Genomic DNA, 72,089 nt, shown 5'->3' on the forward strand with positions numbered 1-72,089 from the left:
CAATGTTGGACGAAACGCCACCGCCTACAGCGACCAGTAGGCCAGTTTTGGGCGAAGGAAGTTCTACAGTAGCCGCCAGAAATATTTCGCAACCGTTGTCGTCTCAGCAAAGAGCAACTCCGGTGGAGCTACTTTCGCCCACACAGCTTCAGACGCCACCGTTCTTTGCGCCGCCGCTGCAACAGACGCGGACAGTCCACTCAACTGCACCTCCATCGAGCCACATTTTCAACCTTTCACCGTCGTTCGTAACACCTACATCGTTCCAGACGACTGGTGGACAGAATTCTGCAACGCTATTACCATCATTGGCGCAAATCACGATGAACAACTCACCACCCGTATACCCAACGGTCGGAGCATGGACTGGACCGACTATTCCCCCGAACAACAGCTTACAACAGCCGATAATGATCAACCCTGTTGCGACCATGCACCCTTTCTCCACTAGACATCCCCTCCAGTTACTATTCCAACCATACCCCTTTTATGGACCAAGCCCAAGCTACCTTACGCCCCTACAACATGGAATGAGTTCGCAATACCAGCAAGGGACGTCAACTGCACCAAACCAGGATGGTTTTTCCTGGAGTGTAACATCTCCGTTCGTTAAAGAGCTGCTGGATTACGAAATACCAAACACTGCGAAGCTCCCGACGCTTAAAACGTACAATGGAACCACCGACCCAGATAGCCACATTGATACGTATGAATGGACAATGACGTCGTTAAAACTTAACGAGAAGTTTTGGTGCACATACTTCCCGACGACGCTCGATGGCAACGCCGACACATGGTTCAAAACGCTACAATCGGGCAACATTTCAAACTTCGCTCAGCTCAAATACCTCTTCCTCACCAACTTCATGCAGCTACGTAAATACAAAGGCGATTCTCATTCAATTATAGGTTGCAAACAAAGGGAGGGGGAGACTGTTCGAGAATACTTTACAAGGTTCATAAATGCTACGCTGGATGTACCGGGGCATGACGAAGGGCTCATCGTTGGTGCTTTCACATGGGGACTCTTGCCTGGGCCCCTCTCGCAAAAACTCATGGGAAAGAAGCCTTTAACTCGAGCTGAGTTGAAAGAAAGAGTGGAGCGGTACCTACGGCAGGAAGAGGGTGAGGCAGCCAAGCAGGCCTACTTGAAGGCTATGGCGATTAGACATCACCCCTTGACCCACGCGGACTTCCGAGGGGGAGGAAGACACTATGGCCAAGCAAGAAGACCATCACCGCGTTTCTGACCATTTATTAAAGACGACAGACGGGGTCGCCGCCCAGAAGTATATGCAGTGTCTGAGAAACAACAGCCAACCAATTCGTCTAAGAGTCGGTACTATGAGTACCACAAAAGCAAAACACATGATACAACTAGTTGTTCGGTGCTAAAAAAGGAGATGGAGGAGAAACAACTTAAGGGAGACCTGGTGGAGGTGGCGCAAAGCCTACGCGCCAAATTCGATGCTGAGAACGCCAAGGGTCCATCCCGCGAAGGAGTTCAGCCCAAGGAGATATTCATGATACGCAGCAAAAGAAGTAGGGAGGAACAGCGAGGAGAGCAAATCACTGTTAAGCCGCCCGTACGCGCGCTCACGTTCTCCATACAGGATCCTCGGCCAGACGGTTGGAAGGGCGACAACCCTCTGATAATACAGGCATCCATCAAAGACGTGACTATCCACAGGGTCTATGTCGACACCAGGAGCTCAGCAGACATCATCTATGAGCATTGTTTCCGGCTTCTCCCGGATCGCTGGAAAGACAATTTTCGACCTACGACGGGTAGGCTGGTGGGATTCACCGGCCACAGCCTGTGGCCGTTGGGCACGATCCACCTCCCCCTAACAATCACTAGCCATGAAAAGCAGCGGAAGAAGACCGCCCTGATAGACTTTGTGGTCATTCGACACTCAGCAGAACACAACATCATCTTGGGAAGGACCGCCCTCTTGAAGCTAGGGGCCGTACCTTCAACCATGCATGGGATCATGAAATTCGACACACCAAAGGGCAAAGCCACGGTTTTGGCCACTCCGCCCAGAGAATTGCGGTGCTATACGGTTATGCAGCCAGTAGAAATAACCAAAGGGCCCAAGAGGCCCAGGGGCAATCCGGAAAAAGGGAAGGAGGTAATTAATGAGGGATATCCCGATCAGCCGATCGATGTTGGAAGCGACCTCCTAAGCCACACGAGAAGAGCGCTGGTTGACCTGCTCAAACGCTACAAACATGTATTTGCTTGGACCCCCACATATATGGTGGGGGTAGAAAGGAAGGTCATCGAACATAAGCTGATGATCAAACTGGGGGTAAAAGAGGTTAAGAAGAATAAAAGGGTACAAGGAGGAGACCGTAACAGGGCGATCAATGCAGAAGTGTCTAAGCTGACGGAGGCCGGAATAGTAAGGGAGGCGACGTTCCCAACATGGATCGCAAACCCAGTTATGGTCCGTAAACAGGATGGGTCGTGGCGCATGTGTATCGACTTTTCTAATCTAAACAAGGCATGCCCTAAAGATTGCTACCCACTCCCGGAAATCGATCAGAAAGTAGAGTCGCTACAGGGATACAAGCTAAAATGCTTCTTGGACGCATACAAAGGGTATCACCAAATATTGATGAGCAAAGAAGACGAAGAGAAAACAGCCTTCTATACAGACCATGGCACGTTCTGCTCCACCAAGATGCCTTTCGGGTTAAAGAACGCAGGGGCGACATACCAACGGCTAGTTGACTCGATATTCGCCAAGCAAATTGGAAGGAATATTGAGGTATATGTAGATGATATGGTGATCAAGAGCCCAAATGAAGAAAAAATGCTGCAAGACATCGAAGAGACTTTCAAAACATTAGAGGTAACCAAGATGAAACTAAACCCAGCCAAATGCACGTTTGGAGTGGAAGAGGGGCAATTCTTGGGTTACTATGTTACTAGACAAGGCGTCCAACCTAGCCCGATCAAGGTCGATGAGTTCATCGAGACGCCAACCCCAAACTCTCTTAGAGATGCACAAGGTCTGAACGGGAAGCTCACAGCTCTAAGTAGGTTCATCTCAAAATCTGCCGACAAGGCTATGCCACTGTTCCACACCTTAAAGGGATGCATCGAGAAAAACAATTTCCAATGGACGAATGAAGCTGAAAAGGCGCTCCAGAGAATCAAGGAGGCACTGCACAAGCTGCCGACACTGGCAACCCCCATCCCGGGAGAAACATTACAAGTGTATCTATCGACGTCAGGTGAAGCGATATCATCGGTATTGGCTGTGGAAAGGAAAGGAGAGCAGAGACCGATATACTTTGTTAGCAGAGCGCTGCAAGGACCAGAACTCAATTATCCCACGTTGGAAAAATTGGTGCTGGCACTCATTTACGCTGCGAGACGATTAAGGCGATACTTCCAGGCACATTAAATCGAGGTACTCACAAGCTACCCCATTAAGTAGATCTTGCTTAAGCCGGAGACGTCGGGTCGGCTGGCCAAGTGGGCAATTGAACTAGGAGAGCATGACATAAACTACCGCCCAAGAACAAGTATCAAAGGGCAGGCGTTGGCTGATTTCTTACTAGAAATTCTTGACGGAGGGAACCCGGCGAAAGAAAAGGTGTGGGTAGTTGAAAAGGCCCCTACCGACGATGGTTCATGGACCCTATACACGGATGGAGCGTCCAGCAGGGAAGGCTCAGGGGCGGGGATGATCCTGAATAGTCCAGAAGGAGAAGAGGTAACCTACGCCCTCCGTTTCGACTTCCATACATCGAACAACGAGGCAGAGTATGAGGCACTGCTCGCAGGATTGCGACTCGCCAAACAGATGGGTGCGAAAGCTGTAATAGCACTAACCGACTCAAGGTTAGCAGCGAACCAAGTCAATGGGAGTTTTGAGGTAAGAGACCAAAGAATGGGAAGGTATGTAAAGATGGTAAAGCAACTGGTAGGGTCATTCGGCCAATTTACAATCAAGCAGATACCCAGAAGTGAGAATAAAAGGGCAGACGCTTTGAGCAAGCTAGCGTCCACTTGTTTCAACCACCTGTCAAAGAAAGTTTTAGTGGAGGTGCTCCGGGAGAGAAGCATTGATGAACAGCAGGTGAACATCCTGACACCCGCAGGACCCACATGGATGACGTCGTTCCGGGAATACCTCCAGAGAGGGGTGTTGCCAGACGACCATGACGAAGCCAGAAAAATACGTATAAAGGTGCCCTCATATGCAATGGTGAACGGGGAGTTGTACAAGAAGGGGTTCACGTCTCCATGGCTAAAATGTTTAGATCAAGCCAAGTGGAGAGAGATATTGCAGGAAGCACACTCAGGGCAGGTAGGCGCACACGAAGGAGCGAGGCTTTGACAGGAAAGGTGCTACGAATGGGGGTATACTGGCCAACGATACATCAAGACGCAGTAGAAGTAACCAAGAAATGTGGGGAGTGCCAATCTTACGCCCCAGTCCAGGTGGAACCCCCGGCACCGCTAAGCAACATATCCAGCCCGTGGCCTTTCTACCAGTGGGGCATAGACATAGTGGGTCCATTCCCAGAAGCACCAGGGAAGCTGAAGTATATGGTGGTAGCCGTAGATTACTTCACAAAGTGGATTGAAGCTGAACCATTGGCATGCATATCTGGGAGGCACATGATAAAATTTGTGTGGAAAAACATCATGACAAGATTTGGAACACCTAAGGTTCTCATCAGTGACAATGGTTTGCAATTCGCTGAGAACCCGTTCAGAGAATGGTGCATTGCCAAAGGGATAAGCCAACGCTTCACATCGGTGGCACACCCCCAAGCGAACGGTCAAACAGAGGTGTCCAACCGAACCATTGTTAATGGGATCAAAAAGAGGTTGGGCAAAGCAAAAGGGAATTGGGCAGAGGAGATACCAATGGTGCTATGGTCATACAGGACTACACCACGGAAAAGCACAAAGGAAACTCCTTTCAGCTTGACATATGGGACTGAATCCATGCTCCCCATGGAAGTGGCAGTGAATACGATAAGGGTGGCCAACCAAGATGAGGAAAGCAACGTACAAGGCCTGAGGATAAACTTGGATATCCTAAAGGAGAAGCGCAAAGAGTCGGGAGTACGCCAAGCTGCGTATAAACATGCAACAGAAAGGTATTACAACCAAAGGGTAAAGGAGAAGGCCTTCAAAGTGGGCGAGTATGTTTTGAGGAAAAATGAGGCCAGTCGGGCACAGCCCCAGGGAAAGCTAGGCCCAACGTGGGAAGGCCCATACAGGGTCATAGAGGCAAATAGGAACGGGGCATATGTGTTAGAGACGATGGAAGGAAGACCCATTCCAAGAACATGGAATGCTAGGAACCTAAAGAAATATTTTTTCTAAGGAAAAGGAAAGATGTAACTCTAGTTGGTTGATATCCCATTCAGTATATTGCACCTTAGAAGTACTTAGAGTACATTTATCCATGCTAAGTGACATGAGAATTGATACTCAGTGTATTCCTATATTTAAAGGCATGAGTTTAGTACTCGACATATATAAAATTCCATGCATAAGTGACATGAGCTCAATACTCAGTGTATTTAAAAAACCCACGGTTAAATAGTAATGCAATTGCTGATTTCTCATACTTAGTGTAATCTCCAACGATTGAATGATGAGTGTTAAGCGCACTCAATGTGAACACTTAGCGTGTCAATAATAGCAAACAAGACAAAATATTTGGCACATCTTGAGTAATAGGCAATAAACAAATAAGCCAAGCACAAAACGCAAAAGGAGATAACAGATAATGCTTAGTGCATATCAAACACATACATATAAAAGAAAAAACATTGTTCTAGGCAATTCAACCATTGCAAAGTAAAACACATAGACTAAACAAAACAAGGAAGTATTACGGCTTCGAACCATCACCAACAGACTTATCACCAACCACAACCCCCTCCACTACATCATCCGCACTCATTTTCCTAGCCAACTCACCAGAAAATTCCCTATCATCTGCTACATCATCAACATCGCCACCTCCAACGCCTGCTCGACCATCACCACTAGCACCACAATCTTTACCATTCCCTCCCACACCAATGTCATTCACAAGCACCATTTCACGACTCGCAGCATCCTCAGGAGTGCCCTCTGAACCAAAAGAACACAACTCTCGCAAACCATCAATACTCATCTCTCCCAGACCCAACAGACCTGCGTGATCCATACTAGCAAAGGATAAGAGAGCATCACTTATGCTAACCACAGGCCCGACAGACAACGAACTAGCACCCGCCTCCCCACTTTCACCACCACTTAAAGTTTTCTGGACAAATTCAACCCCGGCCACATATGCAGCATGGCGGATAAGACTGATAGCAGTGGTAAAGTCAGGATGCTCTATCAGCTTATCAACGATACGCACAACACCAATTTGCAGCAGCCAATCCAAATCTCGACGAACAGCGCACACATCTGCTTGCAGCGACGACACAAGCTTGTCACGGTCAATGACGTCATGCTCGAGACTTTCAACCTGGATCATTAAGCCTTCATTCATTTGAGTGAGAGAATCAACCTTGGCCTCTAATGCAACCCTAGCCTCATCAAGAACATTCTTCTCAGACGCCAGCAATTCACATTTCTTTTCGGTGGAGCAAAGATCATCGCCAAGCTCACCCTGACGGTGCTCCAGGCTTGCCACACGCGAACCGCAGGTGGCATGAGCGGCCTCCATCTCACCAAGGCTATGGATGCGCCGGGAACCTGCAACAAGATAGAACATCACTTGCGCCGCAGCATAAGCCATGTTGTGAGAAAGGGCAGGGCTACCCATCGCATCCATATCCCCCACTGCAGCCGGAGGGAAGGCATGGCACGAGAACTCCAAGGCATTGGCACGAACAGAAAGACAAGAATCGTCGCGAAGATCCCAAGATGGCACAAAAACCGCCGACCCAGAAACACCATCACCGGGGCCACCATCTGCGGAAACTGTAACTGGCCCGGTGGGGTTGAAGCCTTTTGGGGAAGAAAGCTTGGAGGGAGCAAACGGAGCACTTGGAGAAGGGATTGAAGAAAAATCCGAAAGACCGGGCTGTTCAGTCGCCCTATTGACCCCCTCAGACTGTTGCACGTCATCATCGGGAATCACAACCACGCCAGCAGAGGTGGAGTTTACTGGCGTGGAACTCATCGAGCTCAGCAGACGAGAAAAGCTGCGCCTAGTATGCACTCTCTTGGGGGCGGGAGGAGCGCCAGTCACCGGCTCACCCATCGCCTGCATAGCCTTCCGTTTCGCTTGCATCCGCCGAACGTCAGCAATAATACCCTCTTTGCTGTCCTCACAGTCCTCCGGGGAAGAGGAAGGAACACCGCCCGTTGTCATAACAGAGGAAATTGGGCAGGCAAACAAAGGATCTTCCCCAGGCACTGACGAGCCCGCTGGAGGGACTGGAGGAGTAGGGGTGTTCAGACGATCTGCCCGATGAGGAGGGGGAAGATGCTCGAACAGATCCACCTCACGAAACTCCAGTTTGCCTCGATAGCGTTTAGGCAACACCTCATCCATGGATAAGGAAGACTCAGCACCTAAAGAAAAGTAGAATGAAATGCAAGTCACATGGAGGCGGTTAAAAGAAACACCAAAAGTAAAATAAAGAGAGCGAATGCGACACTCACCATCAAAGACGGAGTAGAACACCGCCATCTTGCCACGCCGCCTCCAGGAGGGGCTCATCCCTACCCCGGACATGATCGCTTCGGAGTAATCTTCAGCGGTTACTTGCACACTTTTCAGGTAATCGGCGACTTCTTGATTATGAGGAAAAAGCTTGGGGACAGTATCGGCGAAAGTGTTGGCACGGTAACGACCACTCCCAACCAGTTCCTGATTCACCCACAACCACTTGTCTTGCCAATTCTTGGGGGTACGCCCATCAAGAACTAAGGCATGCCCCCCTCGCCGGGCCGAAAAAGTACACTTGTCACCGGTAAGGCAGAACCGGAAAAAGAACTTGAAAACGAAATAGTCGGGAACATACCCATTGGCTCTACAGATCATCTCGAAGGCAACCACTTTGTTAATAGCGTTGGGGGTCAACATCTGAAGACTACAACCATCCTTCTGAAGAACCTCCTCTTGGAAATATGTCAGAGGCAATCGTATGCCAGCATCTAGGGTTTTTAGGAAAACCCCAATTTTCCAGAGGGGGGGGGGGGGGGGGGGGAAGAGATACTAGAGCCAGCAGAGGGAAATTCCACACCTTCTAAGGAGGATAAGCCATACATGACCTCCAATTTTCGGTACTCGGCAGAAGAAGGGACAATACCAGGAAGATTAGCCATAAGAGGGAAAGAAGAATGAACACGAAGAGAAAAGAAGAACAGAGGAAGCAAAAGAAACTGTGCACAGACCCTCTTAAAGAAGAAGAAGAGGCGGGACGTTTAAATGACTATGTGATGATGTAACTGCCAACAGTCACGTCACCATTAAAAACGGAGCGACGGATAAAGAAAAGCGAGCACACGTCATTCAGTTAAGTCCAGAACGCCGTAACTAGCGCTGCAACGCTACGGCTACTAGACTGGGGGACTTGATGGCGTGCCTAGGGCAGCACAACAGAGTTGCATCCAAGCCTTAGAATCGGGCACACCAGCCAGATCCAGCCCAGTAGGCTCAGCGCCCGCTGGCGCCCCCGGGAGCGGAACGCCCAGGCGAAAGGCTCACGCCCGCCAAGTGACGCTCTTCGCTCCAAGACAAAAGTACGACCAGGAGACAAACAGTGGGTTCAGAGCATTACCGTCAAAGCCAATGAGAGCGCTCTGACAGTGGAAGGCGCATGACCCTCCAATCAGCTCCTCTGATCCTGTCTCCCCAAAAAAGCGATCCTGTCTGGTACGGACCAGGCAGGGGCGCTAGGTATAAAAGGACGCATTCTCACACTAGCGAGGTAAGCTCCCAAACTGACCTAGAAAGAACAAACTCAAACCCTAAAGTCATCCTAACTTGACCGTCGGAGCGTTCTCCCGGGAAGCGGCTGACGGCCCTTGTTCTTTGTGATCTTGCAGTCACAACCAGGCAACCAAGAAGGTCCCATCCCAGAGTTAGAAGCGAGGTCTCATCAAGAGCAAGGTTCCATCAACAACGATTATTATTTAATATCTCCAGTTATTAAATAATTCCCATGTGTCCCAATTAATTCCCCAAATTAGGGTTTTATTGGCATTACGGTTCTTCCGTCCCAAATGTTAGCCCATTTATCAATTTATTGGGCTTTTACGTCCATTAGGGCTTTATTGGGCCTACTAGGCCCACTAGAATGTCATTAAGCCCACTAGGGTTTTATTGGGTCAATTAGAGTCCATTAGACTCATTAGGGTTTTCACTAAGTCCATTTGGCTACATTGGGCCCATTAGCCTAACAAGGCCCATTAGGGTTTCAAGCACCCCAAACGAATCACACTTGACGAGGCAAGACACACCGCCACCCGACATGGCGGCCAGTGGCGGCAGCCACCACCTCACGGTGGTGGTTTTCAGTTTTCATTTCATTATTCCAATTTGTAAATACACTTTACAATGCTAAATCTGAAATAAACACACACACCCACTAACACATACACACAAACACAGTGGTGTATGGTGGTGGCGGTGGGTTTTCCGGCCAAAGTCACTCATACAACCCATGGATGCAAGACACATCTTGTACACTAGAACGCACACCAAAACACGCACATAATACACGTCCTTTGCTCGGAAACGGAAACAACCACCCACCTCACGGTGTCGTACGACGACGATAGTAACAGCCCTGGCGACCACAGCGGGGCTCGAACTCTCGCTTCATCAGCAACAAATGCAACGGCAGCGGCCGATGGTGGTCAAAACTTGAACGAAACACCGGAGAAAGAAGAAGGACGACGGAACTGTGAGCGACAAAGCAGCGGTAAAAGGTGCTCGCTTATTCCTCGTTGACGGCGGATAGGAACAACCGACGTCGCTGGGGACGGCAGTCACGATGTCCGGCGGTGAGTCCGTCTTCCCTAGTTTGGTATAGCAGCCATAGTACTCTCGTCGTTCTCCACCCCATGCATTCACGTTTTAATCTCTGACTCTGGTCTCCGGCGGTTCCCTCACTTGGGTGCACACGAAGTCTGACGGTGATGTTTCTATGGCACAGCAACCGGCGACATGGTGGCGGCGGCTGGAGAGAGAGAGAGAGAGAGAGAGAGAGAGAGAGAGAGAGAGAGAGAGAGAGATGAAGGTGGCGGCTGGAAAGATGTCTCTTAGGGTTAGGGTTTGAATGGCAAGGGTGGTGGGTTTTAAACCCCGACCATTCTAAATCTTTGACATATTTACAAGTCTGGCCCCTCCCTACAAGATCCTTTCAATTTAAGCCTTAAACTTACCTTTTAGCCCCTGACTTCCATGAAACCTTTTCAAATTAAGTCTCACTAATTACCAAGTAGTCCCTGCCTTCAATATTACTTACAAATTGGGTCCAGAACTTACTCTTTTAACCCTCTACTTCTAAAATGGTGACAATTAGCTCTTCGAGACCATCCTGTTATACATAATCATTTATTTATTTATTTAATAAATAAACGAGTGTTACAAGTCGAGGACTCAACTCGACGAGTAGGGCTTCCAGAATGAAACCCTAATTTTCAGGGTTTAGCACCCTATTTAAACACCTTAACCTCTAAAGGTTGGCCTCATTTGCAGCCTCCATCATCCCAAACCCTAGCCAAGACACCCTAATCCACTTTTGGAGAGTTTTGAGCCATTTTGTGCATTCTTTGTGATTTTGGAGCTTGTGAAGGAATGAGAAGCTTGGGGATTCAGAAGGAAGCTAGTAGATCTAGAGTTTGAGCTGCATTTCTGATTCATTTGAGGTATAAAGTTGATACCTTGGCTTTCTATTACTTAGATCTTCATTTAGGGTAGTATGTTGTCACTTTTGGGCCATATTGAAGTTATTTTCGGGATTTGAGTATATCATGAAGTTGTGACTTCAGATCTAGGCTCTCATAAGCTTATGAGGCTTAAAGTTGCCAACTTTATCAAGCCTTAGCCCTTCCCCATGCCCTAGATCTCTTATATAGCTTATTTTTGGTGTTTCTAGCTTCATGACACCGTGCATGGACGTGAAGTTAGCAACTTTACATGGCAACTTAGTCCTAGGGGACTAGATCTATCGTTTGGAAGCATTGAACTCGATTGGAAACGACTGAATGGGTGTAGACTAAGGGAACTCGATGAGTTGTTCATGTAACGGCGAGTTGGATCGTGATCCACAACCTTTTATGATTCCTGAGCAAACTTAGTGAATCTAGGAGACGACTCAGTGAGTTAGTTAAGGTTTTCCGAGTTTTGAAGATTAAAGAACTCGGAGAGTTCAAGGAAGGACTCAACGAGTTGTAGCGAAATGTCCCGATTCTATTATCGGAAGGAACTCGATGAGTTCATGAAAGAACTTGACGAGTTGGGTTGCGATTTCAGGGTTTATGATTAATGGAACTCGGCGAGTTGATGGACCAACTCGGTGATTTGAGTCAACCCAGAACATTAACTTTGACCAGAAGGTTGACTTTGACTTGGACCTTGACCATAGTTGACCCTTAAAGGGGTTATGAGTATGAAATGGTAATTAAATGGGATGTTTATGTGTAAGAGTTTAAGAGGAGTTGATTCTAGAGCCAGGGACAGTTCAGTTACTTCACGACATTTGAGGTGAGTTACCTTCCAGTAGAAGTGGGTCGAAGGAACCAGTGTCGACCCACTAGTAGTTCATTATATTTAAGATGATTGTCTTTGTGATAATCGTCTGGTATGCCACTATTTGTTATGCTTTATGTGCTAGTATGCTATGATATTATGTGATAGTGGTAGGAGGAGTGGGTTAGACCTCGTAGCCGGTTGAGATAAACCGGAGGGTAGGTTGGGCACTCATATATGCCTGATAGTATGTTATGCTATGTTATTATGTGGTGGTGGTAGGGTGTGAAATAGTCCCCGTAACCGGTTGAAATAAACCGAAGGGTAGGTCGGGCACCTAGATATGCCTGACAGGGTAGGTTGAGCACCCATATATGCTTGACAGGGGTAGGTCGGGCACCCCGGTATGCTTGGCAAGGGTAGGTTGAGCACCCAGATATGCTTAGTAGGGTAGGTCGGGCACCTAGATATGCTTGACAATATGCTTATTGTATGGTATGTGGTATGATGGGGGAACTCACTAAGCTTTGTGCTTACAGTTTTCAGTTTTGGTTTCAGGTACTTCCTCTTCGAAAGGGAAAGGAGTCGACATGACTGCAGTGCATCACACCAGGATTTCCGCACATGGGATCTATGAGATTTATACTATGATATTATTTTGTCATGACATGTTTTGATATGGATACATTGGTTTTGATATGAGTTAGTACTATGATATTTTTAGACAAAAGGTTTTATAATTATTAAATTAAAAATAAAATTTTTGGTCGTAAATTTTCGGATGTTACAAGTTGGTATCAGATCCTTGGTTTGAGGGATTCGGACACACCTTCGGGGGTGTCCGGACTCAAATCGAGGGTTTGAAAGATTTTTACAAGAAAATATTTTTTCTAAAAATTAAAATAAAGAATTTTGAGAAAAAACAAAGTGTATGATGCGTGCAACCGGCCAAGCTCAAGTATGTTTTCCCAAAGATACCCATACATGTTTGTTATGATATATGATATGATTATGAGAACTGCATGCTAGATTAGGGCTAAGGGTCTAGGAAGGATGCCTTGTATGCCTATTGTATGATTATGAGAACTACATGCTAGATTAGGGCTAAGGATCTAGGAAGATGCCTTATATGCATGATGTATGTGCTTGTTGAGTTGCATGATAGTACTGACCGATCAGAGATTGTTGGATTAGGTGTCTAAGCCCATAAATATAATTGAGATGTACTTGACCCGATTATAGCATGGTCCTTTTGGGTTACCTTCACCGGTGCAATTTGATAGGATGAATTTTTGAGAGAAATGTTATTTGTGATTTATTAATATATTATAAGTATAATATATTAATTGAGAAATCATATTATTTAATTAGTATTGATCAATAATTAATTTGGAATTAATTTAGTGATCGAAAAAGACTGATTAAGTAAATCAATGATTCTTATAGTGTGGAATTGTGAAATGAACATCATTAGAATCATGTTTAATTGGTCTATTTCACAAAGTAAGGATCATAGACAAACATAGTATGCATACTCGAAGTATGGAATAAATATTGTTTGGATAAACATAGTGTGCATGCTTGGAGCATGGCATGACTATTGTTTCAGTTTAAGTATTGAGTTGATTATTTGAAACATTATACAATGAATAATAAGTAATCAATATGATGTTTAAATAAAAAGGTGTTTTATTTACTCTCAAAGGTGCTTGGGGCCATATAGGATTAGTATTATTCTTGTGTTTCACTTTGCATGTTTTGACTTCCCGAATAACTAGGTTATTCAAACTCTCCACAGTCAATCATACGTTGGAAGTAGGTATGAATCAAGACTGTCATGAATTGGGTTTGTAGATGTCTAAAGTGTTTAGACATAGAAAAAGTTGATACAACATTCATGAGTGCTCTTAGAATGAGATTCAAGTATTGGACTAAACCCACGCTCATTTGAATCACTTCATGAATTTTATCATGAGTGATCATGAGACGATAATATCTTATATTCTTCAAATGGAGACGTGTGAGTTGTAGTTGCGCGTCGGTTTCACATTGACATATGTAAACGCAACCAATAACTTGGTTATTATAAAACATATCATTATGTGTGATTTGATGAGTAAGTACAAGCGAACATTTGGGTCGAAGTTTATCCATTCCTTTTACCCTTGGAGGGATAAAAGCGATATCTATGGGCCCCTCGATGCTTTAGTGATGACAAAAGTAAGTACTCGATTGCGCATGGACTGATTTGATTTGTTCAATTAGTCAGTCGTCATAAATTGGAAATCGGGAAACAACAGATGGATAGAGAGAATGATTATAATCCATATCTCAGTCTATATGATATTTAGAATGGATGAATATATGATCCCTTATTGAATGGATGCGCCATTGATTTGTTCAGAGTACAACAACGGCTTTTAAGAGCTACGATTGCTAGTCAGGTTGCAGAGTCATACTTGCAATAATATTTATTAGACTTATCCAAGTGGGAGACTATTGGATTAGTGTTTAAGTCCATAACTATAATTGGTATGTACTTGACCCGATTTGGCATGGTCCATTTGGGTTGCATGACATCAGAACAATTTAGATAGACTTTTGTGAGAAAAAGATATTTACGTAATAATTATAAGTTCTAATATATTAATATGAAATCATATTATTTAACTAGTATTGATTAAGAATTAATTTGGAATTAATTTTGTGATAAAAAAGACACTAATTAAATATATAGGGATTGATTGTGTAAATCATTCATTCTTATATATGTGGGCTTATGATCCATAGTTCTTCATGTTGGGCTAAACCCATGGAGTAACCCATGGATACTCCATGGAGGTTTTAATCCATGGAGCATGAAGAATATGGAAAGTCATGAGTTACATGGTGTAAACCTAATAGCCATAATATACAAAGACCCCATAGCTCAAGAAATTGGCCCTAAGGATTCATATGAGAGGGCTAGCCGATTTTGAGCATAAGAACTTTTCTCTCAAGTTATTCCAAGTTGTTGGTGGTGTTGTGTGAACCATTTGAGGTGTCACACTTTGGGCACTAGGCTCTTAAGCTCCATGGAATCAAGCTACAACCAAGAGGTATGTTATCCTAACTAGTATCTTGTATTGTTTATGTCCAATTGGATGTTAGTTGTAGGTTAATGCCTTGGAAAACATTTGCATGTATAATTAGTGAAAACATAGATCCAAGGTATTTAGGGTTGTATGTGCATCATAGGATGTTGTAGTATACTAAAACCCATCATATGTAACCCTTGTTATGAATTTGCCATGTAGCATAAAGTTTATGAGCTCAACTACATTGTGTTATGAATATTATTTATATCTAAATAATATATAATTGAATTACCGAATTTTTAAGTTACTAATCCTAATCTACTCTAATAAATGAAGTTTTTTTTGCCACATGTCATCTTCTCCTTCATTTGGACACATGACATTTTCTAAAAATTTTAAATTTTCTATTTTCCACTTGTCATTTTATTGTATTTTTCATTTTATTAAATTAAAATTTTACATTTAATATATAAGGTAATATATATGTAATATATTTATTAGAAAATGATTTATATATGTAATGTATCCAATACATTAAAGTCTCATTAATTTTAACAATTCAAAAAATTTCTCATTTTTCTTATAAATTCAAACTTTTCAAATTGTTAAAATTTTATATTTAATTTTTTTTTAAATAAACTCATGTAATACATGGGTCTCACACCTAGTTAGGGTTTATATTCAATAATTGACAACAAGAGATGTGCTTTGCATTATAACTTGTCAATAGTACATTAGTAACATTAGGGAATATCTCATTTCTCCTAAAATTCTAATACGAGTTGAGTTGACCTAGTTAACTTTGTTTGACCAAAATTGAGGGTTGTCACAAACACCTTGCAAGTGCAGCACTCAATGAAAAAGAGAAAAGGGTTATGCTAAATATAAAATCCATCAAATGTTATAAGAAGAACATAAAGTAAAGATTCAAGAACCAATATGAAAGAATTCTTATTTTCTTTGCACTTTACAACAATGGATTGAAATGATGTTGGTTCCTATGGCATTCGTTTCATTTAATATATTTAATATTTTATTGCATGCCAGGTATCATAGAGGAACTGTACTGTTGTCTAGTTAAAATTTTGAAGTTGTATTTTGTACTCTTTGAAATTATTAATTGTTACCAGAAGCTTCTTCCAGCTTCTCCTTAATCTTCTTTGACAACTGAAAAATCTCAGGGCTCTACACGTTTAACAAACCAAAATATTTAAAAGATAAAGTGATATGAACATGTATAACGGAAAATTTGGTAAGTGAAATCCACTTGTTTAACTTCTGATACAGAGATAGCAATAGATGATTTAGCATTTTCTGAAATCCATTTTGTTACAAGTTAAAGTCCTAACATAATCATCTCAACCTAACCAAGTTCCTAGTTCGAAGTTGAGATCTAGATTTCATCTAATTTCCCAGGCATTTCATCAAACAGATGGAGGTTGAATATTTGGACCAGAATCTTGGGTTCTTAGGCTTAGATAGCTTCTAGTATTATTGTTTCTTTGGGTTGTTAATGATCTTACAGAGGCACATCCCAAATTAAGGGCAGCTGAACACCATAGCAAGAGAATTATCAACACATTCAACCCATGACTGGATCCAAGATTTTGACCAGAGTTATCATCTTATTAGGAAAATGCAAATCAGTGGCAGAGATATAAGAAATAGAATAAACATTAGGTGATGGAGTCTTCGATCCAAACACACAAAACATTATCAAATGATCAACAAACCAAGGAAACACATTCTGAAATAAGCCTACGAGAAACGCTTAATCAGGATTTTACAGAAAAAAAAAAAACAAAAAACCCAATAAAAAGATAGAGAAGAAAACCCCAACAAAACAATCAGCAAAATGACAGAAAAACTTTAGTTTCCTTTTGTTTTTATGTTGCAACACAACTTGTCAAGTTTGAAAATCAGATTTTACAGAAAAAAAAACGCCAATCAGAGAAAAGGAGAATTAAAAAAGCAGCAACTGGTCTTCAATTTTATCCTATCCATACATAAAGAGGAAATTTAACCATCTAAAATTAGAGAAAACCCGTAGGGAACTAAAGTGAAACGTAGAAGAGAAAAATGATAAGAATGAAAACTTACAGAGACCTTGATAAAATAAGAGAAAACCCAACCCTTTCAACTTCCCAGTTCTACCGGTTCTCTTTTGAAACCTTTTCAAAATTAACTTTTGATTTATACTATTATAATCCAACTTTTTATTCTTTATTACGAAATTGGTCCCTTATTTTTTCTTTTTACATTTTGACCTATCTTTTATTTTTTATTACAAACTTGGTCCAAAATTCTTTTAGAATTTTTTTATAACTTTCTAAAAGTGTAACTCTATATTTATTATTAGGTCATCTATAACCATATACTAAAAATGTACTTTTACACTAAAAGTTATACTATATTGCTCCAACCCCATACTAAGCCTAACACTATATATATATATATATATATATATATATATATATATATATATATATATATATATATATATATATATATATATATATTAGGAAATCTCCCCATCCCCCTTCTTGTTCACCGTCTCCTTTTCCATGATCATCACTTGCATTGTTGTCTGCCTACACCTCTATCGGGCACCTACATCATTATCTCCTCTTCTACCATTTGCTCAAACTTACACATGAAACCATCAAGGAAATCGCACCTTAAATGTGTTTGAGATGGTCTAACACTATATTTGGTGTAATTCTATTCACCAACCTTACACATATTGTTAGGTTTAGTATGGGGTTAAAGCAATATAGTGTTACATTTTAGTAAGGACAGAAGTTGATGCCTCTGTAGCACTCCGGTAGTGTTCGGAGAAGTCGCTTGTGTCTCTCTTCATCTCCGTAGTTCCAACTGTGTCTCTTCATCTCCTTCCTATTGGCGGCGACGACGCGGTGATGGTGGTTGTGCTTGACCGGTAATTTTGTGTTAAGTGATAAAGGGGGTGTTTACAAAAACAAAAAGGCAGATAAAGGGGAAGGGGTGTTTACATTTTCTTTTTCTTTTTTCTTTTTTCTTATTTATTTATTTTAATAAAAAAAGATGAAAAAAGAAGATACCACAGGCAAATCCGTCATTTTAGATATTTTCAAATTATTTAGACCAAACTCGCAACAAAATCAAAGTTTTGGACCGATGATGCTAGTCCAAACTTTTTGGACCAAAGTGGCAATTTTCGACAAACCATAGGGACTATTTTTGCAATAGTCAAAAAATGGGGTTTTTTTTTCAAAATATAGGCACAAAAATAAACATTTCCGGATATAGACATGCATTCCGTGGATGTAGCTCCGCGGAATCTACCGTAGCTCCGCGGAATGGATCTTGAGATTTTTTTTTTCACATCGATTCTTCAGGGTTTATATTAATTCCCCAACTAATTATTTTCAAGTAAAGATTATAATAGTATGATAATCTTTTCTTAAAAATAATTAGTTGGGGGAATGAATCTAAACCCCGAAGAACCGATGTGAAAAAAAACACGCACACACTAAAGATCAATTCCTCGGAGCTACCTCCGCGGAATGAGTTCATTCCTCGGAGGTAACTCCACATAATGGATTTTTAATGTTTTTTTAATACATTGATTTATTTACGATTTTGCCATTCCGCGAAGCTACAGTAGATTCCGCGGAGCTACCTCCGCAGAATGTATGTCTATATCTGGAAAAGTCCATTTTTATGTCTATTTTTTGAAAATACCCCCCATTTTTTTTACTATTGCCGGTATTTTCCCGAAAAAAATGGCATTCTCCTCAATCATATCGTCGACAAGCTATTAATGGATCATGTTCTTTGTTTTCTTCGATGATTAGCAACTCCTACTTCCAGATGAGATCCAAACACTCTCAACCGTAATCACTCTTTGTATTCAAATTTTCATATTGAACGCAGATGAATTTCAAAAAATAAAGCTCATCGAAGACTGAAATCCTCGTCGGAATGTAAATTTCTATCAAATTGTGTAAACAACACCCAATTGTATTATTTTCTATCGACCAATAAAAATCATACAAGGTATTGCAGTTGGAGGCTTTGAGGTGACATGAACAACCAGATCTAGAATCTAGATGCCAAATTGTGTAGTTTTATATGTTTTTGGAGAAAAAAATTGCCAACCACATTAATTTAGTTGTTTACATATATAATATATGTTCACTATGTAAAATATGCATATCATCAAAAGCTTCTCAAGCACCCCTTTTTTACCTATTTGTCTTCATTTTCAACCTATAACCAATCAAGTGAAAGCATAATAACTTTGTTACACTTATCTACAACTTGAAGCTTTTTACATGTCTAACTCTCTTCATCTTAACAAGTGCAAAGAATAAAAAACAAAATAAGTCAAGCCATAATATAATATCTGCAATAAAAGTCATGATGATGATAAAACCATCACCCATGGAAATCTTTAAGCCACATAAAAATCACAAATATAGAAGAATTTCTAACAGTTAATATCTCAGATACAAAGAAAAACAAATATCAAAGAAATGATATTAAAAGTCATTATTAAAAGACATTGTGCTTGTAATTATAATCTTTGTTTGACAGATCCAACAGCCTGGGCGTGAAACCACATTCAACCACCAAAACTTTTTGTCATTATTTCACAATCAACAAAATATACAAAATATTATAACACATCACATGCTCTTTAACAATCTTTTCTTTTTCATCAATGCCTTAAGCTTCTCAGATACAATCATCTCAACGCCTATTCATGATAGCATCATAAATAAGTAAAAAAAATTAAGAACAACATTGTTGTTTTGTTGGCTGCAACAACTATTCTCAACTTTATAGCTAAAAAAATCAAGAACAATGATTATAGAAAAAAGTAAAATGTTTCATATATTCATTTATTACTTCCTAAAAGTAGAAACTCCTTCCATATGAAGCCACATGGGCATTTGGTCTAGTGGTATGATTCTCGCTTCGGGTGCGAGAGGTCCCGAGTTCGATTCTCGGAATGCCCCAAGTTGGAAATAAATATTTATGCTTATTTTATTTTGTTCCTTTTTTAAACTTCAAATTAATGGTAGATTCACTTGAAATAATGTCAGATTTCTGTCCCTTAATCTATTACCATATTGCAAAATTTACTTGTAATCTGACAAGATTTTTGTTTTTTAATCTTACAATATTTTGCAGCATAATCATCCAAATAAATGTATGCAAGCAAACCTAAAAAAATACCTGCATTAAAACAATAATCTTAGAAAATAAAGAAAACATATGGACCACAATGAAGTTAGTTTATTTGGCAAAGTAAACATAATTTGATTTATAGTTCAACAACCGATTAGCAACACAATACTTGCATAAGATCATAGTCCATAGACCCTACACAACAATAATGTTACAAATTCAAACAATAAATAGCAAGGTGCAAAAAGTAAAGTGTGCATTCAAACTTACCCAAAGAAGAAACATTGCACTTTTGCAGCGACCAAAAATGGAAAGTTAAGGATTTGAAGGGAGTGGGCATTTGGTCTAGTGGTATGATTCTCGCTTTGGGTGCGAGAGGTCCCGAGTTCGATTCTCGGAATGCCCCAATCTTTTTCCTCAACAAAATCAATTCAATTTGTATATAGAAAATTAGGTGCATATATTTTGTTTAATTTGATATTCTACTAAAGTCAACTGAGGACTTCTGGAAACAAAACAGATCTACCTACTCAAAATGGACACATTATAATCTAATTTATATACCATAAAACATGTGCTTTCATTTCTGAAGGTATGCTTTTAGGCACCAAACTTGGTGAAAATATGCAACCGCCTACCGGAATAAGATATCTTTCTGCTTCCACTTTTTTTTTTTTTCTTTTTTTTTCCGGTTATGTACTTACTGCATTTATATAAATAACTAACTGCATAAAGTAAATGGCTATAAATGCAATAGAATTAACAAAATTGACAATTGGTCTAGTGATATGATTTCAGAATGCCCCATACTCAACTCATTTTTCTGTTTTATGGTGTTATAATTTAAATGCAAGAAATGGCAACCAACTGTCATTTAGTTGTGTAGTATAGCATCCTACTTTTACATACTACTATATCACGCAACAACAAACCCCAAATACATATACAAAATGTGAGCCCACAATGGATTGGTGGTGAAAAAAGAACAATAGGGTAAATAAAGCAGATACTAGCAGTAAAAGCTAAAAGCAGATACTATAGAGTGATTGAAGGAAACTAGACTAGACTGGTTTGAAGATTAGTATAATAAGTATCTGCCTAGAATTTGTAATCTTTTAACTATCAGAACTTAGAAATAGATATGCTTCCAAATGAGCTTTGCAGAGATATGACATAAGCCAACTTAGGAGTAGGACTGCAAGTGAAAATCTTAATTCACACACACACTCACTGTAGCCTCAAATCAAATTATGGTCACTCGGTTCCAGTAGTGAATTCTACATGAGAGTTGTGTAGAAAAAATAAAAGTGGAAGCACCTCAAAGTTGAGCAGTGTCACGTATTTCAGACAATAAATGCCAACTCATGGGCAGATAGATACATTTGCTAATATGCAGAAATCTTGAAATGATACAGCTAGCATCATGAAAAGCATATGTAACTTCATTACCAGAGTAAGCAAACATGTAACTATACAATATCAATATTCTTTCTTTGTGAAGATGCTTTTAGGCACCAACATAAAGTATGAATGGGTATAAAAATGCAAAAGTAAGAACAACAGAATGGGCATTTGGTCTAGTGGTATGATTCTCGCTTTGGGTGCGAGAGGTCCCGAGTTCGATTCTCGGAATGCCCCCTTAAATTCCTTCCTTTTTCTTCAACAAAATCAATTCATTTTTCATATATTTTTTAAGCTCCACTACTTTACTTAATCTGATATTCTAGTATTAATATGAACCAAAGTCAACTCTAATGCTTTTCAAAACAGAGTGGATAGTATATCATATTATCATGTGGTTGTAGATCTGACAAAATTCTTTATGAATTAACTCTCAACTCATGGGTAGTGCTGGGCAGTTTCTACTTTTTAATTACATTCATAAAAAAAATTTATGTGTACTGCTCAATATATATAGTGAATCCTGTGTAGGGGTGGGTGTTGCCTCTTTTCAATCTTATGTTCAGTGTCTTGAGAAATTTGCTCAATGCAACCATAACAATGCAGTAAAAAAAAAGATTGATGTTTAATAAAAATTCAACTTATGAGTTCTTGAATAGTTTTGGGTTTTGGAAGAGTTGATGTGCTGAGATTAGTTGAGAATTGAGATAAAATTTGCAGACCCACAAGGGGGAAACCACCACCAGAGGGTAAAGAGACTACATATACCCAGCCACAATGGGGAATAGAAAGGGGGAGCATGGAAATAGTAAACTGATACTAGCAATAGAGCTGAAAATAAGTAGTTAAATATTATATTAATTAAAGCACAAACAACATATCAAAAAAAAAAGAAGAAACTAAAGACCTATACTACTTACTCCGTTATCCTGATTTTATGCGTCCACACTCTCGTATGTGAAGTCAGAAAAGAGATCAAAGGTGGTTTTGGCATGATGGCTTACTTGAGACAATGCCATATCAGCAAACTTATATTTCAACCAAGCTGACAAGAAATAGCAATGTACTTTCATTTATATTAAGGCATTGTACTTTGAAAATCTATCAAATAGCATTTTTACTTTTAAGTTTTTCTCTTATCAAGACATTGTACTTCAAAGATCTACATCTACTCGATTTAAGCAATGAAAAGTGCTTTGTTTCGAATGACATTGCTATAGCCTACAATTGGGTATATTTTAGAAGTAAGATGCTCTAATACAAAGAAATGAAAGTAGAATGCTATAATAAACAAACATATAAAAGTACGTTGCTGACTTTCTGATTGACAGTTCCATATCTTACACTTTTAACACACTCAGACCAGCTATGACACCTTAAGTATAACCGCAAGTAAAGTGGCTTAAAACTATATATGTATTATAATATATGGGCTGTTTTATAAGTCAGTGAAATTTCAAAGTTGACTTTGACCCATACAGATAGATACGTATCAAGAAAATTTGCTGATCATAGCTGGTTTTCAAGTACAATACGCTAATAAGAAGTAATTTGGAAGTACAATGATGTTATGTAATGATAGAAAATGAAAGTACAATCCTAGATATGAAAAAGAATTGGAAAGTACATACCTATTTCTTGCATTTAGCAAAGTTAAACCGTCAAATACAATAACCGGCTTAGGCCCTGTTTGTTTACCTCTTAATTGTAAAATTAAGAGGCAATATCTGAAAATTTTAGATTCAGATCGTTTGTTTGCGTCTTACTTTTTACCTTTTAAAATAAAAAACACCTCTTAATTTATCAGATAGGGAACAAAGTCTGAAAAAAAAAATGAACGCATGTTTTGTTTTTCCCTAAACTACACGATCGCACGTACCCACCTCCTCTTCTCCCGTCTTCTTCCCCTGTCGCGCCTGCTTCCCTTCGCCGTCGCCGCCGCCTGAGACGATGCCGCCCACCCATCGTCGACGACGGCCGCCTGAAACTCCACCTGCTGTACCCTAAACCCGAAAATCAAAAAATTCAAAATAGGTGCATTTGCTTCTTTTGAAAATCGATTAATCTTCTTATGGTTCTTCCTTCTTTCCCCCCAAATGCGAAAATAAATAATGGAAATCAAGTTCTTATGTTATGGTAATCAGATTTTGATTTGTTCAATTGTAATCTATATTATTTTGATTTTATATGCTTGATTTTTTATATGTTCAATGGATAAGATAAAATGTTGATGTTTAATTTCTGATGTTATAGGATCGATTTTGATGTTATATGCTCGATTTTGATGATATACGATCGAATTTGAATGTGTTCAATGGATATGATAAAATGTTGATGTTGAATTTTTGATGGTATAGGCTCGATTTTGATGTTATATGCTCGATTTTGATGATATACGATTGAATTTGAATGTGTTCAATAGATATGATAAAATGTTGATTTCGAATTTTTGATGTTATGGTTGATTTTTTATACTAAATTTTTTATGTTCAATCTTGCTGTTATTGAAAATGTGTATTTGTTTTGTTGAAGTAGTCGTTGAAAATGTGCCTTTGTTTGCGTAAATTGTTGTTGAAAATGTGTATTTGTAATGTTTAACTTGATAAAACATGCATTTTTTTTTTGTTGAATTGATCAAAGAAATGGGAGAAAAGAATGATAGGATCAGTTGGAAGGTTGAAGGTATAGAGAAAACGTTTTTAGAAGCTTGTTTACGTGAAGTTACAGTCAATGGACGGGAAGAGAGTAGTTTGAAAGCACTATCTTGGAGGAATGTAGCTGAAACATTAAAAATTGAACATAATTTTATTGCTGACCAAAAACAAATGAAGAACCGCTATGGCTACCTAAAGTCAAAGTTTGGTGCTTTTTTGAAGTTAAAAAACAAAACCGGTAATATGTACAATCCAACAACCAACACCTTCAATCTTTCCAAAGAAGAATCGGAACTAGAATCGAAGGTAATTTGTTTAGTTATAAAAAATATATTGTAACGCCCGTGTTTCTGGGCTAAAGCATTAATAATGGTGTAATAGTCTAGATCAACCTTTGTAACTCATTTTGAAGTAATAAAAAGGAATTATGTGAATATTATGTAAATTATATGCTTATTTGCTTAATTATTATGATTTAATTAATTAATAATAAAAATAAGCGTTGAAAATAAAATATTAAATAAAGCCAATATCTTTTAAGAAAGTTGTAGTGGCCGAAACAAGGATTCCGGAGATATAAAGAATACCGAAATCCGAATTATAACGAAGAAGTTATGACCTGTCGAAGTTTCGCGACCAAACCGGCACGGCACCGGTAAACGTAAATGGTGAATTTACGATAGAGCGATATTTAGCCTTAGCGATCTAAACGAAAGTCGTAGTGTTCGTTAAACCGAGAGCATGCATAAAAAGAACGCCCAAATCTGACTTCGTATGAGAAAGTTAGGATTTTTATAAGTTTCAACTTAGTAGTAGACAGCTAAAAACTCGAATTTTAGATCAAGTGATTTTTAGCCGACACAACCTAAACGAGAATCGAAGGTCTCGTCAATAGTAGTACAACGGTAAAAAGACAGACGAAAACGGATGTCGGATGAAGAAGTTATGAATTTTTAACAAATTTTCCTGTCCCGGTCTGTTAAAAATAATAATATTAAAAATAAAGTCAAATTAACCGGCGAAGTCTAAACGGAAGTTGTAGAGCATAATTTCACCTACGCGTGCATATAATGAACGTTAAAAACGGAGCCCGTATGCGAAAGTTATGGATTTTAGAAGTTTGAGACACAAAATTCGAGAAAAAAATGCTAAAACCGAGGAATTTCGCATGGCTGGGGTTTGGCCACGTCACCCTCGCATGCGAGCCTACGTGGTGCCCCTCTGCTGATGACGAGTCCGAAGCGTGGCCCAGTCCGAGACCGACGCGTGTCCGCCTCGTGTCAGCTGATGATACGACCGAAGGGAGGTCCAACCGAAATCAGGCGCGTGTCGCATCCATGGATGTGGGAAGCGAGCCACATCTCGCCTACAAGCTTCCGACGCGCCTTCGCATCCGATCCACCTCCGAGCCTCGCAGCTGTCGCTTGGAGCCTTCCTAGCCACTAAACTTCGGTCTCACACCCTATAAATTAGGGGGCTGCGAGATCTTCCGACTAGAATTGGAAATTTGGCATTTTTCACCCCTAAATCAATATTTTAGCTATTTCTACTTCCCTCGAAGCCCCGAAATTAATTCCAACACCCGAAACACGTCCCGAAGTGCCCAAAGACTCGGAAAAATTTATCTTTTCGGTTTTGAAGCTCCACCCTCGCAGAGCCCGGTTTTCAATAAAATATCCCGGTTTTATCAGAAACGATTGTTTTAGGAAACGAAGTGCTGCCCGATTATCGTCTTATCAAGTGAGTGTATAGTCACTTTCATCTTACACGTAGATATGAAGTATTTTATATAAAATACATGGTATGTGTATAGGTATTGTTTGTTTATTTGAAATGATTCTTGAATGAATGATTTATACAAGTTTTAAAATGATTTAAACTATATATATATATATATATATATATATATATATATATATATATATATATATATATATATATATATAATCTACAAATATGTTGGGTATAACATGAGTAGATGGAATAGTTGGTGTGTGATAAAATGATGAGAAACCTATTGTATAAACCCTGGCGACTATGAGACGTAGTGCCTATTGTATAAATCATGGCGACTATGAGACGTAGTGCATATTGTATAAACCCCGGCGACTATGAGACGTAGTTCATATTGTATAAACCCTGGCGACTATGAGACGTAGTGCCTATTGTATAAACCCTGGCGACTATGAGACGTAGTGCCTATTGTATAAACACTGGCGACTATGTGACATAGTGCATGTTGTATGAACCTTGGTAGCAATGGACTTTGGATAAATTCCTTAGGTTAATCCTGAGGAATGAATGGATGAAGGATAGTCGATTCTTAGGGTAAATCCTTAAGAAATAAAGGAGATATGGGGATGGGTAATTGGGTTGATTGTTTGATGATTGAATATAATAATTGTATTATTGTGGGTTGAAAACCCTATATGCTCACCAAGCTCCCAAGCCTGACCCACTCAACTTTCTGTTTTACAGGTAGTGGACCCATAGCATAATTTGGATGATGATGAGGAATTTTTGGATTATAGGCCAGTAGTTGTAAATACTGTTGTAAGGCTTATAATGTACTGTTTATGCTTTTGGTTTGTACCGGAACATGACATCCTCAGGTTTTGATATATAATAAAAATACATTTCTTTAATAAATGTTTTGATAAACTTTTTATCATATTTTGTTTTGGGAACAAATTCCGCAACACTTTTAATCAAATGATTACTCTGATTTTATTATAAAAAGCATAAACTAAATCGGTCTTTTCTGGCTGTGAAATTAGGGATGTCACATATATTATCATGTTTAAATAATAAAATATTTTTTCCAAACAGTCAAACAAACATGTGGATTCTTTGAGACGCACACCACTACCGTACCCCGACCTTTGCACACAGTTGTTTAAAGGCGCGACTGCGACAGGCATTCATAGTTGGGGGCCAACTTCTACCCTTCCAGGTCCTAATCAAGATTCAAGTCAGTATAGTTTGCATGACTTTAACGACATTTATTGCACTCAACAAGAAACTGTAGGTCTCAATGAAGAGTCATCCGCTCAATCAAAAAAACAAAAGACTACAGATTCGGCAAAGAATCAAAATAAAAAGTAAGATAAGTGTAGAGATAAGGCTAAAGATGCATCGAATTCAAGATTGCTTGAAATCGGGGAAGATGTTGCAACAGTTGCTAAGATATTTTTGGAAAAACAAGCTTCTTCAAATTTGGGAGCGTGTATGGAAAAGTTGGAGAAGTTAGGATGGGGAATATTTGATCCAAGATACACTACTGCTGTTGCTCTTTTTGGTGAAGGTGCGGATAAGAGGCACGTGTGGTTAACCATTGATCCAACTATTTGTGAGAATTAGGTCAAGACTGTTGGAGCACATTATGGAATGTTTCGTTAAGTTTTGAATGAGTTGATGGTTTTTTGTTTTTTTATAACTAGATGTTTTGAATGACTACATGTTTTGAATGATTTAATGGTTTTTTTTGGATAACTAGATGTTTTGACTTGATGTTTTGTATTACTTGATCTTTGGTTTGAACTAGATTTTTATATGACATGAATGACTTGATGTTTTGGATGAATTTTTATGTTATATGTTGTTAATATAATTGTTATGTATTTTCAAAATAACATATTGCTTATGGATTCAGATGAAGAAATTGCATTTTTCATTTTATTATGTAGCTATTGGTTGAATCTAGCATCCAATAGAAGTGGAAGGGCAATTGATAACGATTCGGAAATGAGCGGTCATTAACATACAAAAGAATTGTTACATGGAACTTCTACACAATGTCATGACTTGATGCGTCTTTCACGTGAAGTGTATGTACTTTTATGCAATCATTTTAGACGAAACAATTGGTTGCAAAGTAGTAGACATATAAGCGTTGAAGAAAAGATGGCTATGTTCTTGACAACTATAACACATAATAAACGATTCAAGATTATCAAACGAAGGTTTCAACACTCTACAGAAACTGTTCATAGATGCTTTCATGAGGTGCTAAATGCAATGATGATTTTTGCAAAAGAAGTTATAGTGCCAACGAATTCAAATGCAACAGTGAATTCCTCAGAGAGACATCGCAGGCTAAAAGAAATATTTCTTGGAGCAATAGGTGCGTTAGATGGAACTCTTGTACATGCAGTCGTGCCTGCTAATTAACAAACTCGCTACAGGAGAAGAGGAAAAGGTGAAAGCTTTCAAAATGTTTTAGGAATTTTTGATTTTGATATAATATTCACATTCGTATGGGCTGATTAGGAGGGCATACCACATGATTCGCCAGTTTTAAAAGAAGTTGCATTTAACCCGACTTCAGGCTTTCGATTCCCTCCTCCGGGTTTGATATTCTTTTTAAATTTATTATAAAATACGATTTTAAATTTCTATATATAATACTTCCTTCACTCATGTTTATAGATAAATATTACCTTTGCGATGCTGCATACACCAACACTCGTGGATTTATGGCTCCTTACCGCAACACAAGATATTGGTTATCCGATTATCGACGGGGACGTGCGTTAACTAAGGAAGAAAAATTCAATCATGCACATGCGCAACTCAAAAATGTTATTGAACGTGGATACGGTGTTTTGAAGGCGAGATTCCCAATCCTAAAGCGAATGACTCCTTTTCCTTTTTCAGTGCAAAGAGATATAGTCGTCGCTTGTTTTGCGGTCCACAATTTCATAAGGAAATACGATATTCATGATGAGTTATTTATCGCGTTCGAGGAGAACAATGGTCAGACACAAGGGGGGGGGGGGGGGAGAATGATGGCCAAAATATACACGATATGGAATAGGGTTCACAAGGCAATGAATACATGGATAATTTGCGTGATCAGATTGCGAATCAATTGGGGTAAATTTAAGTTTATAGGATTTTATTTGGATTTTAGTGTGATTGTGTGGATTTAAAAATATTTATGTTTGATTTGGATTTGTGTTTAATTTTGATTTATGCTAAATTTGGATTTTATATGGTGTTTATATTTTTTTAATACCTATTTAAGAAATTTATTAAGTTATTTTCTAAACAAACACTTGAATTCAATAAAAAAAATAGAATGGTAAAATGGTCATTTTAATAATTTAGCACAACAATTCAGAGGTCCCAACCAAACAACATGTTAAACATTTAGCTCTTAGAATTTCAGACTCTCTTAGAAATTCAGACCTCTTAAAAATTCAGATCCTGACAAACAGCCCCTTATTCCATCAAGCAGATGCTACACACTAGTAGATAATACTTCTTAAGTTCTTTGAAAAATTAAATGGAGATAAGACTTTTCTTATAGTATTTGCATTTAAAACATTTTATACAGACTATTATAAGATACCTTGATGTCCAAATGAACATCTTTGCCTCTTTGGGGTACCAATTATTATGTTAATGTGTAACGCATTTTTTTAATAATTAAATAATTGCATAAAGTATGAATGGGTATAAAATGGTATAGTAAGAACAACAAAATATGGGCATTTTGTCTAGTGGTATGATTCTCGCTTTGGGTGCGAGAGGTCCTGAGTTCAATTCTCGAAATGCCCCCAATTTTCTATTTTTGGATTAAATGCATGAAATAGCAACAAACTTGGTCAAAGACATAAATCGAAAGTCAAAGTCAATGGCCCAAGTTGATCCAACTCGTCAAGTTGTCCTTCAACTCGTCGAGTTTCTCCATCAATCTGCACAGATCGGGAAAAACCAAGTCAACTCGCCGAGTTCCTTTATTATTCTGAAAATATCGGGGAAAACCGAGCCAACTCACCGAGTTTATCCAACTAAGTTTATCCAACTAACTCGCCGAGTTTGCCAGAAACCCACCTCTTAACACATTAAGCACTTAATCCACGAGGACATGACTCCAAAACATAGATCTGAAGGAACAACCCTAAAATGACTTAATGCATGTCTAAATGAAGCTCTTAAGTTTGGAATGGACATAATAATTGACTTAATGCATGCATGACACAAAAATCCTCATAAAGTTTGCACCTTTAAGCTCAAGGGTACCAAAATCAACTCAGCTCTGAAGGAACAACCCTAAAATGACTTTACTCCATCATCATCCCCAAAAGAGGCCAAAACACACAAAAATAAATAAATAAATAAATAAAAATAATAACAAAATAAGGAGATCTAATCATCCATAAGTCAAGGTATGAACTTGATACCTTAAAGTGACTGCAAGAAATGGAGTGATTCTGGACCTAAGACTTCCTTCCTAAGCTAGAAACTTCAAGATCTTCTAATTCCTTCACAATGCACAAAAAAGAACACCAAACTTCCTTCCAAGGCTCCAAAAACTTGATAATGGAGGCTACAACTCGATTTAGGGTTTGGACAACAATGGAGGCTGATAAGGATGCCAGAAAAATGACGTAAGGATTTTAAATAGGGTGCAAGACCTAACAATTAGGGTTTCCTTCCCAGCTGTCAACTCGTCGAATTGAGGCTCCCCAACTCATCAGGTTGGTTCATTAAACCCTCACAATCCATCTTAGTTGGTCCCTCCAACTCGTCGAGTTGACCTAGAAATAAGGTTATTCTCAACACTTTCTCTTCAAGATTTCGGATGTTGCAACTATTATCCATAGTGATGGTACATTAGGCACACCTTATGTATACGTAAGACTAGGTACCTTATGTATGGTACTTATGACGAATAATGATAACACCCTTGTACCTTAAAAGACAAAAAAACTAAAGGAAGAAAAATGTGTAGGGTGGTTTGTGCTAACTACTACATATGCTTCACATGTTATTCAAAAACGGAAGACAAAATACCAGAGACTAATAAGGATAAGACCCAAGATGACTTTTTATGATTAATTGTTGTTTAAGACGTAAACCTAAAGATGTGTGGTTAGAGACGTCAGATTAAAAATTTATAATTTAGATAAATGTCTAAAGAAAATTCTTAAAAACTAAAGACTTAAGAATTTTAAATGAAAATATGATTACTTGATAATACTTTAGTATTTTAAAATGATTTTTTGGGAGTCTCATTGGATTAAGAAATGTGTTGATTCTTTAGACCATAAAATGATATTTAAGTGTATACTATAATTATAAGATATTTTATAATCTTATTACTATAAAGTGTGCCAAAAGTAAAATGTTGTAAGGATGCATTTATATGTATTATTGACAAATGCTAAAAAAAGAATAATGTAATAACTTAATGTGTTTTTGTATCTTATATACTAATCCGTTATGTATTTTCTTGAAACTCTTCTTACCCTAAATTACTTTTTCTAGTCACTAAAACCAATCAATTTACCCTAGTTGTTTATATATTTCTGTGGTATTTGACTTTACTTCTGATTATTTAATATTTGTTGTTTAGGTGTAATTCTTCGGTTTTCATACAACACTAAGAATAGGAATGTGCTAAGTTATATAGCGTACTTTGTGAAATTGTACGTCTTGCGTTTGTAGTCCAACGGTTAGGATAATTGCCTTCCAAGCAATAGACCCGGGTTCGACTCCCGGCAAACGCATTTTAGTTTTTTTTATCATTATTATCATTTTCGTTTGCTGCGTTGATTAATAAACTTCTTTCTTGTAGATTTTTGAATTTTGTTTTTATTTTCCTGGAATATCAGGTTCCTTTGCTGCATTTTAATCGAACTTTCTTCAGTCAGAATTGTCGTTGGGATCCGTTTTGCTCTCTATCCCTCTGTTACTTCGGCTACAACCAAACAGCTATAAAAGGTTAGAATCAGTTCAGTTTGCTGTTACTTGTATTATAAAAATCGAATAAATTATTTTCAAGTTTTAAATTGTTGGTGTTCTGAATTTCATGAAGTTATTCCGATAACTATGTTTGATAATTGATACTCCCTAGTCGTATAATTAGGGTTTTGAATGTTGCCCCAAACAATACCCCTCGTAATTTAATTTTATCCTCAATGAATGTAATGCTAGTTGTTTATAATAAAATTTAGACATTTACAATTCTATCATGTCTTTTTTGGATCAGTTATAGTTATTCTATATAATCCATGTCACAAGATGGTAAGTACATGAAAGAGAACCAATGTGAAGAATTTTAAATTTTTTCATCAATTTAGACTTGGTGCATGAAGAAAAACATCCATAACCATAACCATGAGTTGAATATATGGACAAAGAATATTGTGAGATCTAAAACATATATACATCACTTTTGTAGGTAGATTGGATTGCAGAAATCATAGACTTGACTTGGTTTATATGAAACTAAATGAATAGTGTCACCAATTTTTTTTTAATATATACAATGAGTTGATTATGTTGAAAAAGGAAGGGGCATTTAGAGAATTAAACTTGGGAAAGCGAGAATCATACCATTAGAGATTAGACCAAATGCCCACTTCCTTCATGTGTCTCTTTTTGTTGTTTATCACCTTATTAGGGAGTGTTTGGCTTAGCTTTTGAGAGGCCAAAAACCCTTTTAGGAAAAGATCAAAGGTAAAAGATGTTTGGCAAAAGACTTTTAAAAGCTACTTTTAGATTTTGGATAGAAGGAAAATCAATTTTTTGGAAAAGTCAGGACTTTTTGCAACTTTTTCAAAAAGGACTTTAGTTGAAATATGAATTTTCTGACATCATATTGTTTCAAGTATGTGAGTCCCGTACTTTGATAGTCTCATTAGGGAGCCATGGGCCACAACTAGGGAAGGATTTACCTAAAGCCCTCACTAAAAAAAATCTTTTCCATCATCAAAGAAATGAAGAAATCAAAAGTCAAGGGTAAAATGGTCATTCAGCATCATGGACTTAATCAAACATGTTACCAAACTACGTGTGCAAATTACTCTTTCTAATTTTATCAAAGGTAATTTACTTTTCATCTGTTTTCCTGATAAAAAAAAGGTCATGTCAAAAAGGAATTTTGAGCACGAAGAAAAAAAATAGAGAGATAAACCATCAAGGGCATTTGGTCTAGTGGTATGATTCTCGCTTTGGGTCCCGAGTTCGATTCTCGGAATGCCCCCTTAAATTCCCTTCCTTTTTCTTCAACAAAATCATTATTCAATACATTTTTTAAGAGTCACTACTTTACTTAATTTGATATTCTAGTATTAATATAAACCAAAGTCAAGTCTAAGGCTTTTCAAAACAAAGTGGATAGTATACTATATCATGTGGTTGTAGATCTGACAATATTCTTTATGAATTAACTCTCAACTCATGGGTAGTGCTGGGCAGTTTCATTTAACAATTACATTCATAAACAAACTTGTGTGTATTGTTTAATATATATATATATATATATATATATATATATATATATATATATATATATATATATATATAGGGTTGGGTGTTGCCTCTTTTCTATCTTATGTTCAGTGTCTTCAGAAATTTGTTCAATGCAACCATAACCATTCAAAAAAAATGATATTTAATAAAAAATTAGTATATGCGTGCGTTGTGTTTAATAGCAAATCAAAATTGACTGAAAAAAAGCAAAGAGCGCAATGGGAGGAGTTTTGAAATGACCCAATCCTTTTTGTTTTCCATTTTTTTATTGTTTGTAAATAACATCAACATTTGCACACCCAAAGGGAGAGGTTAGATGTAGACAGGTGTACCTTCACCACCACTAGAGGCTAAAGAGACTACATATTCACCGACAAGAAATAGCAATGTATTTTCATTTATATATGTATTATAGCATCCTACTTTCAATTATTTCTATTACAACATTGTGCTTCCATTTTTTTCTTATTAAGGCATTGTACTTTGAAAATCTATACAATAGCATTGTAATGTTAGGTTTTTTCTTATTAAAACATTGTACTTAGAAGATATATCCGATAATTGCTTTGTTTTAGACATTGCTACGATACGATTGTGTAGATTTTAAAATTAGGATGCTTTAATACAAAGAAATGAAAGTAGAATGCCATAAGAAACAAACATATAAAAAGTGTGTTGCCTGTTTCTACATCCATAATTCGTTACTGACTGAATGTCTCTAACTGATTCTTATTGATTTATGATATCCAACTCTCTATGAGACCCAACTCCATATCTTACACTTTTAACACACTCAGACCAGCTATGACACCTCAAGTATAACCTTAAATAAAGCGGCTTGAAACTATATATATATATATATATATATATATATATATACTAGCCGTTTACCCGCGCAAAGCGGCGGACGACAAATAGTTTGTTTCGACAATTAATTTCTTTTCGATGGAGAATGATTATTTTCAATTCAATCATTAGTTTGTTTTAGGAAACATGTCATATTAAAAATAAAGAAAAATCATGAAATGATCAAATTATAGGGTGTTAAGTATTTATTTGGATGAAAAAGATCTGGTCAAAACCTTGGAAGAGAGGATTTATAGGAGTTTGTTTAAATTTTAATATTATTTTATTAGTGATTAGTTGTACAATTAGCTTAATGATTTGGACGTCTTAAAAAAATATTATTATTTTATTCAATTTAGTTTTAGAAATAGTGGGATTTGTTTTATAAGATAGTATATATATATATATATATATATATATATATATATATATATATATATATATATATATATATATATTATAATCAAGGGGCTGTTTTATAAGTCAGGGAAAATTCAAAGTTGACTTTGACCCATACAGATAGATAAGTATCAAGAAAATTTGCTGATCATAGCTGGTTTTCAAGTACAATACGCTAATAAGAAGTAATTTGGAAGTAGAATGATGTTATGTAATGATAAAAAAATGAAAGTAGAATCCTAGATATGAAAAAGAATTGGAAAGTAGATACCTATTTCTTGCATTTAGCAAAGTTCAACTGTCAAATACAATAACCGGCTTATTCCATCAACCAGATGCTACACAGTAGTAGATAATACTTGTTAAGTTCTTTAAAAAATTAAATGAACCAAACTCAGCTAAGATTTTTTTTATAGTAAACATTTTATAAGACTATTATAAGATACATTGCTGTCCAAATTAACATCTTAATAATTATTTTAATGTGTAAAGCATTTTTTTAATAATTGCATAAAGTATGAATGGGTATAAAAATGCAAAAGTAAGAACAACAGAATATGGGCATTTGGTCTAGTGGTATGATTCTCGCTTTGGGTGCGAGAGGTCCCGAGTTCGATTCTCGGAATGCCCCTTTTTTTTTTAAGAAAAATTCAAGTGCCAATATTTTGTTTAATGTCATGTTATTCTACAACTGATATAAAATAAAGTCAACTAAGGACTTGGGGAAAGAACTCTACCTCCTAAATCAAATATTATACTATATGCCCAAAGCCAAACAAACATGTGCTTGCAGATCTAATTAAGATTCTTTATCAATAAATTGGAGTCATCAGCAATGACTTCTGCCTGATAATTATGCATTAACTATGGAGAGCATATGCAACTGCATTACCAGAATAAGCAAAGATGTAATGTAAATATACAAACAGTATTCTTTATCAAAAGATGCTTTTAGGCAGCAACTTACTTGGTGAAAATATAATATGCAACTGCCTACCAAAATAAGATATCTTTCTGCTACCACTTATTTATTTTTACTTCTATTATGTACTTACTGCATTTATATAATTAATTACCAAAGTGCATGAAGTATGAATGGGTATAAATGCAGTAATAGTATCAATCAACAGAATATGGGCATTTGGTGTAGCGGTATGATTCTCGCTTAGGGTGCGAGAGGTCCCGACTTCAATTCTTGGAATGCCCCACACCTTTTAACTTTTATCCCCCCCCCCCCCCCCCCCCATTTTCTTTGTTGAATACTTGTTTCTCTGTAGCAGTGCCAGTGAACTTCTTCTAGTCATTAAATCTAAACCACTTGTGTTATCCTGCTTCGATAATTACTTTAAGTAATAGGTTAATATCACTATACTATATACATATTTTTGGTGATACTATTTCATATTAAACCAAAGTCAACTCTATGACTTTTGAAAACAAGTCTACCTACAAAAATGATGTTTTATCTTTTATGCCACAAACATATGTTTCAGATCTCACAATATTCTATGCCCAAAAACTCAAATCATGGTTATGATTATGAATGCTTTTCTTTATGTACCAAGTCCGAATTGGTGAAAAAGTTTGCATTTCAATTACCCAAATAAGCAATCACAACCCAATGTCATAGTAAGTTTGCTGCTAAAACTGATCAAAAGTAGAAACTAGTATGATAATCCTTGACTTGAGCATAATTTTGTTCATCACATTGATTGTCGTTCTTGTACTATCATCTTGTGACATGAAGGAAATACAAACACTGGAATAATTGATCAATCGCATAATAGCTGATCCATAAAGGGCATTATAGAATGATGAGTTGAGCATGTCTGGTCCATCGATGTGGTCATATCACTCAATTGCGCATAACTTTTTTCGGAATTCTAATTGTCTAAACTTTGATGAAGAACTTCTATTACGTTGGAGATAAATTCTGAGGGGTCTCTCCTTTTACGAATTAACCTTGTTTGGGGCAACATTCAGAAACCCTAATTATGCGACTAGTGTCAAACATAGTTATCGGAATAATTTCATGAAATCCATGATCCCAAATAATTTCAAACTTGAGAACAATTGATTCGGTTTTAGTATCAGCTTCACTCAAACAGAATAATACAAGTAACAGAAAACTGAAACACAAAACATGAAATGGAATTGATTGTAGCCGAAATAAGATAGGGATGCAGAGCAAATCACTCGGCTTTCAAGGACAAATTCTGAAGAAAGTTCGATTTCAATTGAAAGGCAGTAATGGAACATGATTTTGGAGGGAGATGAAAAACAAAATTAACGCGCCAAACGAGAAGGTTGAAATTGAATTTTTAGCGGTTGATTAAAAAATAAAAAAGATAAATATTGCGTTTGCCGGGAGTCGAACCCGGGTCTATTGCTTGGAAGGCAATTATCCTAACCGTTGGACTACAAACGCTAGATGTTTTCTTAAAACTGTATACCTGTATTAAATTAATATAAGATATGGCATGTTCTTGTTCCTTGGTGCTGTTTATATGATTCAGTTACGAAAGAAAATAATTTTTCCTAAATGTCTTGAACATACATTCTGACTGATATAAATTAAAATTTTGTATTTTAACCCTTTTATTCAAGGGCATAGCTTCGTAGGACCTACCTAATTTTATAAATCATATTACATGTTTTTATATAGTATTAATCCTCATTTAGTTATAAATATGAAAGTTCAATACATATCGATTGAAGGCAAACGGGCAACAAGCTGCGCCGCTACCTGCTATATAAAAAAAATAAAACGTTTCTTACAATTTTTCAAAGACATACCATATAATATTTTACAAAATAAAACACAAAATAAAAGAAATAGTAGGAGATTTAGATTTAAATTGATTTATATTTAAATTTGCAACGCAAATGGTTATAGAAAATCATGAAAAGTAACACAACTCCCATATCGATGGTCCTAGAAAATGAGCGTTTCAAACGAACTATTTAAAAAGAAAAATGACCCCAAATATTAAGTAATTATTTATTTTTGCAAAAAATCCAGCTATAAGGGTCAGTTAGGTTGACTTTTGTTTGTTTTTTAAGGTGTTTGAACATTGTATTTAGTAAACTATTTAGTAAATCGGTTGTTCTTTTACCGGTTTGACGTTACCTGACATAGTAGTTGGAGTCGAGTTACCTGACTTCACTTAATTAGGGAACCGCATTCTTTTGTATTCTAGATTCGTCAATGCTCTTATTGTAACATCTTAATTAGGGAACCACATTTCTTTGAGAAATTTGATTGTAATACTCTCTACACAATTATACATCAAACTATGATCATGGAAGTTTATTTTCTTAAAAATCATGCCACTGGAAATGATGTAGCGATAGCTACAGATTTTAGACAAACTGGGTTATGTTTTGTCGGGCACAATGAAAACTTGGGGATACTATGTGTATTAGACGCAAGAACACAAATAGATAAAGAAACTCTTATTTGACTCTTTTGTATAAATTGAAAAATAACCTAATCAAAATACATAGTCTTGATCTGTTTATATAATGCTATTAAACGCAACCTAGAAGAATTCTAGAACTTGTAATTTAGGAAACTAAATATTGGAAAAATAAAGGAAAGACTAGACATTTTGCCACAAATCTCCCAACATTACGCCTTAATTGGGCCAATAGTACCGTTCTTCAAGTAAAGCAAAAGTCTTGTCCCTTCTAAAATGACCGCCTAAACCACCTCCATGTAGTTCCAGGATAAGTTCTTCACGTAAAGAAGTACGAGGGATACATAGACGGTTATTATAAAATAAATAACCATCAGTTTAAGCATGAGTGGTTTGATTGGGACGTTCCACATTTGTTTGAAATCCTCATCATTAGCATACAACTCTTTCAAATGATCAAAACCAATGATACTGGATTTCAAAATAACTAATAATTCAGCACATCTACTTTAGGCATCAACGACCTTATTTTGCTGCCCAAATTTGTGTTTTAAGACGAAAGAAAAATGCTGAAGATAAGAGATCAATCTACCATGCATTCGATTGATCTTTTGTTGATTATTGAGGTATTTTAATGTTTGATGATTATTGTAGAGAATAAACTCTTTATGAAACAAATATTGTTCCCAATGTTGTATTGAACGAAAAATGACATAAAACTCCAATTCGTATGTCGTCCATTTCCATCTTGCATCACTTAGCTTCTCACTAAAAAATGCAAAAGGTTTGTTGTCTTGAGATAAGACGACACCAATACCAACAATAGATGCATCATACTCTAAAGTGAAGAATTTATCAAAGTTGGCCAAAACCACTAAAGGAGTTGTAGTTAATTTATCTCACTAAAAATGCAAAAGGTTTGTTCCGGTCTCCATTGTCGCCGACCGAGATGATAGGTTTACTTCCCGTTTCTGGCAGAAGTTCCACGAGGAACTGAGCATGCAATTGCACTTTAGCACAACATTCCATTCGCAGACCGACGGTCAAAGCGAGCGGACCATTTAGACCCTCGAGGATATGTTGAAGGCGTGTGTCATTGACTTCGGTGGGAGTTGGGATTCCCACCTACTGCTGGCAGAGTTCGCCTACAACAATAACTATCATTCCAGCATTGGCGCCCCTCCTTTCGAGCTGTTGTATGGGCGGAGATGTCGCACCCCAGTTTGTTGGGGTGAGGTTGGACATAAGGTGATGGGGCAGACGGAAGTAGTCTTATAGACTACTGAGAAGATTCAGCAGATTAGACAACGATTGCAGACGACCCATAGTCGGCAGAAGAGTTACGCCGACAAACGGCAATATGAGTTAGAATTTCAGGTGGGTGGCACAATTTTTTTCGGGGTACTTCGGTTTCCCCGATTCGGTTTCGGTTTTAAACCCAAACCTTAATTGAATCCTTAGCTAACCTCAAGTCATGTTATATAAACATGAAGTTGAAGTATCTTTTGATACTTGAATCGATGTGGGAATCAAAGTAGATATCAAATGAAGCATGAAGATAATAGGTTAATATAATAGACGAAATTGGCTGAATTTACATGTGTTTGGCGATGTGGGATAGAATAGCTGAGAAAATAAAAATAAAAGGTAAATAAGAAACATGTAAGGAGGGAGATTTGATCCTCAGACCTCCCATTCAATATACTAGCGCCTTATCCAGCAGAATAAATGTTTTTTTGTGTTTATAAGTGAAGGGAAACATATTTATACACTATATAAAACGAAATTTTGCTAAAAATAATTACACTACCAAAAAAATTTTGAGGGGTATCCCGGACTACCCCGGGCTCTACATTGTAACGCCCTGATTCTCATGTATTGATTTTATGTAATAATTTTCTTGTTTTCAAGGTCTACTTGACGAGTTGGTTGCCCTACTCGTCGAGTAGCAGCGGGTTGGTCCGTGTGTTTTAGTGAACTACTCACCGAGTCCAAGAAGGGACTTGATGAGTAGGAGTTGACAGATGAAACCCTAAATTTCGGGGTATTGCAACCTATTTAAAGGATCATTGGCCTCCCCCAACCTCCCCTTTACATCTCCTTGGCACCTTTAAACCCTAAATCATGTGTGTGTCTCTTTGGCGTGTTAAAGCTTAGAAGAGGAATCTTGGTGGAGAAACGCTTGGGAAACAAGTAAATTGAAGCAAGGAAACTCGTGGGAAGCATAGATATACTCCAGTTGACACCCTTTTGAAGGTATTAGGCTGTTACCTTGGCACATTTCATTTTAAATCTCTTTTAGGTGGATTTTAGGGCTTTCCTTTTGTGTTTGGAAGCTTTGCTTGTGTATAAGCTAAGATCTGAAGTTGTAACTACAGATCTAAACTCTCTTGGGTCCTTAAGTCCATAAAGCTTCCAACTTTTGCAAAGACGAGACTCTCCTTAAGTGCAAAACCTCCATTGCAAGCTTAGTTTGTCATTTTAAGATTTTAGGGCCTTGCATGCACGTAAAGTTTGCAACTTTACGTGATAAACATGCCATGGGGGACTGGATCTAGAATATGGAGCCTTAGCATGGCTTAAAAAGCCTTTGTATGGATGAAGGATTGAATGAACTCGGTGAGTCGGATGAACAACTCGGCAAGTCCGATGAAGATTGCCTTAGGCTCGGCAAGTCAGTCGAATGACTCAGCGAGTTGGCTAGGGTTTTCCCAACCTTTGGACACCATATAAACGTGGCGAGTTGTAAGGGGAAAACTTGCCGAGTTGGCCAAGGAGTTACGACCACTGACACTAGGAACTCGACGAGTCACTCAAGTGACTCGACGAGTTGGCGAGTCATGCCAGGAACTAGGCGAGAAAAATTATTGATGTTAAAACTCAAAAATGAATATTGTTCATATAAATCATATGTGATTGGATACATATAATCACATGTTATTATATGTATCTAATCACATATGATTAAAATTGACAAAAAAATATTTACTGAATAGAGAACGTGATAATGACATATGTGATTAAATATATCTAATCACATTTGATTAAATATATCTAATCACATGTTATTATATGTAACTAATCACATGGATTATATGGACAAAAAAGTATATTGTCCATATAAATCATATGTGATTAAATATACATAATCACATGTGATTATATACACATAATCACGGGTAGGGTTGTAAATGAACCAAACGTTCAGCGAGCTGTTCGCGAATCGTTCGGCGGGAAGTTCGTTTATGTTCGCTTCTACTATAATAAATGAAGGGTTTTTTTGCCACATGTCCTCTTCTCATTCATTTGGACACATGGCATTTTCTAGAATTTTTAAATTTTCTATTTTCCACTTGTCATTTTATTGTATTTTTCATTTTATTAAATTAAAATTCCACATTTAATGTGTAAGGTAATATATATGTAAAGTATTTATTAGAAAAAAGTTTATATATGTAATGTATTCAATACATTAAAGTCTAATTAGTTTTTAATTCAAATTTTTCTTATTTTTCTTATACATTCAAACTTTTCAAATTGTTAAAATTTTATATTTATTTTTTTAATTAAACCCATGTAATACATGGGTCTCACACCTAGTATTTAATAAATGAACGAACATGAACACAAATTCTTGTTCGTTTAGTTAAACGAACGGACATGAACAATGATTTCGTTCGTTCAATTATGTTCGTGAACGTTCGTTTATATTTGTTTATGTTCGTTCAACATATAAGTTCTTTTAATATTCATATATGCTTAATTGTATTTGATTACATTACTATATTATATGTTCATATATGTTTGATTTTTTTTTGGTTCATATATGTTCGTTTAGCATGTTCACGAACATAAACGAACAAACATGAATAATACAATTTGTTAAACAAACGAACATGAACAAGAAAACTCGTTCGTTTATCCGTTTGTGTTCGTTCATTTGTTCAGTTAACTTAAACGAACGAATATGAACAAGCCTCGTTCGTGTTTGTTCGGTTCGTTTACAACCCTAATCACGGGTGATGGTGATGGGTGGTGGTGGTGTGTTGTGATGTTTAGTGGTGGTAGGTGGTGATGGGGGTGAAGGGTGGTAGGGGTGACATGTGGGGTGGTGATTATAGTGGGTGGTAGGTGGTGGTGGCGAGCGGTGGTGGGGACGGGAGATGGTGATAGGTGGTGGTGGTGGCTGGTGGTGAGGGTGGTGATGGGTGGGGTAGTGGTGGCAGGTGGTTGTGATGGGTGGTGAATAGGGATGAAAGTGGGTCCAAACCCGGACCGGATGGACCCGGACCCGAAAAACCCGGAACCGGTTAACGAGATTTTATAGAACCAGAAATCGGACCGGTATATAGGAACCGGTTCCGGTTCGGTTCCGGGTATGGTTCCGGGTAAAGTGGGTCTAGAACCGGAAAACCCGGAAAAATCAAAATGGGTATGTTGGAACCGGATAAAGTGGGTTTAGAACCGGAAAACCCGGAAAAATCAGAATTTTTTGGTAATTACTTACTACTTAGTGGGTTGAACTTTGAAAATTTTCATATTGATATCCCGACTTTGGGGGACTGTAACTCATTGAATACGAAACCAAAATTAACAAAAATATAGTCTAAAATCATGTACAAACTCTAAAATACACTCTAGAAAAACTCACATGTCAATCCAACTTTAAACGAATAAGATATGCTTGTCTTAATATTTTCACATAATACAAAGTACAAAAACAAATAGCTGAAAAGTTGAAAATTTTCAGTTTTGATATCCCGACTTCGGAGGACTGTAAATCATTGAATGTTAAACCAAAAATGACAAAATTATAGTCTAAACTCATGTAAAAACTGTAAATTAGAAGTTGGAAAAAACCACATGTCAATCCGACTTCAAACGAATTAGATATGCATGTTTTAAAACTTTCACCGAATACAAAAAAAAACTGAAAAACTAAAAACTTCCAGCTTTGATATCTCGACTTTGGAGGACTGTAAGTCAATGAATATAAAACTACAAATGACAAATTTATAGTCTAAAATCATGTACAAACTCTAAACTACATGTTGGAAAAAACCGTATGTCAATTGGAGTTGAAACGAATAATATATGCATCTTTTAAACGTTTCACAAAAATCGGTTCCGGCCCTAAAAGTGGTTCTGGTTCCAAAAACCGGTTCCGGTTTTTAGACCCGGTTTACCCGAACCCGATGGACCCAAACCCGGATTACCCGGAACCCGGATAAAGCCAATTTTTAAACCCGGAACCGGACCCGGTTCTACATATTCCGGTTCTAACGGTTCCGGTTCCGGTCCGATTCCGGTTTCGGTCCGGTTTTCCGGTTCTAAATCTCATCCCTAGTGGTGAAGGTGGGTGGCGGTGATGGGTGGTTGTCGGTGGTCGGTGGTTTTGGTGGGTGGTGGGTGGAGGTGATGGTGGTGGGTGGAGGTGATGGTGATGGGTGTTGGAGGTCTGTGGTGATGGGTGGTGGAGGTGGGTGGTCGTGATGGGTGGAGGAGGCGGATGGTGGTCATAATGGTATGTAGTGGGTTGGTGGTAGTGATGGGTGGTTGATGAGGGTAGGCGGTGGTTGTAATGAATGGTGGGTGGTGGTGGGAGTGATGGTGGGGGTGGTGGTGATCGGTGGTGGTGGTGGTGATGGATGGTGGTGTGGGCAGAGGTTAGTGGTAGTGGCTGGTGGTGGCCATAATAGTGGGTAGTGGCTAGGTGGTAGTGATGGGTGGTAGAGGTGGGTGGGTGGTAAGTGGAGGTGATGGTGGCCAGTGGTGGTGCTCGGTGGTGGTTTTGGTGGGTGGTGGGTAGGGGTGATGGTGGCCAGTGGTGATGGGTGGAGATTTTTTTATTTTTTTTAAATAAAAATAATTTTCGATTTTTTTAAATAAAATGGAGATTTTTTAATTTTTTTCAGAAAATAAGAATTTTTTTTTAAAAAATTGAAATTTTTTTTATTTTTAAAATTGCAAATTTTTCAAAAAAAACAACAATTTTTATTTAAAAAAACTGCAAGTTTTTCAAAAAAAAAAAAAAAAAAAACTATAATTTTTTCAAAAAAAAACTGCATTAAAAAAAATTGAATTTATTTAAAAAAAAAACTGCAATTTTTTTTTAAAAAAAATGCAATTTATTTAAAAAAAAAAACTGCAATTTTTTTTTTAAAAAAATGCATTTTTTTCATAAAAAAAACTACAATTTTTCTTTAAAAGCGAAATTTTTAAGAATCAATAAATTAAAAGAAAAACTAGAATATTAAAAAAAAAAAAAAAACTCTAAATTTTTTTAATAATAATAAAAAAAATCAACGTTTTAGGTGCATATGTATGCATATTTTTTCAAATGCATATAATATTCGTAAGTAAATCATAAAAAAATCTCATTTTTATTAATCAATCTATATACATAATACTACAAATATTTTATTCGTTACAAAATAAAATATAAAAAAGAGTATAAAAACTACAAAGATTCACAGTATGATCATTTCTTCATATCTATATTTCCATATTTTTTTCAAAATTTCACTTTTCAACTCTTCAATATTTTCAACAAATTCTTCAAAATCTACAAGAAAATTTTTAAAGAAAATTGATTAATGCAAGAACACTCATGTGAATCATATGTGATTCACTTGTGATTTACACGTGAATCATATGTGAATTACATGTCATTTAAATGTGAATCACACGTAACTCTTATATGATTCAATGTGAATCACTTCTGATTCATATGTAACTCATATGTGATTCACTTGTTATATATATATATATATATATATATATATATATATATATATATATATATATATATATGAATGACATGTGATTTACATGTGAATCATATATAATTCATATATGAATCACTTGTGAATTACATGTGATTCATATGTAAATTACATATGAATCACATGTAACTCATATGTGATTCACTTGTGATTTACATGTAAATCACATGTAATTCATATGTGAATGACATGTAATTCATATGTGAATCACTTGTGATTTACTTGTGAATTACATGTGATTCATATGTAAATTACATATGAATCCCATGTAACTCATATGTGATTCACTTGTGATTTACATGTGAATTACATATGAATCACATGTGAATCACTTATGATTTACTTGTGAATTACATGTGATTCATATGTAAATTACATATGAATCAAATGTAACTCATATGTGATTCACTTGTGATTTACATGTGAATTAATTCATGTTGTAACGCCCCGATTCTCAGGTATTGTTTAAATAAGATTTATTGGGTTAAGCTTTACTCGACGAGTAGCAGCGGGGTGAGATCGTGTGTTAAGTGACCTACTCGATGAGTCCATATTAGGACTCGGCGAGTAGGAGTTGGGAGATGAAACCCTAAATCCCGGGGTTTGCACCTCTATTTAAAGGAGCCTCAGCCTCCTTTGGCCTCTTTGCAGTCTTTGAGAGCCCCTTAACACCCTAATATGTGTGTGTGTGTGCCCATTGTGTGTTTGAAGCTTGAAAAGAGGATCTTTGGAGGGAGAAGGCTTGGAGGAGAAGGAGGTCGGAGCAAGTAGAGTGTGGGAGTCAACTCTTACCTCAGTTATCATCTTCTAGAGGTAACCACATCGCCTTTTTCCTTGTGAATCTCTTCTATTGGTTGAGTTTTAGGGTTTTTGGTGAGATAATAATTTGGAAAGAGGAGCTATGGGCTAGATCTAAGGTTGTAACTTCAGATCTAGACCCTCCTTAGATTCTAGAAGCATAAAGTTTCAGTTTTGGTTATGATTAAGGTCCCTCTTGAGCATGAAGTTCCATTAAGAACTTAAAATGGGCATTTAGAGCCTTTATAGCCATGCATGCATGTAAAGTTTGCAACTTTATGTGATAAGCATGCCCTAGAAGCTTGGATCTGTGATTTGGAGCCACTGCATGGCTCAAAACAAGTCTGTATGGAAAGAGTACTGAATGGACTCGGCGAGTCGCAAGGTTAACTCGGCGAGTCACATGAAGATGGCCGTGAACTCGACGAGTTAGATGAGCAACTCGGCGTGTCCGTTGAAGATTACCATAAATCTCGACGAGTCGGATGAGTTTTCCCTAGAATATGTATGCGTGTGTATCCGTCGAGTTGCTAGGAGGGAACTCGACGGGTGGCCTTAAAGTTTGAATGAGAATCGAAGGAACTCGACGAGTCACCCCAATGACTCGGCGAGTTAGATTGTACTTCAAGGAACTCGGCGAGTTGGGGTCAACATGGACTGTTGACCTTGACTGAGGACTTTGACTTTGACCAGGGGTTGACTGGTGGGTTATAGAGTACCTTATAAGGTTAAGGACTTATGAGTATATTGTACTATGATCATAGGTGGTGGAGCCTGTGTCAAGTGATCCGAGAGTTGGTGTAACGACCAAAATTTCAAAACAATTAAAACTTTTCAAAAACCACTCATTTTAATAACGTTGTTACAAAAAGGTTTTCAATACATTATTTAACAGAGTATTTTCCCAGGTTCATATCATAAAACATCAACGCGAGGAACGGTACGATCACGCCTTTGCCTTGCCACAGACTCCTGAGAACCTGAAAACATAAAACCACAACTGTAAGCCCGAAATCTTAGTGAGATACCCCCAAAATACCAACCACATATACGCCTTTCCAGGCCTCGACCTTCCGGTCCAAAACATATTGCCTTCCGGCCCATAACGCAATGCCTTCCGGCCCATAACATATTGCCTTCCGGCCCACAGCATAATAAGCATACATATCAGCATAAAGGCATACATAACCTAACAGGACATAGAACGACCCTGCATACCGGGTCACACCCCAAGTCTAGCAATCATACGCATTACACATAATCATATAACAGTTCACAGTCAGCAATCGATCAACAGACCACATAACATAGCATTACTCTATTCAAGATACCAGACTAACCGGTCACTAGCATAACATCACCATAAGAATCGGTCAACGTACTAATTACACACATACGCCTTTCCAGGCCATGACCTTCCGGTCCACATAGCAATGCCTTCCCGCCCACAACATGTAATGCCTTCCGGCCCACAACATATAACAACTGACAACTACCCGGATTTCCATCCGATAAAAAGGTTGGCCTTGGTGCCATAAACCCTAGCGATATAGTGAGGATAACTCACCTCGAAACTGCCAACTGAACATATAGCTCAAGCTGCTCCAATCACTGATACGGTCTCCACCTCTGGACAACCACCAATGCACTGAACTCAACAATAATCAACAATTACCAAAATAACCCTGGAACCACTGGTCAACCCTTGGTCAAAGACAAGGTCAAAGTCAACCCCTGACTGACCCTACTCGCCGAGTCAACCCTATGACTCGCCGAGTCCCCCATAATCAGAACTTCACTCAATCCATGATCTAACTCGCCGAGTCACCCCGAGACTCGTCGAGTTCAACAACTCTGAGTCCACTCGCCCTCAACTCACCGAGTCATCCCTTGACTCACCGATTCTCGACTCAACCCTAGAATATCGGGACTCTTCGACAAGACTCGTCGAGTCCAAGAACAGACTCGCCGAGTCTATGGCTATCTTCAACCTACTCGCCGAGTTGTTCATACAACTCGCCGAGTCCAAGGGCATCTTCGAACTACTCGTCGAGTCTTTTCATCGGACTCGGCGAGTCCATGCCATGCAACCGCTCAAACTGCTTTCTAAGGTTAAGGTCAGATCTGCTCCGGCAATTCATAGGTCTGGCCTTCCTAGACTGGTCAATCACGTAAAGTCCTTATTTCGGTGCTCATAATACACCCCATGACTCATAATTGACGTTTTGACCTAAGGCATAAGGATTCCAATCCAAAACCTCCATTGATTCCCGAAAAGCTCAGGCATGGGACACTCTGGACTTCCAAGAGTCCCAATATAGGGTTCCAATCGCTTGGGGGACTAAGGAAGCACTCAATCTAGCCACAAAAGGGTTCCATAACCCTAAATCCATATACACATCAACATAGAAGGGAACAACTCGAAATTATTACCTGAATAACGTTGCTCTGTGTCCCCAACCCTCAGAATATGGCTTCTCCTGTTGTTCTCTTAACCAAGCCTCCTCCTCCTTGCACAATAACACTTCCAAGATCAATAATGGTCTTCTACCTTGCTCCAGATGCTCACAATCGAATTAGGGTTTCTCTCAGAGGACTAGGGTGAACAATGACGGCCATAAGGCCCCTTATATATGTCCCAAACCTGGGAAGTTAGGGTTTCGCTAAACAGCGCGGACTCGCCGAGTCCATATCCGGACTCGTCGAGTCCAGTCGCGAACCTGCGACCAGATCTGCGATCCTACTCGGCGAGTCTGAGCTCCAACTCGCCGAGTCCCCTCTTAAAACACCCAAAATCATAAATATAACAATACCTGGAATTCCGGGCTGTTACAATTCTCCCCCACTTATATTAGGCTTCGCCCTCGAAGCCTACAACAACTCAACTCCAAGGATATTCCCACAACGCTCCACCGGGCCTTAACCGGCCTAGGTCTCTCAAGGCATAAATATCGAAACTCGAACATACATTCCCCTCCTTCACGGTGTCCTGATCACCATCTCGAACCGGGCATCAACTGTACCCCTGATCATCACTCTCAACAACCGAGAATTACCCAAGATGCAACTCTGCTCTAAATCACAATGATCACTCGACCCATAAGAGCTAGAAAACCCTGAACCATCGAATCCCTAATCCGAGTTCCACTCTATCCATTCTGCGACGACGGAATGCCCCATCCTCAATCTCAGAGCAACTCTCACGAGTTCCCCTCTTGCAACCGCATACTCATGCTGGACTAGCTCCTACACCCTCAGGTTGGGAAAACCTGACGCACTGATAATATCCTCAAACATCTCCCAGAATGAATCACTAATATACACCCCATACCCTGATCAGAATCACACTGAGAGTTCAAGACTCTCTCTCTCTCTACATCCCTTCCGAGCCTTTTGGCTCTACACTTGCGGATTTCCCTCCACGACCTCAGCGGTCATTCCAAACCGGATGAGCTTCTAATCCACTGCCGCAAACACGCTGCTCACTAACCATACTCGAATTGCTCTAACATAACTCTGCTCTGCCACTTTCACTTCCGTGGACTTGTACTCCCTCTCGGAGTTACACACCTTTTACCTTTCTCTCTTCCTTTACCAAGGAATCCACCCGGCTACAATGTCACTCCGACAAATGCCATGGTGCTTGCCCGACGCTACACCACCCTTAGCGTGTCCGCTATCCATCCAATACACTTATTCTGACTCTCCTCGCAGGGACTCTCAAGCCCATGCACTACCTCAACTAAACAAGATCGCTACCCGGGGCCAGACCTTCCATTGCAAACACACTGGACATACACAATCCGCAATCTCAAACTGATCCAACAATACCAGCAGAGTCTCCAGCATGACTGGACCGACTCACATAACACATATTAGCCACTCGAGGCTATGTCTCTGTGGGTCCGTACACCCAAACTCTGCAAACCCTCAGGTTCTAACTCTGGGAACCTTCCGGTTCCAACTTTATAAACATACACAACATAAATCCCATGGGATTAATGCAGTACAACCCATCACATACATCAAGCATACAAATACTCTGATCACGTAACCTCGGTTACCTACTCAAACTTGATCCCGGCCTGCTCCCAGGCCTCCACAATCAAATGCCCTAGGTCTGTATCCCGCCCTGCATGCCCGACACTCGCTCCCATCAACTTATACTCTGGGCTGACAGAACACTGTTGAATCTCAACAGCTAAGCATCCTCAAATACTCATCGATCTCCCGGAGAATTCTCCAATTCTCCCCCACTTAAAGCACTGACTAACAACCACCAGTCGCCAACAACGACCTTCCAAAACAACCCTACACAAAGAGAACACTTACACACTGGCTGCTTCCCACAAGCATAAACAACCCTCAGCAAAACACATCTCCTCACTGATCAATCCGCTCAAAAGAATCCGATCTCCACTTATCCATTCCACGATTGTAGATGCTACCCGACACTCAACCCAATGCCGCATCTCCACTAATAACCCTCACGAACGATAACCAACGATAGCACAAAACACCAAACTATAATCATACCAAACCCTTAGGGAACAACGGATACCAAAACGAAAACCCGAAACACAAATCCATAACCAAAAACTTCAACCCGCAAAACGACGAATACCGCATCGAAATCCACACAAAGATACCAGCACAAACAATACACCCCCATAATCGTAAGATAACAAAACATGAAGAAGAAACATACCCGCAGCTGCCTCCGGCGCTGCTGTGACCTCCTCTGCCGCAAGCTGATAAGCACGAACCTGAGCCCTTGGGGCTCCGCTCCATCCTGACCTCCTCCTGGAATCCTCAAAGTGGCCGGTGCTGGAGCCTGCACCGGTCCTACAGAAAGCTGTGGACAGTTGACCCTCAAATGTCCAACCTAACAACAATGATAACAAATCCTCAAATCCCGAACCGGCACTGGCTGCCGACAATCCCGCGCATAGTGCTCCTCCTTTCCGCACTTGCGGCATGCACCACCGGACCAACAAACTCCGGTGTGACCCCTCCCACACTTCCCACAAGTGTGGCCGCTCAGATTTCCCACTCTAACATCAACGGTCCTGGACCGTTTCGGCGCCGGCTGTGACTGCATCGGAGCCTGCCTCGGCTCACGCAACTGCAACTCAACCTCTAACTCACGCCGCATGGCGGCCTCCTGCAACTCCAACAAGGTCTCGCACCTCTGCGCAGACACGAACTGTCTGATATTCCCCTTGAGCATACTCGGATATCGGGACATCTGAGCCTGCTCCGAAGCGAATTCAGGGCAAAACATCGCCCTCTCAATACACATCCTGATGATCTCAGTCACCGACTCCGAATCCTGCTTCAGCTTAAGGAACTCCCGAGCCAATCTCTCCCTCTCATCCCGCGGAACATAGCAAGTGATGAACATCTCTCTGAACTGATCCCATGAAACCGCAGCCCTCTGCGCATCGGAATATGACCCCGTGGTCAATCTCCACCAATCCTTCGCCCCGAGCCTCAACAGGTTCAGAGCACCCCTCACCCTCTGATCAGCAGGGCATAAACGCGTGGAGAAACACCCCTCCACGTCTGATAACCATCTCATAGCAACAATCGGGTCCTGAACTCCATCGAATGTGGGAGGCTTCGTATAATAGAAATCCCCATACTGAAAACCCCGACTAGCTCCTCCCCTTACAGCCGCTGCTACAGCCGCTGTAGCCGCCGCGGCAGCCGTCTCTGCGAGAGCCGCATATCGCTCATCAAAATACTCAATCATGGCGGTCTTGATCGACCCAACAATTCCGGCAACTCAGCTCGGAACAATGCAGCAACCCCATCACGTAGGATCTCGCGAATCCTCGTATCCAACTCGCTCGTGCTCGTCTGATCGATAACCTCAGACGGCACCGATCCACCCGGAACTCGCTCTCCTGCTCCCGATCCTGATCCGGATCCACTATCATCATGCCTCAAAATCTCCATACCGAAGAAACCATACCAATCTCAGACACTTCCCACAATCCTGGGATCCAACTCTCGCAACCCAACCCTAGAGATCATGGTCTCCCTGATACGCGTATGGGTCCTGTGCTTTCAGTAGTACGGGCCCATACTACCTTCCACACCTACCCATATTTGTATGAAGTACTACCACAATACCCTAGAGAACATGCATAACAACTATCAACCCTCACTACTAGAGGAACACTGAGAATCTCCCATAAGGGACCCTAGGCTACAAGCATCACAAATCAGGCAACATTATCATGAATTCCTGAAGATCCCTAGCCTAACTCTAGCATGCTGTTCTATCAAGCTCAAATAAAACAAATATCATGTATGGTATCTTGGCGTAACTTACTGGCTCCGGCTGATCGTACCTCCGCGTCCTCCCTTTACTTAATTTGAAAACCATTTTAAATTTTCTCTTTTTAAAATCCTCCTCGATTTGAGACTGGAGTCACACGAATGTTCCCCCAATTCACTCAAACCAAGGCTCTGATACCAACTTGTAACGACCAAAATTTCAAAACAATTAAAACTTTTCAAAAACCACTCATTTTAATAACGTTGTTACAAAAAGGTTTTCAATACATTATTAAACAGAGTATTTTCCCAGGTTCATATCATAAAACATCAACGCGAGGAACGGTACGATCACGCCTTTGCCTTGCCACAGACTCCTGAGAACCTGAAAACATAAAACCACAACTGTAAGCCCGAAAGCTTAGTGAGATACCCCCAAAATACCAACCACATATACGCCTTTCCAGGCCTCGACCTTCCGGTCCAAAACATATTGTCTTCCGGCCCATAACGCAATGCCTTCCGGCCCATAACATATTGCCTTCCGGCCCATAACATATTGCCTTCCGGCCCACAGCATAATAAGCATACATATCAGCATAAAGGCATACATAACCTAACAGGACATAGAACGACCCTGCATACCGGGTCACACCCCAGGTCTAGCAATCATACGCATTACACATAATCATATAACAGTTCACAGTCAGCAATCGATCAACAGACCACATAACATAGCATTACTCTATTCAAGATACCAGACTAACCGGTCACTAGCATAACATCACCATAAGAATCGGTCAACGTACTAATTACACACATACGCCTTTCCAGGCCATGACCTTCCGGTCCACATAGCAATGCCTTCCCGCCCACAACATGTAATGCCTTCCGGCCCACAACATATAACAACTGACAACTACCCGGATTTCCATCCGATAAAAAGGTTGGCCTTGGTGCCATAAACCCTAGCGATATAGTGAGGATAACTCACCTCGAAACTGCCAACTGAACAGATAGCTCAAGCTGCTCCAATCACTGATACGGTCTCCACCTCTGGACAACCACCAATGCACTGAACTTAACAATAATCAACAATTACCAAAATACCCCTGGAACCACTGGTCAACCCTTGGTCAAAGACAAGGTCAAAGTCAACCCCTGACTGACCCTACTCGCCGAGTCAACCCTATGACTCGCCGAGTCCCCCATAATCAGAACTTCACTCAATCCATGATCTAACTCGCCGAGTCACCCCGAGACTCGTCGAGTTCAACAACTCTGAGTCCACTCGCCCTCAACTCACCGAGTCATCCCTTGACTCACCGATTCTCGACTCAACCCTAGAATATCGGGACTCTTTGACAAGACTCGCCGAGTCCAAGAACAGACTCACCGAGTCTATGGCTATCTTCAACCTACTCGCCGAGTTGTTCATACAACTCGCCGAGTCCAAGGGCATCTTCGAACTACTCGTCGAGTCTGTTCATCGGAGTCGGCGAGTCCATGCCATGCAACCGCTCAAACTGCTTTCTAAGGTCAGATCTGCTCCGGCAATTCATAGGTCTGGCCTTCCTAGACTGGTCCATCACGTAAAGTCCTTATTTCGGTGCTCATAATACACCCCATGACTCATAATTGACGTTTTGACCTAAGGCATAAGGATTCCAATCCAAAACCTCCATTGATTCCCGAAAAGCTCAGGCATAGGACACTCTGGACTTCCAAGAGTCCCAATATAGGGTTCCAATCGCTTGGGGGACTAAGGAAGCACTCAATCTAGCCACAAAAGGGTTCCATAACCCTAAATCCATATACACATCAACATAGAAGGGAACAACTCGAAATTATTACCTGAATAACGTTGCTCTGTGTCCCCAACCCTCAGAATATGGCTTCTCCTGTTGTTCTCTTAACCAAGCCTCCTCCTCCTTGCACAATAACACTTCCAAGATCAATAATGGTCTTCTACCTTGCTCCAGATGATCACAATCGAATTAGGGTTTCTCTCAGAGGACTAGGGTGAACAATGACGGCCATAAGGCCCCTTATATATGTCCCAAACCTGGGAAGTTAGGGTTTCGCTAAACAGCGCGGACTCGCCGAGTCCATATCCGGACTCGTCGAGTCCAGTCGCGAACCCGCGACCAGATCTGCGATCCTACTCGGCGAGTCTGAGCTCCAACTCGCCGAGTCCCCTCTTAAAACACCCAAAATCATAAATATAACAAACATAGAATTCCGGGCTGTTACAGTTGGAGTTTATCTTCCGAGTCGACATTTGCAAGGTGAGTTATCCTCACTATATCGATAGGGTCTACGGCACCAAGGACGACCCTTTAGTTGTTAATGTTATGGTATGCTACATGTGGTTGTGATCCGTTAGATCATAATCAGGGTAGACAGTATGTTATGCTCAAGGTTCTAAATGGCGTGAGGCGTGGCGTGGCGGCAAGGCCAAACCTCAAGCTTAACGAGCCATGGTGAGCCATGGCGTTTTTCAAGGCGTGATGTAAGGCGGCGATTTTGTATTAATTTAAAATTATATTACCACATAAATATAAATTTATATTAAATATAACTACTTTTTAGAAGTGTTAGATCAATAAATAATAACAAAAAGTTAAAAAAAACCACAATACTTGTATCTCCGATTTGAAAAGACATAACAAAGAGCAAAAAATTATGTCTCAAACGAAAAAACATGCGCCATAACACGCCATAACGCACCATGGCGCGCCATATCACGCCTTGCCACACGCCACGCCTAACAACAACGTTATGAAGCTTTTTGTAACGGCGAAGCCACGCCTTTTAGAACATTGGTTATGCTCTTATGATCCGTAAGGATTGGTATGTTAGTGACCTGCTAGGTCGGTACTCTAGTTACGAGAGAATTCTATGATCAATGATCAGTATGATAGATATGTTTGATGTTTGTATATGCCAGTATATGATAGTTATGCGCACATGGTTATTTGCCTGTTGGTTGGGTTGAGGCGGTCCTGCTTTGTGTTGAAGGACAACATACCCTATGAGCGGTCCGAGGAGACCGCAGTCCCACGAGGCGGACCAGTCATGCCGAAGGCTCGGGATAGATTCAGATAGACTATAGGCCCAGTAGGGCGGTCCAGGCCAATGGCCAGTATGCATGTTGATCGATTGATTGTTACTGATATGACATTGTCAGTATGGTATTGGTATTTTGGGGGTAGCTCACTAATCCCTCGGGCTTACAGTTTTCAGTTTATTGTTTCAGGCACTTCAGGAGATCATGGCAAGGCGAAGGCGTGACCGTACCGCTCCTCATCCTTATGTTATGATTTTGGAACACTCTGATGGATATTGATTTGGAAACATTTTTGTAAACAATGATATTTGATTTTTATTTATGATTGAAAAGTTTAAATTTGGCGTAAAATTTATGGATGTTACACATGTGTTAATCACTTGTGATGTACTTGTGAATTACATGTGATTCATATGTAAATTACATTAAATCACATGTAGCTCATATGTAATTCACTTGTGATTTACATGTGAATTTAAGGGTGGTAAATAGGCAAATTAAAGATTGGAAAATTGTTATGATTGGAATACTACAAATGTATATATGAAAATTCAAGATTGGAATTGGAATTGAAATCAGAATGTGAAATTTTGATTGGGCGGAATGGAATTCAATACTAAAAATGAAATCTTTATTTATATTTAAATATTTTTGTTTATTGTAAATACATAAAACAAAATTTTTTATTTTTATTTATTTTTGTATATATGCAATGAGAGCATTTTGGTCTTTAATAAAAAGGAAAAAATGAAAATATTGAGTACCTTTGGTGGACGCAGTCATGGCCATGAAAGTCTATTCCACATTGGTGGAATATTTTGAACTTGTATCAGGAAAGGAATTCCAAGTTCAATTCACTGGAAACAAGGAACAAAAAAGTTGAATTTAGAAATTATTTTTTCTTTGTGTAATTCAAGTGCTCAAGAGTTGTTATGCCGTGAACAAAAAGAATTCAAGTTGATCATTATACATAATGATGAAGTGGTAAATCTTTATGTTCTAACAAATACTTGAGAAAAGATCATTTGAGATGATAATATGAATATATGATCGTCATCTAAAACATATGATATAAAATATGGAGTTTTATAATGACAATGAGTGATTCTAAAATGTTGACCTCAAACAACATGTCTATTCTATTTTATGTGGATGAAAAAGGATGATTTATCCTAAAAAATAAAAAGCACCCCAGCACAATGAAGATACTACCATATATGTCATCTCTAGATCTATAAAAACTCATATTTTAATTTCAAAGGTATAAGCCTTTGAATCCATTCTAATTTTCAGTCGCAATGTTACATTTAATTCATACATAGACCTTGAAATCGAACATATTTTCTATCAACTTCAGATATTATATTCAAAATTAATGTATGTTCCATTAAATTTTAGGTCACAATGTAGAGAATTTCTAAATGGCAATTTGCCAAGTTATTTTAATTATCAGAAAAACACGAATGAATTAACTATATGAAATCATGTTTTGTTAAATAAACAAGCATCAAAGTTTTCACAAAAAAATCAAATAAATATAGCCATAGAATTCAACTCCAATGACGGATAGTTGAACATGAAATTACAGTGATTATTTTCAATTTATCAATATTCACTGTCATTTCATGTATTTTTTTTTTAACATTTTATGCTTATTACAGTGATTATTTGCAAGGTTCATCTGTGATGTGGTTTTAATGTGTAAATATTTACCTGGTGAACAATACTAGAAAAGCATGTTGTCAAAAGCATGTTATCCTCATTTCAGAAAGGAAAAGCATTCATCATTGTGTTAAAATTCAAGGTACATGTTTTCTCGAACAATATTTGCACTTCTGAAACATTAACTTGAACTGAATGGTCAATCACAAAGTCTACTGGCACCTGGGAAATATGAATATTTGAAAGAATTAAAAACTATTGATGCTTTAAAAAACATGTTAAGTGGATAATTAGAATATTACTTACCAATGAGTTGATCTTCTTGGAGTCACCACTGAGTCTGTTCATAGCATCTCATATACAAGCAAGGTCAACTACAAGTAGAACTCTAGTAAAATCGTAAGAAAATATCATGGATTATTATAAATGAACAAAGGAACGCAAAGTTGTATACTTGTATTAAGCCAATATACCTTCACATTAAAGCAAAGCAACTATCTGGTTCAGGATTTTCGTTGAGCAACTTGCGTGCACTTTAGAAAACCTGACAATTTGAATACAAATTGACTATATTTTCACTAGACAGGTCCATGTTATAGAGAACAACATTCATAAGGCCACACATGAGGGAAAAGAGCACTAGAATTTTATATTTTCACATTAATGTTCTTCTTAATAAGAAACCTTCTAAACTCTAAGTAATTTCAATATCATGTACTGTATTGAATCCGATAACTGACTCAGTATACGAACAAGCATATAATTAGCATATAGATTGTCAACTTAATTTTGGTAATGCAGAAAAGAAAAAGTGAAATCTGATATAAAAAACCGAAGAACTGCAGTAAAATAAAAACCTCTATTTTTTAGGCAACTTCTGGTGGAGGAAAACTGAGACCGAGATCGAGAGTTAGGGTTCATCTTCTTCGTTTAGGTCTTCAATCCACATCCACAGAGGAGGCCGAGATGAAGTTGGCGATTACGATGTACTTCGGGGAACGAATTGATGGAGGATAAAACGATTCAAAATCAAAGCATCTTCAGTGAAGTTTTTTCTATGAAGAACGTGAGATCAAGGAGTGTGGCAGCGACAATGAAAGCTGGATACATCTAGCTAGATGTAATCTAAAGCGAAGTGATGATAACACATGTGTGTGTGTGTGAGAGAGAGAGAGAGAGAGAGAGAGAGAGACGAATGGATTTGTACGTATGTTTGGAAGTCAGTTTTTACATTCCTAAATTGTCCTCTGATTGATTTGTTTAACATGCCTCTTTTCTTTAGTTTTTAACTTATTTACAAAACGCCACCTTTGCTTCTTGACTCTTTTTTTTGATCTAATAGTCTAATATTAGTTCTCGGATTCTCGGAAAACTATAGATTTTCAAATGATCTTTCCTCTCTCTCTTTATATATATATATATATATATATATATATATATATATATATATATATATATATATATATATATATATATATATACACACAAAAATCTTAATTTCAATATATATATAATAAATATTCATCGACGACACGCTTTGTCTAATATATATATATATATATATATATATATATATATATATATATATATATATATATATATATATATATATATATATATATATATATATATATATTAGACAAAGCGGGTCGTCGATGAATATTTATTATATATATTGAAATTAAGATTTTTGCTAAGGTGTAATACATAAGTTGTGATGTTAGTAGTAACATTACTTAAAAAATGTTGGCATTGCTCCATAGATATTTTCCAATTTCCAAATGTATTCATCGATCTGGAAGAAAGAACATATCATTCCACTTGGTTGAATAAAAATGAAGAGTCCAATAATTGGAAAAGTATAGTCGACATACAAACATAGATATTTAAAATGTCAAACTTTATACTCCTTTTGTACACATCTAGTACACATCTAGGCAACTAACTTTTAAATAACTAACAAAATTACATAAATGGTCCTCATGGTTGACAAAATCGACCAATTATGGTCCTTATGACGAATTCTTTACACAGATGGTCCCTATGGTTTCAAAATCTTTCAAAGACAGTCCTTTTGACTAACGGCGTTAACTTTTTCAGTTAAGTCCTGTGTGAAATGACATATTTGCCCTTCATGCATAAGGACGCTTTATGTAATATGTTTCTACCACAGGGACCATTTATGTAATTTTCTCTATTATTTATTATTATTTTATTTATTTTAATTATATATTTAAGGATTTAGATTTGTTTAAATTTATTGTTTAATATATATATATATATATATATATATATATATATATATATATATATATATATATATATATATATATATATATATACATGCTAACATTTTTTAACGTTTTTCTCAAATTATTTTTTATAATCTTTTTGACATTTTCTTCAAGTAAATTTATTAATGTTTTTTATTTTTGACGTTTTATTCGAATATTATTTATTTATTTATTTATTTATTTTGACGTTATGTTCGAATCCATTTTTCAACATATAGTATGTTTATATTTGTTAAAGGATTTCACGGCTATTGTAATTATAATTCGTAACTTAATTCACTTTCAATTATGTTTTCGTTTTTTTTCTTTTATCAGGTTATATAATTATTATTTTTTAATTCAAATATTTAACTATATAAGATTGTATAATTATTATTTTTATAAACTAATTTATTAACATTTTTTTATAAAAAAGTGTAAAATATTTGTTAAACGTAAATATGATTAATATAGATTAGGTAGACATAGGCTACGCTGAGACCGCCTCACAACGTTGCCGAGAACGACCAGGTCATTTTCACATTGGATTTAAATGTAATTATTTTGAGTTTTTCTTTTTTTTTTTTTTTTTTTTTTTTTTTTTTGTTTTTGTTTTTAGAAGTGTTGCAAAAAATACAACTAGGTCCTGATTAATCTCAGATTAATTCCTAAGCACTACCTGACCGATTAGAGGCCCTTGCGTTGTGATTTTTTACAACACTGCTAAAAACAAAAAACAAAAAACAACAAAAAAAAAAAAACAAAACAAAAAAAAACCTCGAAATGATTATATTTAAATCCAATGTGAAATGACATGGTCGTTCTCGGCAACGTTGTGAGACGGTCTCAGCTCAACCTATGTCTACCTAATCTATATTAATCATATTTACGTTTAACAAACATTTTACATTTTTTTTTATAAAAAATGTTAATAAATTAGTTTACAAAAATAATAATTATACAACCTTATATAGTTGAAAAATGTATTCGAACATAACGTCAAAAAAATAAATAAATAGATAAATAATATTCGAATAAAACGTCAAAATAAAAAACATTAATAAATTTATTTGAAGAAAATGTCAAAAAGATTAGAAAAAATAATTTGAACAAAACGTTAAAAAATGTTTGCATGTATATATATATATATATATATATATATATATATATATATATATATATATATATATATATATATTAAACAATAAATTTAAACAAATCTAAATCCTTAAATATATAATTAAAATAAATAAAAAATAAAAAACAATAGAGAAAATTACATAAATGGTCCCTGTGGTAGAAACATATTACATAAAGCGTTCTTATGCATGAAGGACAAATATGTCATTTCACATAGGACTTAACTAAAAAAGTTAACGCCGTTAGTCAAAAGGACTGTTTTTGCAAGATTTTGTAACCACAGGGACCATCTGTGTAAAAAATTCATTATAAGGACCATAATTGGTCGATTTTGTCAACCATGAGGACCATTTATGTAATTTTGTCTAAATAACCTTACCTTCCAAAACGACAAAAAGAGGAAACTATAATATGAGAGTGTGCACATTTTGTGTTCTATATAATTTAAGATATTTTTAGTAAAAGACATGAATTTTTAAACTCAAATTAATAGATGGTTGTAATATAAAAACTATTATTCAAACAAATATAATTTGAATTTTTTTTGAACACCTAAATTTTATAAAGAAAAAACATCATAAATGGTCCATGTGTTTTCCCAGATTCTGAAGTTTAGTCCCCATGGTTTAAAAATCTCATAAATGGTCCCTGTGCTTTCAAAACTTTTGACAGATGGTCCTTATTGCTAACTCCGTTAAGTTTTATCCGTTAACTAAAGGGCATTTTCGTTATTTCACACCACAGGGACCATTTATGATCTTTTCAGTTATTTTTTTTAAAAAAGAAAAAACTAAATATAATTATTTAATATATAATCTCTCTCTCTCTCTCTCTCTCCAAGCCACCTCCTTTCTCTCTTTCTTAGCTCGTGTCTGACAAGACAAAAAATCGTCCAAACTGCCACTGGTGAAGAATCACTCTCAACCATGGTAAACCACCAAGAAACACCACTGCCAGCACCCATTTTCCCACCTTATACCTCCGACAATCAGCAGCCTAAGACCCATTTCCCTGTTGCGACCCACTGCTGCTCTTCTTCCCTTCGCTTTATCGCTACCAACAACTAGAACAAGACCCACAAAGGGTCGTCGGAAAAGAGAGACTGCTCCTCTCGTTTTGCGACAACCCAGCCATCCACCACGCCTTCTGCAACTTCTTTTTCCTTATTTGACCTACAACTTAAACTACACATACATAAATACAATTAAACTTGAAAAACACCAAATTTACACCAAAATTTGAGTCCAAACACCTTCTGCAACTTCTTTTTCCTTATTTGACCTCCCATGGAGAGTCCAACCTCATATGTGGAGTCACCGGAGCACCAGAATCACAAGATCCCCAACATATAAAGACAACTGAATGAACAGTGAGAGATAAACATCCACATACAAATCAATTTATGGTAGGATGAACACCCACACACTAACTCAAATTGATTTACGGAAACAAAAACAAACATGATTTTAGTTTTTTATTCGAATTTAGGATTCTGATTCTTAAGTTACCATTGAGAATAAAGATCCCAAATGATTTCCATTGAGTTTATATTGAGGAAGAAGAACCAGAATGTGCTGGTTGTGACCGGACAACCGAGATGGGAGGAAGTGGAGTTATAAGTACCAGAATCTGAAGATGTGTTCATCCAAGAATCAAATGAGTGCTTGTTCATAATGAAATCGAAGGCAGATCCTAACCGGATGAATTTGAATAGCCCTAGAAATCGTAAGTGGTTCCTGATGAAATTGATGGAGGAGATCGGTCAACCTTCTTCTCCACCACGACACCATAAAATACCCTAAATGGGAGCATCAAATTAAATGTCCAAAAAATCCAACTGTAAGCGTCACCATGTATCGTAATTTGGTTTCTAGTTTCGATTTGGGTAAACCACAGAGCCATTAGCAGCTGACCGCAACGTTTGTAGATGGGTGTTGGAGCTTGGCACCAACGCGTCCATGGCCATGGTTACTGACGCACTGGCGGATCCGATGGCAAGGTTTGAGGTCTGGTTTTCTCGCCATGGAACCAGGTCGTCGGCGTAGAACTCCATTTGGGATTTGCCGTAGGGAAGGAAGGTGGCTTGGTTGACTATTTCCTCAAGAGAGGGAAACAAAGGAGGGGGAAGCAGGCGTCAAAGAGAGAGAGAGAGAGAGAGAGAGAGAGAGAGAGAGAGAGAGAGAGAGAGAGAGAGAGAGAGAGAGAGAGAGACCCCTTTGTAAATAAGAGAAAAACTTCATAAATGGTCCCTGTGGTGTGAAATGACGAAAATGCCCTTCAGTTAACGGATAAAACTTAACGGAGTTAGCAATAAGGACCATCTGTCAAAAGTTTTGAAAGCATATGGACCATTTATGAGATTTTTAAACCACGGGGACTAAACTTCAGATTCTGGGAAAACATAGGGACCATTTATGATGTTTTTTCTTTTATAAAAAACAACACTAGCAAGAAGCTAGCGAGAAAAAACAATTACAAAGCGTCTTATATAAGAGGATTTTTCATCATTGAATCTAAGGAATTTTAAATCTACTACTCCTATTAGAAATCCAATTACAAGCATGAATAATTAAAAATATGACTCGTATGCATTTTGAACGTTTGAAACAAAACACTGTTCCGATATTGACAATACACCCAAATAATCGTGATACAAATAACCTCTACCACATTCTTCTTTTTCTTCTTTATTCTCAAGAAATCGATCCGAATAAATAACTCTAACACATCATTAAACAACGGGAATGGAAGATCCAGCCACTTAAAAACCTTACACCAAATTTGATTAGCTATTTCACACTTCATAAACACTACAATCTTCACTATGAATAGAGCACATAGGGCATAACATAGAATGAATATCAATGCCTCTTTTCACCAAATTATCTCTAGTCGGAATCCTATCACGAAGGACACGCCAAAGAAGCACATTAAGCTTTATAGGAACCAATCTACACCATGTGGTTTGGACAATATCTTCCTACAAAATAATATAGTCAATATGTTTTATGGTGTTGCTAACTTCAAAACTCCCATCCGTGCCAATAATCCATTCCCATTTATCTAAACAATCCCTAAAATTCACTTGATTCAATAATTCCATAAGATCTGCCAATTGAGAAATCGTACCTCCTCTTTCACGAAAAGGATGATGCCAAGAAAAAGTCCATCTCCACCCTACCCACTTATCTGCAACACAACATTCCTTATTTAAATCCTAGGCATAAATCCTAGGAAACATCATCGCCAACGCATCTTCCCCCAACCGTACATCATTCCAAAACTTTATGGTACCCCCATTACCAATATATTTTCCAAGGAAAGAAAATGGAATAGCATGCATATCATTCACTTTATTAAATAAACGAACCATAGAAGCCGACACTCCACCACTTTTCGGTTTAGTAGAGTTTGAGCCCATCACGCCATGCACTCCATGAATACTTTGGATCACTCTCACCCAAATAGCATCAGGTTCATTAAAAAACGTCATCTCCACTTTATGAGAAGAGCAATGTTAAAAGCTTTTAAACTACTAATACCCAACCCTCCTTTATCTTTTTCGTTTAACATCAGTCTCCATTTAACCCAATATATTCTTCTTTTTGATTCATTCATCCCCAAAAGAAACGACACCTCAAATTCTCTAAAGCATCCAACACCGACTCCAGCATTTTAAATAAGGACATATAGAAAATACCAAAACTATTAAGCACAGATTTAAGCAGAGTTAACCTACTGCCCAAAGAAAAAATATATTTTGAATTGCTAAATTTCTTTGTCGCATGAAACCATGTGGTCATCTAGCTAAATCACATGTAAATCTATGGATTCAGTTAATGTTAGACCAATCAAATTGAAATAGAAGGTGAAAAGATGCACTGTGAATCTCTTTGAATTGAAAAACTAATTGTTTTAAAAACTATAACCATAGATTTTAATTATGACATAACATTACTATGCATGTTGGACTTTTTTGCAGAGTTGCAACTTGCACGGCCTTTACTGCAAATAAACCAAAAATTATAAATGCAAATAATACGAAGGTGTAAACACATGTTAGTTATTCATATTTTCCCATTTTGTCACTTACTTGATTTTAACTGTTCATTCAAACAAAGCCAAAATTTTATTTTGAACAAGAATGAAACCAACCACATGTATTTTTTTCGTTGATTTGACGATAGAACACTTTTATATATATATATATATATATATATATATATATATATATATATATATATATATATATATATATATATATATATATATATATATATATTCAAATACAGATGATCATTAGTAAATTCTTATGATAATTGTTAGGGGAAAAAAAGAAGATTAACATGCTAAAACTTTGACACTAGACCTCATTAATTCTTATATTTTACATGGTTATAAACCTTTTCTAATTGCATTGTGTTTTAGAGAATTCACAATGAAGAATTTAATAAAAGAGTTGAATGGTCCTTTTATAAGTTCAATAGCTAAAACTTTATCATCGTGAGATGTTATATTCACATTTAATGGATTTAGAGTTTAATGATCCAGAAAAAAAAACACTTTTCTAACTTTTAAATACATATTTAAATATGTTCGATCGAACTTTGTCTGAGTTCAATAAATTATAAAAAAACTTGATAGTGTTGGTACAGGCCTTTAAAACACACACACAACACACACTACTCACATATGATGTGAACGAAAACTTGTTCTTTATATTCAATAAACAAAGTTACAACTAATGCAAGGAAAACTAATGATATATATACTACTTTAACTATGCTATCTAATCTAGTTAATAGATCATAATCACGTAAACTTACTCCTAAAGTAAAGCTAGATATGGGATAAAACCCCCATGAATCGGTCTTACTTTTGAACAAGTAAACAATTCTTATTTTCCATGTTTATTATTTGTGGATATCCTCCATTTTGTTACCAATACTCTAAGCTACAGGATCATGACCCATTGACCCATAAACAAAACTATTGAACCGTGATCCAATGACCTGTACCTGTGACCCGATAAATAAATGATTAACCCAACAATCACCCCCTTAATCGTTTATTCACACTTTTCACTCACAGCAGCATTTAACCACTTTCTTTTCGAACCAACTCGATTCTTGACTTTTCCCGGACACCCGACCTCCACCTTGGTCACGTCCAAAGTTATCACTAAATCCCGAATTTTCCCGGACACTCAACCAACACCTCGGTCACGTCCAAAGTCCTCCATACCCGGATGTTGTTTGTCACCAGAATCCGTTTTTCTCCTAACACTTTTGTGAAACGAGAGCCGTCTTCCACCGATCAAGAAAACAAAGCAACCCGCTTTTCCCGTCTTCCTTCACCTGCAAAAACGAAACAAACCCAAAGCCACCTGCTTTGACGGATCTTTTCTTTTCGTTTTCTCCCGTAACTTCGGTAACCCTCTCCATTTTCCGGTGACATATCCACAACCTGCCGCTAGAATCATCACCTTGTCTTGTTTGTGATAGCCCCAACCTTTTCCGATCTAACCCGTTCCTATCGAGAGTCCTCTTCCACCGGTCAAGAAAACAAAGCTCCTGCTTCTTCTGTTTTCTTTTACCTGCTGTGAGCAAGCCAAATCAAAACCCACATGTTCTGATTTCTTTCCGCTTCTTTCTGCTTCTGGTTAGGCTCTCTTTAATCGGGAAAATTTCTGATCAAGGATAGAGACTGCATCTTTGCGGTCTTGACTTTATTCGCGCCTCTACTATGAAAGCATCCTCAACAGCCATCTGTTGCCATCTCCGGGATCGAACCTCCACCATAAACTACAGCCACCTGCTACACACGACGACCATTTTTCTGCCATCTATATTAACTAGAATGTCCGGCCGAGAAACCGTTGCCAAACACCCTGATTCCGCTGTGATGACAGCCTTGCACCCCAAGGCTCCTCCCCTTCGAAAGCCGACTCTCAAACCGGCCCTCTTTTTAAACCGCTCTGATACCAATTGTTGGTACAGGCCCTTTAAAACACACACACACAACACACACTACTCACATATGATGTGAACGAAAACTTGTTCTTTATATTCAATAAACAAAGTTACAACTAATGCAAGGAAAGCTACTACTATATATACTACTCTAACTATGCTATCTAATCTAGTTAATAGATCATAATCACGTAAACTTACTCCTAAAGTAAAGCTAGATATGGGATAAAACCCCCATGAATCGGTCTTACTTTTGAACAAGTAAACAATTCTTATTTTCCATGTTTATTATTTGTGGATATCCTCCATTTTGTTACCAATACTCTAAGCTACAGGATCATGACCCATTGACCCATAAACAAAACTATTGAACCGTGATCCAATGACCCGTACCTGTGACCCGATAAATAAATGATTAACCCAACAATCACCCCTTTAATCGTTTATTCACACTTTTCACTCACAGCAGCATTTAACCACTTTCTTTTCGAACCAACTCGATTCTTGACTTTTCCCGGACACCCGACCTCCACCTTGGTCACGTCCAAAGTTATCACTAAATCCCGACTTTTCCCGGACACTCAACCAACACCTCGGTCACGTCCAAAGTCCTCCATACCCGGATGTTGTTTGTCACCAGAATCCGTTTTTCTCCTAACACTTTTGTGAAACGAGAGCCGTCTTCCACCGATCAAGAAAACAAAGCAACCCGCTTTTCCCGTCTTCCTTCACCTGCAAAAACGAAACAAACCCAAAGCCACCTGCTTTGACGGATCTTTTCTTTTCGTTTTCTCCCGTAACCTCGGTAACCCTCTCCATTTTCAGGTGACATATCCACAACCTGCCGCCAGAATCATCACCTTGTCTTGTTTGTGATAGCCCCAACCTTTTCCGATCTAACCCGTTCCTATCGAGAGTCCTCTTCCACCGGTCAAGAAAACAAAGTTCCTGCTTCTTCTGTTTTCTTTTACCTGCTATGAGCAAGCCAAATCAAAACCCACATGTTCTGATTTCTTTCCGCTTCTTTCTGCTTCTGGTTAGGCTCTCTTTAATCGGGAAAATTTCTGATCAAGGATAGAGACTGCATCTTTGCGGTCTTGACTTTATTCGCGCCTCTACTATGAAAGCATCCTCAACAGCCATCTGTTGCCATCTCCGGGATCGAACCTCCACCATAAACTACAGCCACCTGCTACACACGACGACCATTTTTCTGCCATCTATATTAACTAGAATGTCCGGCCGAGAAACCGTTGCCAAACACCCTGATTCCGCTGTGATGACAGCCTTGCACCCCAAGGCTCCTCCCCTTCGAAAGCCGACTCTCAAACCGGCCCTCTTTTTAAACCGCTCTGATACCAATTGTTGGTACAGGCCCTTTAAAACACACACACAACACACACTACTCACATATGATGTGAACGAAAACTTGTTCTTTATATTCAATAAACAAAGTTACAACTAATGCAAGGAAAGCTACTACTATATATACTACTCTAACTATGCTATCTAATCTAGTTAATAGATCACAATCACGTAAACTTACTCCTAAAGTAAAGCTAGATATGGGATAAAACCCCCATGAATCGGTCTTACTTTTGAACAAGTAAACAATTCTTATTTTCCATGTTTATTATTTGTGGATATCCTCCATTTTGTTACCAATACTCTAAGCTACAGGATCATGACCCATTGACCCATAAACAAAACTATTGAACCGTGATCCAATGACCCGTACCTGTGACCCGATAAATAAATGATTAACCCAACAATCACCCCCTTAATCGTTTATTCACACTTTTCACTCACAGCAGCATTTAACCACTTTCTTTTCGAACCAACTCGATTCTTGACTTTTCCCGGACACCCGACCTCCACCTTGGTCACGTCCAAAGTTATCACTAAATCCCGACTTTTCCCGGACACTCAACCAACACCTCGGTCACGTCCAAAGTCCTCCATACCCGGATGTTGTTTGTCACCAGAATCCGTTTTTCTCCTAACACTTTTGTGAAACGAGAGCCGTCTTCCACCGATCAAGAAAACAAAGCAACCCGCTTTTCCCGTCTTCCTTCACCTGCAAAAACGAAACAAACCCAAAGCCACTTGCTTTGACGGATCTTTTCTTTTCGTTTTCTCCCGTAACTTCGGTAACCCTCTCCATTTTCCGGTGACATATCCACAACCTGCCGCCAGAATCATCACCTTGTCTTGTTTGTGATAGCCCCAACCTTTTCCGATCTAACCCGTTCCTATCGAGAGTCCTCTTCCACCGGTCAAGAAAACAAAGCTCCTGCTTCTTCTGTTTTCTTTTACCTGCTATGAGCAAGCCAAATCAAAACCCACATGTTCTGATTTCTTTCCGCTTCTTTCTGCTTCTGGTTAGGCTCTCTTTAATCGGGAAAATTTCTGATCAAGGATAGAGACTGCATCTTTGCGGTCTTGACTTTATTTGCGCCTCTACTATGAAAGCATCCTCAACAGCCATCTGTTGCCATCTCCGGGATCGAACCTCCACCATAAACTACAGCCACCTGCTACACACGACGACCATTTTTCTGCCATCTATATTAACTAGAATGTCCGACCGAGAAACCGTTGCCAAACACCCTGATTCCGCTGTGATGACAGCCTTGCACCCCAAGGCTCCTCCCCTTCGAAAGCCGACTCTCAAACCGGCCCTCTTTTTAAACCGCTCTGATACCAATTGTTGGTACAGGCCCTTTAAAACACACACACAACACACACTACTCACATATGATGTGAACGAAAACTTGTTCTTTATATTCAATAAACAAAGTTACAACTAATGCAAGGAAAGCTACTACTATATATACTACTCTAACTATGCTATCTAATCTAGTTAATAGATCATAATCACGTAAACTTACTCCTAAAGTAAAGCTAGATATGGGATAAAACCCCCATGAATCGGTCTTACTTTTGAACAAGTAAACAATTCTTATTTTCCATGTTTATTATTTGTGGATATCCTCCATTTTGTTACCAATACTCTAAGCTACAGGATCATGACCCATTGACCCATAAACAAAACTATTGAACCGTGATCCAATGACCCGTACCTGTGACCCGATAAATAAATGATTAACCCAACAATCACCCCCTTAATCGTTTATTCACACTTTTCACTCACAGCAGCATTTAACCACTTTCTTTTCGAACCAACTCGATTCTTGACTTTTCCCGGACACCCGACCTCCACCTTGGTCACGTCCAAAGTTATCACTAAATCCCGACTTTTCCCGGACACTCAACCAACACCTCGGTCACGTCCAAAGTCCTCCATACCCGGATGTTGTTTGTCACCAGAATCCGTTTTTCTCCTGACACTTTTGTGAAACGAGAGCCGTCTTCCACCGATCAAGAAAACAAAGCAACCCGCTTTTCCCGTCTTCCTTCACCTGCAAAAACGAAACAAACCCAAAGCCACCTGCTTTGACGGATCTTTTCTTTTCGTTTTCTCCCGTAACTTCGGTAACCCTCTCCATTTTCCGGTGACATATCCACAACCTGCCGCCAGAATCATCACCTTGTCTTGTTTGTGATAGCCCCAACCTTTTCCGATCTAACCCGTTCCTATCGAGAGTCCTCTTCCACCGGTCAAGAAAACAAAGCTCCTGCTTCTTCTGTTTTCTTTTACCTGCTGTGAGCAAGCCAAATCAAAACCCACATGTTCTGATTTCTTTCCGCTTCTTTCTGCTTCTGGTTAGGCTCTCTTTAATCGGGAAAATTTCTGATCAAGGATAGAGACTGCATCTTTGCGGTCTTGACTTTATTCGCGCCTCTACTATGAAAGCATCCTCAACAGCCATCTGTTGCCATCTCCGGGATCGAACCTCCACCATAAACTACAGCCACCTGCTACACACGACGACCATTTTTTTGCCATCTATATTAACTAGAATGTCCGGCTGAGAAACCGTTGCCAAACACCCTGATTCCGCTGTGATGACAGCCTTGCACCCCAAGGCTCCTCCCCTTCGAAAGCCGACTCTCAAACCGGCCCTCTTTTTAAACCGCTCTGATACCAATTGTTGGTACAGGCCCTTTAAAACACACACACACAACACACACTACTCACATATGATGTGAACGAAAAATTGTTCTTTATATTCAATAAACAAAGTTACAATTAATGCAAGGAAAGCTACTACTATATATACTACTCTAACTATGCTATCTAATCTAGTTAATAGATCATAATCACGTAAACTTACTCCTAAAGTAAAGCTAGATATGGGATAAAACCCCCATGAATCGGTCTTACTTTTGAACAAGTAAACAATTCTTATTTTCCATGTTTATTATTTGTGGATATCCTCCATTTTGTTACCAATACTCTAAGCTACAGGATCATGACCCATTGACCCATAAACAAAACTATTGAACCGTGATCCAATGACCCGTACCTGTGACCCGATAAATAAATGATTAACCCAACAATCACCCTCTTAATCGTTTATTCACACTTTTCACTCACAGCAGCATTTAACCACTTTCTTTTCGAACCAACTCGATTCTTGACTTTTCCCGGACACCCGACCTCCACCTTGGTCACGTCCAAAGTTATCACTAAATCCCGACTTTTCCCGGACACTCAACCAACACCTCGGTCACGTCCAAAGTCCTCCATACCCGGATGTTGTTTGTCACCAGAATCCGTTTTTCTCCTAACACTTTTGTGAAACGAGAGCCGTCTTCCACCGATCAAGAAAACAAAGCAACCCGCTTTTCCCGTCTTCCTTCACCTGCAAAAACGAAACAAACCCAAAGCCACCTGCTTTGACGGATCTTTTCTTTTCGTTTTCTCCCGTAACTTCGGTAACCCTCTCCATTTTCCGGTGACATATCCACAACCTGCCGACAGAATCATCACCTTGTCTTTTTTGTGATAGCCCCAACCTTTTCCGATCTAACCCGTTCCTATCGAGAGTCCTCTTCCACCGGTCAAGAAAACAAAGCTCCTGCTTCTTCTGTTTTCTTTTACCTGCTGTGAGCAAGCCAAATCAAAACCCACATGTTCTGATTTCTTTCCGCTTCTTTCTGCTTCTGGTTAGGCTCTCTTTAATCGGGAAAATTTCTGATCAAGGATAGAGACTGCATCTTTGCAGTCTTGACTTTATTCGCGCCTCTACTATGAAAGCATCCTCAACAGCCATCTGTTGCCATCTCCGGGATCGAACCTCCACCATAAACTACAGCCACCTGCTACACACGACGACCATTTTTCTGCCATCTATATTAACTAGAATGTCCGGCCGAGAAACCGTTGCCAAACACCCTGATTCCGCTGTGATGACAGCCTTGCACCCCAAGGCTCCTCCCCTTCGAAAGCCGACTCTCAAACCGGCCCTCTTTTTAAACCGCTCTGATACCAATTGTTGGTACAGGCCCTTTAAAACACACACACAACACACACTACTCACATATGATGTGAACGAAAACTTGTTCTTTATATTCAATAAACAAAGTTACAACTAATGCAAGGAAAGCTACTACTATATATACTACTCTAACTATGCTATCTAATCTAGTTAATAGATCATAATCACGTAAACTTACTCCTAAAGTAAAGCTAGATATGGGATAAAACCCCCATGAATCGGTCTTACTTTTGAACAAGTAAACAATTCTTATTTTCCATGTTTATTATTTGTGGATATCCTCCATTTTGTTACCAATACTCTAAGCTACAGGATCATGACCCATTGACCCATAAACAAAACTATTGAACCGTGATCCAATGACCCGTACCTGTGACCCGATAAATAAATGATTAACCCAACAATCACCCTCTTAATCGTTTATTCACACTTTTCACTCACAGCAGCATTTAACCACTTTCTTTTCGAACCAACTCGATTCTTGACTTTTCCCGGACACCCGACCTCCACCTTGGTCACGTCCAAAGTTATCACTAAATCCCGACTTTTCCCGGACACTCAACCAACACCTCGGTCACGTCCAAAGTCCTCCATACCCGGATGTTGTTTGTCACCAGAATCCGTTTTTCTCCTAACACTTTTGTGAAACGAGAGCCGTCTTCCACCGATCAAGAAAACAAAGCAACCCGCTTTTCCCGTCTTCCTTCACCTGCAAAAACGAAACAAACCCAAAGCCACCTGCTTTGACGGATCTTTTCTTTTCGTTTTCTCCCGTAA

At 38.3% G+C, this 72,089-nt stretch overlaps 1 protein-coding gene, 1 long non-coding RNA gene and 6 other non-coding genes across 8 annotated transcripts; 7 read left to right on the forward strand and 1 right to left on the reverse strand.

The window, feature by feature from the left end:
• The first annotated feature begins 1,403 nt into the window (after positions 1-1,403).
• On the forward strand, positions 1,404-4,358 carry LOC128126001 (uncharacterized). Its single transcript, XM_052763669.1, has 2 exons — positions 1,404-3,410; positions 3,453-4,358. Exons 1-2 carry the CDS (start codon positions 1,404-1,406, stop codon positions 4,356-4,358), a joined length of 2,913 nt encoding a protein of 970 aa, XP_052619629.1.
• Positions 4,359-19,695: 15,337 nt separating this feature from the next.
• On the forward strand, positions 19,696-19,767 carry TRNAP-CGG (transfer RNA proline (anticodon CGG)). The gene has a single exon. It is a non-coding gene; the product is annotated as a tRNA-Pro (tRNA).
• Positions 19,768-20,273: 506 nt separating this feature from the next.
• On the forward strand, positions 20,274-20,345 carry TRNAP-UGG (transfer RNA proline (anticodon UGG)). The gene has a single exon. It is a non-coding gene; the product is annotated as a tRNA-Pro (tRNA).
• A 1,160-nt stretch (positions 20,346-21,505) lies between these two features.
• TRNAP-UGG (transfer RNA proline (anticodon UGG)) lies at positions 21,506-21,577 on the forward strand. Its single transcript has one exon. It is a non-coding gene; the product is annotated as a tRNA-Pro (tRNA).
• A 1,433-nt stretch (positions 21,578-23,010) lies between these two features.
• On the forward strand, positions 23,011-24,428 carry LOC128126296 (uncharacterized). Its single transcript, XR_008224089.1, has 2 exons — positions 23,011-23,476; positions 23,981-24,428. It is a non-coding gene; the product is annotated as an uncharacterized LOC128126296 (long non-coding RNA).
• A 7,011-nt stretch (positions 24,429-31,439) lies between these two features.
• TRNAG-UCC (transfer RNA glycine (anticodon UCC)) lies at positions 31,440-31,511 on the forward strand. Its single transcript has one exon. It is a non-coding gene; the product is annotated as a tRNA-Gly (tRNA).
• Positions 31,512-35,062: 3,551 nt separating this feature from the next.
• TRNAP-UGG (transfer RNA proline (anticodon UGG)) lies at positions 35,063-35,134 on the forward strand. The gene has a single exon. It is a non-coding gene; the product is annotated as a tRNA-Pro (tRNA).
• A 1,725-nt stretch (positions 35,135-36,859) lies between these two features.
• TRNAG-UCC (transfer RNA glycine (anticodon UCC)) lies at positions 36,860-36,931 on the reverse strand. Its single transcript has one exon. It is a non-coding gene; the product is annotated as a tRNA-Gly (tRNA).
• Positions 36,932-72,089: the final 35,158 nt, after the last annotated feature.

The sequence above is a fragment of the Lactuca sativa genome, chromosome 5 (genome assembly GCF_002870075.4).
Source record: "Lactuca sativa cultivar Salinas chromosome 5, Lsat_Salinas_v11, whole genome shotgun sequence".
NCBI lineage: Eukaryota > Viridiplantae > Streptophyta > Magnoliopsida > Asterales > Asteraceae > Lactuca > Lactuca sativa.

Coding starts and splice junctions, on each gene's coding strand:
- LOC128126001 (XM_052763669.1), top strand. CDS start 1,404: ATGGAGGAGAAACAACTTAAGGGAGACCTGGTGGAGGTGGCGCAAAGC. Junction 3,411..3,452: donor GATTAAGGCGATACTTCCAG/GCACATTAAATC, acceptor CCCATTAAGTAG/ATCTTGCTTAAGCCGGAGAC.